General features: G+C 51.8%; 1 protein-coding gene across 1 annotated transcript; it reads left to right on the top strand.

Moving 5' to 3' along the window:
* The first annotated feature begins 38,365 nt into the window (after positions 1 to 38,365).
* LOC132250074 (antigen WC1.1-like) lies at positions 38,366 to 63,039 on the top strand. The gene is made up of 9 exons (XM_059726236.1): positions 38,366 to 38,498; positions 42,476 to 42,790; positions 43,160 to 43,477; positions 44,840 to 45,154; positions 52,820 to 52,855; positions 54,743 to 54,838; positions 56,801 to 56,953; positions 62,223 to 62,375; positions 62,915 to 63,039. Exons 1-9 carry the CDS (start codon positions 38,366 to 38,368, stop codon positions 63,037 to 63,039), a joined length of 1,644 nt encoding a protein of 547 aa, XP_059582219.1.
* The last annotated feature ends 8,078 nt before the right edge of the window (positions 63,040 to 71,117 follow it).

Raw genomic sequence — 71,117 nt, 5'->3', positions numbered from 1 at the left:
AAACAGAGAGGGTTGTTTGGTTGATATATTTATAGTAATTGCTTGCATGGAAAAAAAAAAAAAAGAAATATCACTGATTTTAAAGGAGAAAACAAAAGTTAGAACGAAGTTTAAGATCCATCCAAAATAGGTTTAAAATTGAAGCCACAACCCAAGAATAGGAGGCTTGTTTTCTTAGGGGAATAAAATTAAATTAGAATGTGCAACTCATAATGCGGTAGGCGTCATTTTAACTTTCATATCGAGTAACCGAATGTGAGAAGTGTCCGGTAATCCCATGGGTCAAGGCTGTTCTGTTCACCTGCAGCAATAAGAAGGATTTTTTTTCATCCCAACTGAGTATGGTATTTACCTCCTTTTCTTTCTTTCTTTGTTTCTTTCTTTTTTTTCCTTCCTCTGAACTATCAGACTTTGCCTGCAGGCAGAGATGAGAGACTAAGCAGGGCAACTAATGCTCCCAAATTTTTCCTGAAACTTTCATGTCAAATCAATCATTTGATTTGGGATCAAGATGAAATTTTCTCCCAGGTTAGATTAAAAACATTTTTTTTTTTATCTTCCCCTTGTCCTCCTCTTTTGCACTGGGCATGGCCCTCTTTTTAGGGTCAACTACCATATTTTACTTAATAGATATGACCCTGGTAGTATTCAGATCTTTCATTCTCTCTTCTGTTGGTGGCATGCAGTAGGTTCCTTTTTTTTTTGTGGTCTTGTGCTCATGGTATGAGAGAATGGGCTGAGTAGTTATTTGGTGGACAATTGTGCCTGTCAGTCCAAAGGGCCTCGGTCTCAGTGGCCCAAACAGTCCCTCTCAGCCCTGTGTTCTTATGTTCCTGGTGACTGGTGAACATTATGTCCCACGTGCCATTGTTATAAATCTGAATTAAAAATCTCAGTGTCCAAGTGCTGCAGGGTTATAAACCCTGCTGAACTTCTAAGTAACCATGCTGTTGACAGGCATAATATTAAAAAAAATCAAATGGCCTGAAAGTGCAGTTGAAATGTTTCAAAAGTCTAGTGTACAAAGATACACATGGGACAAAAATGTTCTGGGGGGAGCAGATACTATTTTGTACCCTGCTATTTCATTCTGCCTTACATCTAGACAGTAGGTTTATCTTCCAGGCATCCCACAGTGAAACACTGTCCCCTTTCCCCCTGCTTCTGATGGTTTCCCTGCACCCAGGCTGCTGCTGCTCCCCTCCCAGCCCCTACTGCTGGCTTCTGGCACTGCCAGTGCTGCAGGCATTGGGGCTCTTTGCTTTCTGGTCACTTGGTACAGCTCGTGGCACTGTGGGACTGGAATTACATTAGACAGGTACAATCATAGAATCATAGCAAAGTAGGACTGGAGGGACCTTAGGAAGTCACCCAATCCAAACCCCTGCCTACGTCATCCCTCCTAAACATCCCTGTCGAAACCATTCCAGACAAGTGTTTGTATGTCGCATTTTTTTATAATTTCCAAGTATGAAGCTTCCACAGCCTCACCAGGCTGTCTCTTCCAATGCTCGACTGTCCTCATAGTGAGATTTTTTTTTCTAATAACCAACTTAAATTCCCCTAGTTACAGTTTAAGAGCCTGGGGGTATATCTACGCAAGATGTTTTACTGCATAGTTAATTAGTCTACTGCTCAGTAAAGCACGACTGTCTACATATTTATTGCACAGTGAATTAGACTACTGTGTTACTACCTTTAAATAAAGGCAGTAAACTAACTGCGCAGTAGATACTGTGCAGTAACATATGTGGAGACCCTGACCAGGAGCAAATTTGCTCCTCGTTACCCTAGGCAGCAAGGGGTGCAGGGGAAAAGAGAGGTCTCTGCCCCTGGTCCTGGTGCTGCACAGATCCCTGGTTCACCCCAGGAGCTGGGAGCCAGTCTGCACCAGGACTGGGGAGTTCTCTGCTATCAGTTCCAGCTCCCAGCATCAAGCTGGTGGCTCTGGAGGTTGATCAGCGGCTAGAAGCCCATCCCTTGGCTATCCCCTGGACCAGCTCTGTATGGCCTGGGACTGGCTAAGCAGAGAGTGGGCATGAGCTAGGAATCTAGCCCTCACCAGTCCCCTGGAGCAGCTCCATGCCACGTGGAGCTGGCTGTTCCAGGGAGTGGGCAGGGTTTGGCATCCATACCCAGGACAGCTCCCAGCAACCCCCTGTCAGGCAGGGAAGCCCTGCCCAGCAGGAGCCTTGCCCTCAGCTGTGTGTCCACATGAGCATGGGGCCTGGAGAGCCTTGCCCACTTCATGGGCATCTTGCTCCCAATGCCATGCAGATCAAGTCCCCTCCGAATATGCTTCGGGCCAGGAGACAGCTAGGGCTTGAAGACAGCAAAGGTCTCTTGGCCCCTATGGCCATTGGCATTGGCCCATGCCTCTTGCCATCCCCCATGCTAGTACTGAGGGGAGTCTGGAACTCCCCCTGGCTGTTGCAGAGGGTCATAGCAGGGTTGAGCAAATCTGCTTTCAAGAGGGAGCATGTGTAGATGTCCTCCCAGGAAGGCTTACTACACAGTATTTTATTGTGCAGTAAGCTGACATCAAATAAATAGCACATGTAGACGCACACAGGGAGATGATGGCTACAGAAGCATACTGGCAGTTCCTTTGGGAGATCTTCTGATTGCTACTCATGCAGCTGTGACAACTGTAAAGCATGCCAGCTGGAAGCTGTGGTAGGGGGATGCGTGCCCATCTGCAGCTGAAACCCACCATTTCAAATGTTAAGAGCACTATTCTACTTTGGCATGTTTGAAATGTTATATTTATATGCACCCTAAGGTTCCTTCAGCTTATAGCTGCAGAATGCTTCTGGCCCCAGGGATGGGACTCAAGGAAGCAGGGCTGGACACCAAACTTCCCTCTGTAGTCAATAGAGGAAATTAACTTTCTTTGGAGACTGATGGGGAAAGCCTCCTCACTGGGCACCTAGAGCTAGCCAGTAGGAAGCACTGAACACAGGCCTGTGTTGGAATTTCTGTCCCTTTCTAAAACATAGGGCTGGCTCCAGACATGCATGGACATGCAGCCTGTGATGCCACAGACCTCTTTGTGGCACTAGAAACTGCATGCCTGGCACACTAAAACATAACCTGTGCTTCAGATTTGTAGCCCAGGGGCGAAATTTGCTACCAGAAATTCCCAGTAGTTAAAAAAAAAAAAAGAAGTGTAGCAGAACAAAGTGTTGTGATGCACAGCACAGGAGTGTGAACTGGCAGACTTGGAGGCTTAATATTCCAGGGAGATGCTCTGGCCATGCAGTATGTGCTGCCACAAACACATCCTTTAAGTCCATTTTAAAATGAAATATCCTTAAAACAAGAATACTTGCTTTCCAATTAATTGCATTTGCAAGTGTGTCACAAAGCTATAAACAGCTATTTGCCTAGTACCACAGCTGACAAACTATTTGACCAGCTCTGTTAACAATAGCTGTAGGGATGTCACTGTCTACTCTTTAATTAAACATAGTTTCTAAAGGCAGAAGGGACCTGAACGGATCATCAAGTCCGACCCCTTGCCCTGGGCAGGAATGAGTGCTGGGATCATAATACCACAGCAAGATATCTATCCAAACTCCTCTGGAAGACCCCCAAGGTAGGGGAGAGCGCTACCTTCCCTGGGATCCCATTCCAGAGCCTGGCAGCCCTAACCATAAAGTAATGCCTCCTGATATCAAGCCTGAACCTGCTCTCAATCAATTTGTGGCCATTATTCCTTATTACCCCAGGTGCTGCCTGGGGGAACAGAGCCTCACCTATTTTTCGCCTGTCCGTGCTGATGAGTTTATAGACAGCCGCCAGAATCTCTCTCAGTCTTCTCTTGTGGAGGCTGAATAGATTCAGGCCCTTTAGTCTATCTTCGTAGGCCTGGCCTGCTGTCCCCTGATCATGTGAGTGGCCCTCCTCTGGCCCCTCTCAAGGTTAGCCACATCCCTCTTGAAGTGCAGCACCCAGAACTGGACACAGTACTCCAACTGTGGCCTGACCAGTGTCACACAGAGGGGAAGGGTCACCTCCCTGGACCTGCTTGTTATGCCTCTGTATTAATTATTTTGTCCTGATTCTCTATTTGAAGGTGCAATTAATGAGCTGAAGCTGAGCCATGGAAAAAAACGCTGTTCTGGGCTGGTGGAAGTGAAGTATGATGGTCAGTGGATGAAGCTGTGTTTTACAGCCTCTCAAATGAAACATGCTACAGTAATCTGCAACCACCTGGGCTGTGGACCTGCAGTGAGTGTCCATAATGCTTCCCACTTTGAAGAAGATTCCAAACCATACTTGTTGGTATGAGATGTTTGTCGTGGTGATGAAAGAACTCTTGCACAGTGCAATATATCAGATCTCTATTCAGAATCAACGTGCTCCTCTTCTTTTTCTGCTGGAATAACCTGTGGAGGTAAGAATTCAGCAACTACATGTAGGAAAATCACCACTGCAAGAAAAGATTATTTGCCATTCCTTGAATTAGTTAAGTATTAAATAACATTAATAAGGGTATGTATGTGTGTGTTGGAAATCCAGATTGTTGAGAGGAACACAATTCAAATTTTGTAAGCTAGAAATAGGGAGTTTAAAATGTTTATACTCAATTCTCAGAAAACTGGAATACCCTGAATTAACAGGTACACCTATCTGAGGTTAATTCTGTTCCCCCTGGAGCTGAAAACAGCTAATCTGTAGCTAAACTAAGAAAGAAAGAAAGAATGGAAATCTTAGTATGAAGATGGAGCGAGAGGGAGAGAGGGAGAGAGAAGGGGAAGGGGAGGGAGAGGAGGAGGGGGAGGGAGAAAGTGGGGCTGGGAGGCGCATTGAAGGAGAAGTGAAGACATCATCCCATAGGGGGCTTAAGTCCTACAGCACATATAGTCACCCAAGCAGCTGATCAGAAGCAGCAAGGAAAGTAACTACTTGCATGGATGAAGGGAATGCTGTGGATATAGTGTATCCAGACTTCAGCAAGCTTTGAAAATGGTCCCACTTTACCTGAGGGGGATGCTGGGGAAGTCAATCAGGTCCCCTGGTGGCTACATCAGTGGCAGCAGCAGCCCCAGCCAGAAACTGTGTGTTGGCTGAGCCATGCCCTTCCACACTGTCTCTAGTGGGTTATGGAATAGAGAAGATCCCACACAATTTACTGATTCACTGGCTGGGGGAATGTTCAGCTAATTGCACGATTTCACAATTTATACAACACAATTTTATTTTAAGAAATAATGTAAACATCAAAAACACAATAGCTATATATATAAGGAACAATACTCTAAATGCACTACTTTAAAACAATTACGATTACAACTAACTATATAATTTGAACCAGAAAAGTTATTACTATATTATACTTACAATCCTAGAATTCCGAGAAGCCAAACACCTAAATATAGTTTCATTCCTCAGTAGTACGGTTCAATGGGCTGGCCTCAGCAGTGATAGGAACAAGTCCCCTTCCTTCAGTCCCACTCGGGCACTCCGCAGCTTCAGCGTGAAGTAAGAGATTCGTGTTCACGGAGAAGGTGGTTCAGGTGATCAGTCTGATCCGGCCTACGCTTGCGATTCTTCCTTCGTTGTTCTGCAAGTGAGGTTACTTCCAAATTGGGACTGTAGGTTACAGTTTTGATTGGGTGAGTTGCCATTTTGGGCCCCCTCCTACCCAAACCTGTCACTACCCAAATTTGGGCTCGGATCTTACTCAACAGGTTTTTTGCTAGGTGGTCAGTTTGTCTTCTGCAACAGAATTTGTCCGCTGACTATTTAGTTTATCTTAAATTTTGCTTTGGAAGATTTTCTAGACCATTGTGGTGACCTTTCTTTTACAAACCCCTTTGCAAAGGCTTCTAGGGTTTTGATCGCTCAGAATGTTTACTTAAGGGTCAGTTTTTTCTGGTCCTTAGGATAACTTGTTAAAGGCCTCTAGAGATAAGATCGAGGAGCCAAGACTTTAAGCATGTTCGTTGTAAGGCCAGGTAAAACAATGAACCTAGATAAGAAGATGAACCTCACCTTTTTCTAAACTGGCTAATGGGCAACTATTACAAGCATTCAAACTATTACATTCAATATGACACACACATGACGTGGGACCGAAGCACAATTGGGCATGTTTGTGGCAGGGTGGGGGGGAAAGGTGTGTGTGTATATATGGGCACCTTGCTCCCACCCTTGTGTGTGTAAGGGCTGGGTGGGGTACAATTAGATAGATAGATTCATAGATGCTAGGGTCGGAAGAGACCTCAACAGATCATCAAGTCTGACCCCCTGCCTTGGCAGGAAAGAGTGCTGGGGTCAGATGACCCCAACCAGATGTCTATCCAGCTTTCTCTTAAAGACCCCCAAGGCAAGGGAGAGCACCACCTCCCTTGGAAGCCCATTCCAAATTTTGGCTACCCTTTCCATGAAGAAGTCCCTGGTGAATGGGCTTCCAAGGGATAGTGTGCATCTATAGGCTGGATGAAACTGGGTCCAGCCCATGGGCTGTATTTTGACTGCCCTGGGTTAGATTCTGGATTTGTATAGGATAGTTTGGATAGGGGAGATTCTGCCTCAGGCAGTGGTTGGACTAGATGACCTGTGGATGTCCCCTTGTACCCTTATTCTCTAAGATTCTATGACATAGCTCAGCAGCTTTTTCTTGACTGCTGCTGCAAAAGGATGGCAGTCCCTGATGACTTTGACTCTTGGAGAGGGCAGGCAAGCTACAGCAGGCCACCAGTACATTTGACTCTTCTCTGGAATGTTAGGGAATTCCTAATGGTGTACCTCATTACCCAGTATGCCCCTCTGTCTTTTGGGACTCAGACAAGATAAGAGGTGCTATTGATTTGTCTCTAGCTTAACTGTTAGCCAATAAATCACAAAGGCTTCAGACAAGGGTGCTGAACTACTAAAGAACTGCTGAAAATAGGTTGCTTGAGAATGCAGAGGGAGCAATCATCCCCTCCTGCTGCTTACCTGCCCTCTCCAAGAGGAGAAGCTTTGAGGGGATTGCTAGACTGGTTCTGTGAGGAGACCACCACTGTACCAGCTGCCACCACTTGCAAATCCCTGACCACCTGCTGTGATCACTGAAAATTATATCTGTATGGTAAAGGTGCTTACTGAATGCTCTGTGAGGATTAGACTAGGTGTTTCTTGTCATTTATTCATGTATTGTGAGCTGTATGTTGCCGCTAAGAGCTTAATTAATGTCAAAGATAAGTGAGGCCTTGTATGTAGTGAGTCCTTGTAAGATTAGTGAATCCTTGAAAGGAGTAAGGCCTTGTATTTAGTGGCACAGTTAAAATTAACCTTATCAGAAAAATGCAAAGGCTTGTACTGCTATTGGTCAGTCATAGGAGAGTTCATCATGAGTGCCTATCAGTCCACAGTGTAGCTCAGAAGTTATAAATTGGCTAGCACACCCGAAAGTTATCAGAAGGGAGATGCAGCATTGTAAGAGAAGCTACTAATTCAGAAATTAACTGCTGACCTGGATTCGGTGGGCCCATGAATCTCAAGGAGCCCAAGGACTGAAAACTAGGGTCCTTCCCAGGACCCCTTGGACAGTGCAGATAGGGGACGCCTGATGACTTCTCTGAGCTTTATAGAAGAGGAACTCGTTGTTCATCAGGCGTCAGAGGGGACTGCCGATAAGTGGCCGATGCAAATTGTTATTGTCTGTCATTGTTGTCTTGTTATATTATGCATAGTTGTGTGTTTGTTAAGTCAATAAAACTTTCTTACCTTTTTACCCCTGACCACTCTCTCAATCCCAAACCCTCCCACTGGCAGCTGGGACACCTGCATAGACTCAGGGCCCTAGCCCACCCTGTGCCCCATCTTTTCCCCATAGTGAACAAACCCATGACTGCATGAATTGAATTTGCCATAATGGGGGACCAGAGGAAGTATGAACTGACTGTTGGAGACAATTTCAGCATTTAGAGCCTGGGACAGTATGACTAAGAATCGTTTCAAGTAGTCTGGGACAATACAGCCTTGAACTGTGGTTGCTTAGAGGTGAACCTGAACTGTCGTGGTAGTTTCCTCTGACTGTTCAAGTGGCAGACCTGAAGCTTTAAAACCTGCTTTGTTTCTCATTCCCTTGCTCTCTTGCTTGCTCAGTCATTCACTATACCTGTAGTAAGGTACCTATATCTATCACTAATTTGTTGTTTCCCAGGACTGCCTAGGTCAATCCTACTGCTTTCTCAGGTCGCGGGAGGAAGGGGGATGGGGGCATGGGGGCAAATCAAAAAGCTATGTTAAACTGATCTGTAAATTGGGGTGGGTCCACTTCAGAAACTGTGGCTCTTGTGGCTGGATTGGAGTCCTTACTATGCTCTTGGATGGTTCCAGGGGCCACTGGGCCCACCACATTTTCAGACCTGACCATGTCACTTACTGCAAAGATGCGGGAAAGTGTATTGTTTCAGGTGCATGTGAGCTTGCATGTGCTGATACACAGTTGCTGTCCTGTGCCTTTGTGAACTGCTGTCTCAGTACCTTGCACTTGGAACACACCTGGGTTCAGTCATCGTCATAAACCCGGTTTGCCATTTCCTTAGGAATCCAGTGATATACCATCTTGTTTCAGTGGCTTGACTAGAGTACCCACTGATTCTTCTTGACCCAGATGGCAATGGGATTGGCTGTCTTTGGGTAATCAAATGCTGTGGTCAGGACCAGTGCGACCAGACAGCATTAAAGAGGGGCCAGGTTTGGGGCCAAAAATAGCACTGTGGGATACCTGGAGGTCCCACACCAGAGAATCCCATGATAGTGTGGGACAAACTATTAGTAGTTTCATAGATTTTACAGACTTTCGGGGCTGGAAGGGACCTCATGAGATCATCAAGTCCAGCCCCCAACCATGGGCAGGAATTCAGCTGGGATCAAGTGACCGCAGCAAGAAATAAATCCACCTGTTTGTTGAAGGAGTCCAGAGTAGATGCTTGCACCACTCTTGGGGGAGTTTGTTCCAGACCCGGGAAACATGCACTGTAAAGAACTTTTTTCTTATGTGTAGTCTAAATCGGCCTTTCTGGAGTTTATGGCCATTAGACCTTGTTATCCCTTGGGGAGCTGTGGTGAACAGGTGTTCTCCCAGGTCCTGATGTACCCATCTTATGTAATTGTAGGCTGCCACCAAGTCCCCCCTGAGCCTTCTCTTCTCCAGACTGAAGAGTCCCAAGTCCCTCAGCCTCTCCTCATACGGCCTTCCTTCCAGGACTTGGATCATATCAATGGTTCTCCTCTGGATTCTCTCAAGCTTCTCCACATCCTTCCTGAAGTGGGGGGACCCAATACTGGATGCAGTACTCTAACTGCAGTCTCACCAGAGCAGAGTAAATTGAAAAGATGACTTTAGGCCTGTACAAAGCGGCTAGTATTCACTTTGGATTTGGATTCAGCTGATTCGGGGGACAGTGATTTGATTCAGTGATTTGAATCACTGTCCCCAATCGATTCTGCTGAATAAGCCAGGCCTATCCCACCCAGCCCAGCAATTGGCACCTGGGGAAAAAAAGCCCCAACTCAGTGGGTGCTGCCAAGTGGGGGGGCAATCCCTGCTGCCCTCCACTGCCCCATGCTGCATGGGGGGCTCTGCATGAGCACCCCACCCCCCTGATGCTCCCCCAGTCCCCCCACAGCTGCCATGCCCATCATGGTTCTGGCCGCTTAAAAAAAAACAACAGATTCCCCACCCCCCGCAATTCACCGCTCCTGCCCCCTGCAGCCCCAAGGCTGCTGCAGGAGCGGTCAGTCCTGGGGCTTTTCTCGTTTTTTTTCCTTAAATGGTCAGATCTGGCTCCGGACAGGGCACCTGTGGGGGGGACTGGGAGAGTGAGGGGGGAGCAGAGGGCTAGTACAGAGCCCCCCATGCAGCGTAGGGTAGTGGGGGGCAGCAGGGATTGCCCTTCTGCCTGGCAGCACCTGGTAAGTGGGGCTTTTTTTCTAAGTACTGGTAGCTGGGGTAGGTGGGGCAGCCATGGGGGGTGCTGGAGGACTGGGGGGGGCGTTGGAGGGGCTGGGGGAGCAGGCAGGGGATGGGGGCTGGCACAGGTCCGTCCATGGTCCCCTCCCCCAGCCCTCAGCCTGCACTCCCTCACCCCTAGTACTTACCAACTTGTAGTCCGGCTGCAGCTTCCTGCTGCAGGCACCGGGGACTCTTCAAATCGTCTAAGCTCTCTGAATATTTTCAAAGATTCAGAGAGCTTTGAATCGATTCAGACCTTTTAATTGGTCCCCTGATTGGATTTGGATTCAGAAATTCAGCCACTGGATCGAGAGGAATCTCCTCTGAATCAAATCACCACCCAAAGCTTCGCATAGCCCTAGATGACTTCCCTGGTTTTGCCTGAGATGCACTGGTGGATGCACACTAGAGTTTGGTTAGCTTTGCCAGCCTTAAAATGCTGCACTGTAAAATAAGGTGGTTGTAATCAGGTCCAGTACAGTCCAGTTGAAAGGCAGAATGAGTGAATGTGTAGTTTGAGCTTACTGGGATATCAGGCAAAGAGGAAAGATCTAAGGCTATAGAGGCATATATCTTGACTTAAATTTCCCAGGTTTTGGGTGGAGTTTTGCTTAATTCAGCATTCTGAATATTCCCCTGGAACCACCAGGAAACCCTAACTCTCTGTTAACAAAGCTTTTTTGTTATGGACGTTCCTAGGTCTTGAATTCCCTTTCCTTTTAATAGAAAGCGAACCATTATTTGAAGGAGTTAGTGGTCATTTCAGAGGTTGCCCTTTAATGTGTAGTTTTGCAGTTCAGAAGCTATTGGTCAGAAGGGAAGCTAATGGATACTATGAAATCCCTAAATAATTGCTACCCCTCTAATACATAGATTCTAGTGAAAATTTGAAATGTTTGTGTGTGGAGTTGATGATAGTACCAATGACAGAAATAACAGATATAGGCTAGTTTTTATATGAATTACCTTGAATATACTCCAGATCCAGATGTGAGGAGCAGGGAGAGTAGATTAGGCCTCTCTAGCCCACCTCTTGAATCTGTGCAGCCAAGAGAAAGAGATGCATGGGCCATGAGGAAGAGATGCTACAGTGAGGTGGCTGTTGCTTTGTAATGGAAAGGGCTGTGGGTCCTAACCTGGACTATTGTCCCAGTGGGGTAGGAATTTCTGCTCTGTTCTCCATCTGTTTTGTTCAACTGAATATTAAAAGCAAGATATAGTGGCTCAGCCAAAATTTTCCAAATGTTCTTGGTGACTGTGTGGTGCATGATATGTATGAAAAGGTCATCTTATTCTCTGACTTCCTTGTAATGCAGATAGCTGTGAAAATGTGTTTGTACTGTTGAGGTAGCCGGCAGCAATAGCAGACTAGTTTCATAGGAGCAGACACCTGGCTGGCTCTGAATGCACAGTTCAAGCTTCCATGACTGATGAAACAAAGAGGGGAGAGAACCTGTCCCTTCTTGCAACTTCAGTGTTGAGCTGTGCAAAGCATTAGAGACCGCTGGTTCCATATCCTGTGCTTACTTCATATTGCCACAGGAAGCAGGCAGAAGTAACTGAGTAAATTAGCAGAACTAAATTAGACATAGAGAATATGCTAAAAAATTCAGGAGACTGATTTAGAAATGAATGACAAAAGCCATATGCCACTGATATTTACCTAAAACTCTGTTTGGCAACCAACGTTTAATGAGCTTGGGTAAGAATAGCTAGGGGATATGACTCAATTTACTTTTCTGTAATTCTGTCCTGCTTCTCTAATTGAAGGTGTATTCAGTGGAGTGAAGCTTATCAATGGTAGCAGTCCATGTCCTGGCAGAGTGGAAGTAAAAGTTGGCGATTCCTTGATGAAAATATGTTATCCTCCTGCATATATAAAAGCGTTTCCAGTAATTTGCAGACAACTTGGGTGTGGATCAGCAGCGAGTTTCCACAACGCCAGCCATTTTGTGGAGGATTCCAGACCGTACCTAGTTCCAGCAGTTCTTTGTCGTGGTGATGAGACAACAGGCGTGGAATGCAAGGCAGCTTCCTACACTCTGGAGTCAACGTGCCCTCCTTCTTTCTATACTGGAGTCACATGCTCAGGTAAGGAATTAGCCATCCTTCCACCTGTCAGGAAATCGCCATGGAAGAAAAGGGACTGAAAAAAGAACGTGTCTCATCCTTCTGAAACAACAGGAAAGTGGGTAAATATCCTCAACTCCTGTAACTGTTATGCGCACTGAGAACGAGGACAGCCAAGTCTTTAGAATCCCTTGATTAGCCTAAGTCCACTTCTCCCGATGCCACATTTACTATTTACCATTTATAGGTTTTTACTCCATTTCAAATCAGAAACATTGTTTGCATTTAAAAAGCTATTGCATCTGAGCACCTAAATTGTATTATGGACACGTCTACATGTTGCCGTATGGCATAGTAAATATCTGCACTGTGCCATGTACAGCTACTTTGCCTGGGTGGTGCACTGAAATGAGGGAATGTGCTGCTATGACTAAGTAGTTCCCAGTGACATGTAGATGCATGTCGTCGCTATATTGGTGTAGTGTGTCACTACGGTAACAGCGCATCACTGTGGTGATGTAGCATGATGTGTAGATGCTCCCAGTATGTAGTATAAGAGAATCTGTACTGGAATTCTGTATAATTGTGTTACATTGATAATGCATGAATCTGATGTATGCTTTCCTCATTGCTGTCCTGGGGAACTCCAGCAAGCAGGTAACTAAGCATAGTAGCAGTAGTAGAGAGCTCCTTGGTGCAACTACAACGTCCTGATGTTCGTTTTCTCCCAAGAGCTTTATCTGAAATCAAATAACTCATGTAATGGTATTACTGTTACCTCCCAATCTGGGTATTCATCTTCACAATCTCTCTGACTGTTGGCATGTTCCTCCCAATACCGAGACTGAATTTTTCTTTCTTTGGAGCCTTATGTAGTTTTTTTCAGCTGTGCAAAATGAATGTGAAGTGTTTCCAAACCATAACTCTTTTGCTCACATTGCTATTAGAATTGGCAATTAGGGCGTGCATAACTTTTCACAAGTACAAATCATTCACGTTGCAAGAGAGTGAAAAAGCAGATCCTTAACTTTCAGTTTGTAGCTAGTACAACTTGTCTTTCTTCCTCTCTCTGCTTTTCTTATTTGTTCTTCTGCCTTACTTGCTGTATTCTTTCTTGAGTATAAGTGGTAGGGTTATTTAAAGCTGTTGCCTGTTCAACTGAAAGTGGAAACCACAAAACTTTTTGTTAACAATTAGTAACAGTATAATATGCAATATCAGAATAGTTAATCAGAAAACAAAGTATTTAATAAAATAGTCATGTGCCCTATCCCTCGTGATTGGTTAAAAATTAAATAATTGAGAAGTAGAAAATTAATTAATGTGTGTATTTACAGGTAATTCCCTATTTTTAAAACTATTTTGAATGCAAAACATTTGAAAAAAATATCTGCATTTACTAAAAGCTGAAATGGAGGGCAAGGGGTTTCATTGTTCCATTCATTGATGGATTGATTGACTCTAGGTGACACACAGCCCCGGCTGATTGAAGGTGACAATGCCTGCTCAGGACGTCTGGTGATAAGACATGGACACACTTGGGCTACTGTCAGTGATTCCCACCTTGATCCTAAAGCTGCCAGTGTGATTTGTAATGAGCTACAATGTGGAGCAGTTGTATCCATCACAGGAGGAGCTCACTTTGGAGAAGGACAAGGGCCAATCTGGACTGAAGAGTTTCAGTGTGTGGGAAATGAGTCTCATCTTGCGTACTGCCCCCGAGCACCACCCATGAATCAGACAGGCTCACATGCAAATGATGCTGGCCTCATATGTTGACGTAAGAATTTAGTGTGGTAGCTTAAAAATAGGAATATAGGAATGTAGTATCAAAACAGACCACCTGAGACACTGAATCCAATCCCTGGCATTTGCAGGAAGCCATTTATTTATTTACTAGCCAAGTGTCCATTATGAATGACAGGTGGGTGGTGGGGACAGAGTGCAACCAGCCACCACACTGTGCTGCTGATGCTCTGTGTCTGGCTGCGTGCAACCTCCCCTCACCCCTCTCTGTGTTCATCCCTGTACTCCCCACCACACCCTGGACACACACCAGGCCACACATCACCCACCACACACCTGCCACACACACCATATCCACCCAGCCACATACCATACCCACCCACCCAGCCACCTGCCACACAGACCCAGCTACACACCACCCACCACACCCAGTCACCCACCACTCACCCACCCAGTGATACCCAGCCACCCAGCAACATGCCACACCCACTTAGCCACACATCACATCCATTCACACACCAAGACACATGCCACACACCACGCACATGCATGCTCCCAGCCTCATGTGGCACGCAGCCAGCCACACTCACCCAGCCACATGCCACACACTGCACACACCTGGTGTGGCCAGGTGCCCCAGTCACTGTGCACGGCTGGGCCGGGGGGCAATCAGAGCCTGGTGGCTTGTGCAGGGGCATGGTGCAGGGAAGCTCAGGGCGAGAACATGCTCCCCTCCCCTGGCTCCTCTGCAGTGTGAGCAGCAGTGGGAGCCTCCTGCCTCCACCTCTGGAGAAGCCACCAGGCTCCCATGGCCCCAGGCCACAGCCTGTCCAGGGCTCTATTCTCCTGACTGTGCCCTGGGCAGGCCAGGTCATGGGACAACTGAAGCCCGGTGGCTCCTCCAGGGGTGTGGCGCAGCATGGAGGAGCATGTGCCACCCATTCCTTAATTCCCCCGTGGTGCACATTGGTGGGACTCATCTACCTGTGTCTGTGCAGGAGTGGCTGGGCTCCGGGTGTCCCACGGCTCGGCCTGGCCCATGTCCAGGGCTGGGCTGGGGGTAATCAGAGCCCAGTGGCTTATGCAGGGACACGGTGTGGGGGAGCTCAGGGTGGGAGGGGGCAGGGGGGAAACATGCTCCCCTCCGTCAGCTCCCCCCAGAGCGAATAGCAGTGGGAGCTGCCCGCTTATGGCCCTAGAGTATCTGCTGGACTCCCATTGTCCTAGGACCTGGGCCTGGATGAGTGCAGCCCTCACCCATGTCAGGAAAAGCCCAGCGTAGCCCCAGCCACAGCCCCAGTCCCCCATGGGCCTTCCAGAGGTGGTGGTGGCTGCTGTGACCCCCCCCCCCACTCCTCTACCCATTCCCCGCTCCCCTCCCTGCCAGCTGCTGTTGAGGGAAAGTGCAGTACGGTGGCTCCCTGGCCTTTGACCACATCCGCTCGCTTCCCTGAGCCCCAATGTACAGTTGTGCCTGGGTCCCCTGGGCCAGCAAATCAGCACCCAACCTGTGTGCGATGCATGTGCACTTGGCCCAGAGCGTTTTGGACAGACAGAGACACAGACAAAGCCAGGCCAAGATGGCCACCCTGAAGAGCCGGCGAAACCAGCTCACCGGCACCGGGATGGTCGACGCCCTGCAGCTCTTCCGCCTGCTGGTGCGGGCACGCCTCTTGCTCCAGTTTGAGCACGCTGTCCTCCGGCGGACGGTGCCCGCCTTTGAGGAGCGCTGGGCCCTCGAGGGGGCGCTGTGCCGGATCGAGGCGGGACACCTGATCCTCGTACTGTGATGCCACCGGCTGCTCAAGCCGCAGAGACGCGTCAAGCGGGCCGAGGCCCTGGACTTTTGCTTGTGCGGGTCAACCCCGGAGGCCTCCATGGGTGTCCCTGCTGGCAGAACTGTAAATAATGTAAATAGTCCTAATGTTCCTTGTGTTGTTTTTTTTTTCTCTAGAGTGTACGGGCAGGCCTTGCAGGCCTTGAGCCCAGGCCTTGTCCATAAGGCCCAGAGATTCGGGCGTACCTGTACATGCTCTTTACTGGCTCCGAGTTATCACCCTCCCGGGAATAAAGGTCTCTTAAAAGTCAAAAAAGTCTGTCTTTCTTTCCTTCCTTCCTTCCGCTTTGGACGCTTCGGACCAGGCTCGCTTGGAGCTGCGTGGGGCGATCCCGAGCGTAAGACTCCCCGGCTTCCTATCTCTTTTCTTCCTTCACTCCCACCTGTCTAAAGGTCTCTAGCCTCTGTTTATTTCGCTCTCTGACTCTTTTCTTGCTTTTTTGCAGCTTTTACCCCCACTTTTCTCTCCTCTCTCTTCCCTCCCCCTCTGCTTCCGGTTTCTTTGTCTGTGAGACGCTTCTCGCAGCCTTCTCTTTTACTGTCTCTTTCCCTCTCTTTCTCTTTTTTCTGTCTGCTTGTTACGGGGAGTTACCTTTTCCATTAGCCTGCCTTCCAGAGGTGCTCTTAATTAACCCTCCATCCCCCCCTCACCCCTTAGTTTTCCTTTTCTTTTTTCTTTTTGCTGTTTTAACCCCCCCCCCTCCTTCCCCTGCCGCTTTTTTCCCCCCCCACCCTCCTCCCCCTTTGTGGGGAGCTCTCTATTATCATTTGCCGCTTGAGGGGTGCATTCCCCCCCCCCCTCTTATTTTGTTCTATCCACGCTTTTTTTTTTTCCTTCACCCCCCAAATCCCTCCCTCCCTTTCAGTGGCTTATCTTCACTTTCTGTTTTGGCCGCATTCCCGGGAGCTTGGCCTTGAGCTCCTGTGTTTAAGTTTTCTTTTCATTCCCTTAGTTTTTTTTGCTTTGCAGTTTAACCCTGTCCTAGTGAGGATGGCTGCTCCTACACCTGGCAGTTGGCATGAGGATGTCTCTCGGGACCTCCCGCTGACGCATGGCCTGAGGCTTCATGCCCCTCTCCATGTGGGGCTTGAGGTTTGCATGGAGGCTCTGGCTGCGCTCCTGGGATGGCGTACGATCCGCTATGCGGGTCGTGTGAACACGGTCCCGATGATTTATTTGAGCACGCCTGCCTTGGTTGACAGGGTGTGTGCTGAGGGCCTAGACATTGCGGGCATCCACTACCCTGTCACGCCCCTAGAGACTCAGGCAGTGAGGGTGGTGATCTCTAACATCCCACCACATGTTTCTGATCGGGAGCTGGCCAGGGGACTCGAGGCCTATGGAGTTCTTACGAGTCCTTTTCGCCGGCTGCCGATGGGAGGCAAGGACCCTCAGCGGAAGCACGTCCTGTCTTTTCGGAGGCAGGTCTTTATGCTCCTCAAGGAGGGCCCCCAGTCTCTACCTCGCTCCCTGAGCTTCACGCTCGAGGGTCGGAGGTATATTATCTATTTGTCTGTGGGAGAGACTACGTGTTTTAAGTGCGGCGGCTCCTCCCACCTGGCTGCTCAGTGCCCTCAGGGCAAGGCGGCCGGACCATCGCCACCTGCGGCAGCGCCGAGAGACGGCGTGTCGACTTCTGGGACACGCGGCAGGCCCAGGGAAGCAGGGAGCTCTTCCTCCCAGCGTCCTTCCACCCCTACTCCATCTCAGGGGACGGGGGGCTCTGGTGTGAAACCATCGTCCAGTGGAGAGGCTGGTGCTACTACCCAGGCCCCGCCGCCGCCTCCCCCGTCTGTGGCGCCCCCTGCCGTCAGTGCGGGGGCCCCGCCGGCTGGGGGGGCAGGGCAGTCTGGCCCGTCCCCAGCACAGGGGCAGCTGCCCACTACCACCAAGAAGAAGAAGAAGGAGGACAAAGAGAGGAAGATGAAGGGGGCCTCTCAGGATGCCCTGCCCTCCTCGGCCAGTGCCGAGGGACCCCCCACTAAAGAGCCTGGCCCCGCTCTGGCTGCCATACCACCCACCCCGTTGGATGTAGCTGTCGGCGGGGCAGACTTAGCGGAGGGGGAGGGGGCTTCAGGGGTCCCTCTCCCCTCGCCTGTCCCCCAGCCTCCGGAGTCGGGCGGCGGTGGGGATGGTGGCGAATGCCTCTCTTCTGGTGGCCTGGCCTCGGGGGTGGCGGGAGAGTCTGCTACCCCCTTGGTCATGCCCCAGCCTGGTGGATTAGATGGAGAAGTTGACGAGATGGAGGTCCAGCTCACTGAGTCTCGCAAGAGGCGTCGTGAGCGGGATGGCCTCTCCCCCCCCAGGAAGACAGGGAATGCCCTCGTGGAGCCGGTCCTTGACTCGGACGATGAGAGGCGGCTGATGTGTCTAGACATCGAGGGCGTCGATGCTGCGGTTGCGGACGAGCTCCCGCCGGGGGTGCGGACTCGACGCTCTTCCTTAGGCAACATCCACCCCAAGCTGGCGGAGCCCCCCTGGGTCCCTCCAGACTATGGGGGACTCCTGTCCTTCTTGAAGTTAACTAAGGGGCAGAGGAACGTAGCAGGACGCATCACTCAGTGGTGCACAGACCCCAAAGTGTTCGTTAAGGGTGCCAGGGCAGCTGCCAAGCTCATGCAGCGGGATCTGGGCACACGCCAGATGGCTTACCGTTTGGAGAAGCTTGCCCAGAGGGTGAGAGTTGAGTGGGACTTGGGCGGGTCCCTCGACTAGAGTAGGGCACAGTAGGCCTTCCTTGACCTGTCTGTACTGCCTTGCTCTGCTCTTGGGTGCTCGTTCTTCCACCCGTACCTTGCTTTGCTCTTCCTCTCCCACACCCACATCCATGGCAGCCACAATCATTGGCACCTTCAACATCAACGGCTGTCGAGACTCGGTGAAGCGCGAAGCCGTCCTGGAGCTCCTGCGACAGAAGAGGCTGGCCGTCGCCTTCCTTCAAGAGACACACTCTGACAGATTCAACCAGGCGGCCTGGCGGGCTGCCTGGCGAGGACAGGTGTTCCTGAGCCATGGCACCAACCTTAGCGCTGGGGTCGCGACTCTCTTATCACCACAGCTGCAGCTTGACGCGGCGGTGCCGCGGGAGGTCATCCCCGGCCGCCTGCTGACCGTCCGCGTCACCCTCGCACAACACCGCCTGCTGCTCATCAACGTCTACGCGCCTTCCGATGGTCAGGAGAGGGTCGTTTTCTTCGAGACCTTGGCTGCCCTCCTGCGCGACGCTAGCGAGGATGATGACCTGCTCCTCCTCGGTGGGGATTTCAACTGCACCACTGCCCCGCGCCTCGACCGCACAGGGCCTGAACCCCACCTGCCCTCCGCTCGCAAGCTGCAATCTGCCTTGGAGGGGGCAGACCTCGTGGACATCTGGCGAGCCCTGCATCCTGATGCGCGCCAGTACACCTGGGCCAGGATGGGTGCCGGTGGTGTCACCATGGCTCGCCTCGACCGCCTTTATGTCACCAGGCACCACCTGCCACTCCTGCGCAGCAGCTGCATCGCTCCCTCGGGTCTGTCAGATCATGACCTAGCCTTCAGTGAACTGAGCCTGCTGGGGAGAGCCTGTGCGCGGGCACCTTATTGGTGTTTCAACGCCAGCCTGCTTCAGGACTCCTATTTCCGGGACTGCTTTGCCCACTTCTGGAGGAGCTGGGAGGCTGCGAGATCGAGCCACTCCTCCTGGAAGCTGTGGTGGGACGTGGGCAAGGTACAGATCCGAGCCTTTTGCCAGCAGTACACCCAGCTGGCCGCGAACGAGACGCGCCGACGTATCCGGGAGTTGGAGGAGGACGTGGCGGAGCTCGAGGCTGCTCTGCTGGCCGCTGGCAGCGACGCGGCACTGAGCGAGAGCCTCCGGTTCCGCAGGAGATGTCTGCGCGACCTGGCGGAGAGCGCGGCCCGCGGCGCGAGGATCCGCGCCCGTTGCCAGGAACTGGCGGAAACTGACGCCCCGACCCGCTTCTTTTTCAACCTGGAGCGGCGGAGGGCAGCGAGCAAAGTCTTGGACCATCTCAAGACTCCTGAGGGCCGGGTAATTACAGAGCCCGGCGAAATACGCGAACATGCCGTCGCCTTCTATCGTGACCTGTTTGCGGCCGAGCCGTCGTGCCCCGAGGCCACGCGGGAACTCCACGAGGGCCTACCACGTCTCGATGCCCTGGAGGCCGGAGAGCTTGAGCGGGACTTGTCCCTGGAAGAGCTGGCGGCCGCCACGGCCGGCCTCGCCTCCGGCAAAGCCCCGGGCCTCGATGGGTTGCCTGCTGAGTTTTACAAGACCTTCTGGCCTCTCCTCGGCCCCAGCCTCCTGCGCGTTTTCCAGGAGAGCCTCGCTGACAAGGTCTTGCCGATCAGCTGCCGCCGAGCGGTGCTGACCCTGCTGCCCAAGAAGGGAGACCTGGGCTACATGAAGAACTGGCGGCCGGTCTCCCTGCTGTGCGCGGACTATAAGATCCTGGCCAAAGCGTTGGCCACCCGCCTCCGCGCGGTCATGGCCTCTCTCACCGGGCCCGAGCAGAGCTACTGCGTGCCGGGCAGGACCATTCAAGACAACCTGTTCCTGCTGCGGGACCTACTCACGGCTAGCGAGCTCTTTGGCCTCGACATCAGCCTCATCTCTCTAGACCAGGAGAAGGCCTTTGACCGGGTGGGCCACGCCTATCTCTTCCGGACTCTGGAGGCCTTTGGTTTTGGGCCCCTCTTCACCGGGGCCCTCCGGGTCTTGTACCGAGACATTTCCAGCCTGCTCAAGGTGAACGGTGTGCTGTGTGCTCCGTTCCCCGCACGCAGGGGCATTCGTCAGGGGTGTCCGCTGTCGGGCATGCTCTACTCCCTGGCCATCGAGCCGCTGCTGCACACGCTGCGACGCCGCCTGAGTGGTGTGGCCCTGCCAGTGGCCACCGGCCCGTCCGCTGGGCCTCGTCTCCGGCTGTCGGCATATGCGGATGATGTCACCGTCTTCCTCAACACTCAGGAAGACGTGCGGGCCCTGGCGGATTGCCAGCGTGCCTATGAGCGCGCCTCCTCCGCCCGCATCAACTGGGCCAAGAGCGATACTTTGTTGCTTGGCGCATGGACTGGCACGCTCCCCCCGGACTTGCCGGGGGGGCTCACATGGCGCCGCGAGGGCCTCAAGATCTTGGGCGTGTTCCTGGGGCCACCGGCCTTCATGGCGCGTAACTGGGACGACCTCGAGGAGGGGGTGGAGGCCCGCCTGCAGCGGTGGCGCTGGCGCCTGCCCAGCCTTTCCTACCGGGGGCGCGTCCTTGTCATCAACAACCTGGCGGCAGCGACCTTGTGGCACCGGTGCGCCGTGCTCGACCCCCCACCGGATCTCCTGGAGAGACTCCAGCGCAACCTGGTGGACTTCTTCTGGGATGGGCGCCACTGGCTCCCACGAGCCGTCCTTCACCTGCCTGTTGCCGAGGGGGGCCAGGGTCTGGTTGACCTGGCCAGCAGGGTGGCGGCCTTCCGCCTGCAGGCCCTTCAGCGACTGCTTTACAGCGAGGAGCAGCTGCCATGGCAACAACTGGCGTGCCGGTTCCTACAGAGGGTCGGCGCCCTTGGCTTTGACCGGGAGCTCTTTTTGTTGACACCCACGCTCCTGAACTGGGCGGTGCTTCCGGCCTTTTATCGCAGCGTGGTACGAGCCTGGCAGGTCGCCTTCCGCCTCCAGCCTCGAGCCCGGACACTGTGTTTCCCGCAGCTGCTGAGGGAGCCTCTGGTGCACAACTCAGCCCTGTGGGGCTCCGTGCCGAGCCTGGCCTCTGCCAGCCTCACGGCCACCCTTATCCAGGCGCGTGTCCTCCGCCTGCACCATCTCCTGGACCCCGCTCGGTCAGCCTGGCTCTCGCCCGAGGCGCTGGCCACACGGCTGGGCGTACGCTCCATCCGCACCATGGGTCATCTCCTGCGTGACATCCGCGCCGCCCTCCCGCCGGTGGCGGCGGCCGCCTTGGACGAACATCTCCGTGCGCGCCAGATCCCGCGGGCCGCGGATGCCGCGAGCGAGGCTTTCCCTTCGCTGCCGGTCACCCCGGCTGTGGCCGCGGAGTTGGCCGGTGGGCCGGGCACTCTGTTGCGGCTCCCCATGCCTCCCGATAGTGACACGGGTTGCCCCTTTGCTTCTCTATCGCGTAGAAGCTTGTATGCCTGGGTGGTCTGTGTCCGCCATGCTCAGGTGCTGGCGGGACGCCCCGATACACCGTGGCGACGGCGCCTGGGGCCACCGGCTTCCCCACCGGCCCACCCGGCGTGGCGCACATTGTATAAGCCGCCGACCGCCAAGAAGACTGGCGACCTGCAGTGGCGGTTGCTGCACGGCATCCTAGCCACTGGCACGTATGCGTCCCACTTTGACCCAGCCGCTTCGACGGCCTGCCCCTTCTGCCCTGGGGGCGTGGAGGAGGATCTCTTTCACGCCTTCCTGGACTGTCCCCGCCTGCGGCCGCTCTTTGCCACCCTCGAGCTGCCGCTGCGGGCGCTGGGCAGGAGCCTCTCAGAGACCACCTACATATGCTCCTACTCGTACCGGGCGGCCGAGCGGGGCGCCATCTGCCTGGCCAACTTTTTGCTGGGCCAGGCCAAGATGGCCGTCCTCAAGAGCCGCCGTAACCGGCTTGCCGGCACCGGCTCAGACGATGCCCCGCGGCTCTTTGGCCTCCTAGTGCGGGCGCGCCTCTCGCTGGAGTTTGAGCACGCTGTGCTCCGGCGGGGGGTGCCCGCCTTCGAGGCACTCTGGGCCCTTGAGGGAGCGCTGTGCCACGTGGAGGACGGCCGTCTCAAATACGCGCTCTGATGTCGCGACCGGTCTGGGCGACCGGGCGGGTGCGGTGGCGGACTGTGGCTTCCGGCTTGTGCCGTGCCCTGGGCCCTCACCAGGCTGCTGTTGTTTATTTTCTCGGGGTGAGAAGTCAAAGGGTTTTGTACGTGTACTATGGGACAGGGAAGGGTGGAATTGTTCGTTTCTCGAGGGCTATATATATAAATAGCATGTTAGACACGATGTGTATTACTGCGAAGGTGTTTGTCACGGTGTGATGTTCTGAACGTCCGGGAATGGTTTCTCTTTGGTGTGGTTTGATGGTTTTTTTGCTTTCTGTACCTGATCTTTTGTGAAATAAAGTTGTCAAAAGTCAAAAGTCCTTCCTTCCTTCCTTCCGCTTTGGACGCTTCGGACCAGGCTCGCTTGGAGCTGCGTGGGGCGATCCCGAGCGTAAGACTCCCCGGCTTCCTATCTCTTTTCTTGCTTCACTCCCACATCTCTAAAGGTCTCTAGCCTCTGTTTATTTCGCTTTCTGACTCTTTTCTTGCTTTTTTGCAGCTTTTACCCCCACTTTTCTCTCCTCTCTCTTCCCTCCCCCTCTGCTTCCGGTTTCTTTGTCTGTGAGACGCTTCTCGCAGCCTTCTCTTTTACTGTCTCTTTCCCTTTCTTTCTTTTTTCTGTCTGCTTGTTACGGGGAGTTACCTTTTCCATTAGCCTGCCTTCCAGAGGTGCTCTTAATTAACCCTCCATCCCCCCCTCACCCCTTAGTTTTCCTTTTCTTTTTTCTTTTTTTCGCTGTTTTAACCCCCCCCCCTCCTTCCCCTGCCGCTTTTTCCCCCCCCACCCTCCTCCCCCTTTGTGGGGAGGTCTCTATTATCATTTGCCGCTTGAGGGGTGCTTTTTTTCTTTTCCCCCCCCTCTTTTGTTCTATCCACGCTATTTTTTTTTCACCCCCCAAATCCCTCCCTCCCTTTCAGTGGCTTATCTTCACTTTCTGTTTTGGCCGCATTCCCGGGAGCTTGGCCTTGAGCTCCTGTGTTTAAGTTTTCTTTTCATTCCCTTAGTTGTTTTTTTTGCTTTGCAGTTTAACCCTGTCCTAGTGAGGATGGCTGCTCCTACACCTGGCAGTTGGCATGAGGATGTCTCTCGGGACCTCCTGCTGATGCATGGCCTGAGGGTTCATGCCCCTCTCCATGTGGGGCTTGAGGTTTGCATGGAGGCTCTGGCTGCGCTCCTGGGATGGCGTACCATCCGCTATGCGGGTCGTGTGAACACGGTCCCGATGATTTATTTGGGCACGCCTGCCTTGGTTGACAGGGTGTGTGCTGAGGGCCTAGACATTGCGGGCATCCACTACCCTGTCACGCCCCTAGAGACTCAGGCAGTGAGGGTGGTGATCTCTAACATCCCACCACATGTTTCTGATCGGGAGCTGGCCAGGGGACTCGAGGCCTATGGAGTTCTTACGAGTCCTTTTCGCCGGCTGCCGATGGGAAGCAAGGACCCTCAGCGGAAGCACGTCCTGTCTTTTCGGAGGCAGGTCTTTATGCTCCTCAAGGAGGGCCCCCAGTCTCTACCTCGCTCCCTGAGCTTCACGCTCGAGGGTCGGAGGTATATTATCTATTTGTCTGTGGGAGAGACTACGTGTTTTAAGTGCGGCGGCTCCTCCCACCTGGCTGCTCAGTGCCCTCAGGGCAAGGCGGCCGGACCATCGCCACCTGCGGCAGAGCCGAGAGACGGCGTGTCGACTTCTGGGACACGCGGAAGGCCCAGGGAGGCAGGGAGCTCTTCCTCCCAGCCTCCTTCCACCCCTACTCCATCTCAGGGGACGGGGGGCTCTGGTGTGAAACCATCGTCCAGTGGAGAGGCTGGTGCTACTACCCAGGCCCCGCCGCCGCCTCCCCCGTCTGTGGCGCCCCCTGCCCTCAGTGCGGGGGCCCCGCCGGCTGGGGGGGCAGGGCAGTCTGGCCCATCCCCAGCACAGGGGCAGCTGCCCACTACCACCAAGAAGAAGAAGAAGGAGGACAAAGAGAGGAAGATGAAGGGGGCCTCTCAGGATGCCCTACCCTCCTCGGCCAGTGCCGAGGGACCCCCCCACTAGAGAGCCTGGCCCCGCTCTGGCTGCCATACCACCCACCCCGTTGGATGTAGCCGTCGGCGGGGCAGACTTAGCGGAGGGGGAGGGGGCTTCAGGGGTCCCTCTCCCCTCGCCTGTCCCCCAGCCTCCGGAGTCGGGCGGCGGCGGGGATGGTGGCGAATGCCTCTCTTCTGGTGGCCTGGCCTCGGGGGTGGCGGGAGAGTCTGCTACCCCCTTGGTCATGCCCCAGCCTGGTGGATTAGATGGAGAAGTTGACGAGATGGAGGTCCAGCTCACTGAGTCTCGCAAGAGGCGTCGTGAGCGGGATGGCCTCTCTCCCCCCAGGAGGACAGGGAATGCACTCGTGGAGCCGGTCCTTGACTCGGACGATGAGAGGCGGCTGATGTGTCTAGACATCGAGGGTGTCGATGCTGCGGTTGCGGACGAGCTCCCGCCGGGGGTGCGGACTCGACGCTCTTCCTTAGGCAACATCCACCCCAAGCTGGCGGAGCCCCCCTGGGTCCCTCCAGACTATGGGGGACTCCTGTCCTTCTTGAAGTTAACTAAGGGGCAGAGGAACGTAGCAGGACGCATCACTCAGTGGTGCACAGACCCCAAAGTGTTTGTTAAGGGTGCCAGGGCAGCTGCCAAGCTCATGCAGCAGGATCTGGGCACACGCCAGATGGCTTACCGTTTGGAGAAGCTTGCCCAGAGGGTGAGAGTTGAGTGGGACTTGGGCGGGTCCCTCGACTAGAGTAGGGCACAGTAGGCCTTCCTTGACCTGTCTGTACTGCCTTGCTCTGCTCTTGGGTGCTCGTTCTTCCACCCGTACCTTGCTGTGCTCTTCCTCTCCCACACCCACATCCATGGCAGCCACAATCATTGGCACCTTCAACATCAACGGCTGTCGAGACTCGGTGAAGCGCGAAGCCGTCCTGGAGCTCCTGCGACAGAAGAGGCTGGCCGTCGCCTTCCTTCAAGAGACACACTCTGACAGATTCAACCAGGTGGCCTGGCGGGCTGCCTGGCGAGGACAGGTGTTCCTGAGCCATGGCACCAACCTTAGCGCTGGGGTCGCGACTCTCTTATCACCACAGCTGCAGCTTGATGCGGCGGTGCCGCGGGAGGTCATCCCCGGCCGCCTGCTGACCGTCCGCGTCACCCTCGCACAACACCGCCTGCTGCTCATCAACGTCTACGCGCCTTCCGATGGTCAGGAGAGGGTCGTTTTCTTTGAGACCTTGGCTGCCCTCCTGCGCGACGCTAGCGAGGATGATGACCTGCTCCTCCTCGGTGGGGATTTCAACTGCACCACTGCCCCGCGCCTCGACCGCACAGGGCCTGAACCCCACCTGCCCTCCGCTCCCAAGCTGCAATCTGCCTTGGAGGGGGCAGACCTCGTGGACATCTGGCGAGCCCTGCATCCTGATGCGCGCCAGTACACCTGGGCCAGGATGGGTGCCGGTGGTGTCACCATGGCTCGCCTCGACCGCCTTTATGTCACCAGGCACCACCTGCCACTCCTGCGCAGCAGCTGCATCGCTCCCTCGGGTCTGTCAGATCATGACCTAGCCTTCAGTGAACTGAGCCTGCCGGGGAGAGCCTGTGCGCGGGCACCTTATTGGTGTTTCATTTTCAGCCTGCTTCAGGACTCCTATTTCCGGGACTGCTTTGCCCACTTCTGGAGGAGGTGGGAGGCTGCGAGATCGAGCCACTCCTCCTGGAAGCTGTGGTGGGACGTGGGCAAGGTACAGATCCGAGCCTTTTGCCAGCAGTACACCCAGCTGGCCGCGAACGAGACGCGCCGACGTATCCGGGAGTTGGAGGAGGACGTGGCGGAGCTCGAGGCTGCTCTGCTGGCCGCTGGCAGCGACGCGGCAGTGAGCGAGAGCCTCCGGTTCCGCAGGAGATGTCTGCGCGACCTGGCGGAGAGCGCGGCCCGCGGCGCGAGGATCCGCGCCCGTTGCCAGGAACTGGCGGAAACTGACGCCCCGACCCGCTTCTTTTTCAACCTGGAGCGGCGGAGGGCAGCGAGCAAAGTCTTGGACCATCTCAAGACTCCTGAGGGCCGGGTAATTACAGAGCCCGGCGAAATACGCGAACATGCCGTCGCCTTCTATCGTGACCTGTTTGCGGCCGAGCCGTCGTGCCCCGAGGCCACGCGGGAACTCCACGAGGGCCTACCACGTCTCGATGCCCTGGAGGCCGGAGAGCTTGAGCGGGACTTGTCCCTGGAAGAGCTGGCGGCCGCCACGGCCGGCCTCGCCTCCGGCAAAGCCCCGGGCCTCGATGGGTTGCCTGCTGAGTTTTACAAGACCTTCTGGCCTCTCCTCGGCCCCAGCCTCCTGCGCATTTTCCAGGAGAGCCTCGCCGACAAGGTCTTGCCGATGGGCTGCCGCCGAGCGGTGCTGACCCTGCTGCCCAAGAAGGGAGACCTGGGCTACATGAAGAACTGGCGGCCGGTCTCCCTGCTGTGCGCGGACTATAAGATCCTGGCCAAAGCGTTGGCCACCCGCCTCCGCGCGGTCATGGCCTCTCTCACTGGGCCCGAGCAGAGCTACTGCGTGCCGGGCAGGACCATTCAAGACAACCTGTTCCTGCTGCGGGACCTACTCACGGCTAGCGAGCTCTTTGGCCTCGACATCGGCCTCATCTCTCTAGACCAGGAGAAGGCCTTTGACCGGGTGGGCCACGCCTATCTCTTCCGGACTCTGGAGGCCTTTGGTTTTGGGCCCCTCTTCACCGGGGCCCTCCGGGTCTTGTACCGAGACATTTCCAGCCTGCTCAAGGTGAACGGTGTGCTGTGTGCTCCGTTCCCCGCACGCAGGGGCATTCGTCAGGGGTGTCCGCTGTCGGGCATGCTCTACTCCCTGGCCATCGAGCCGCTGCTGCACACGCTGCGACGCCGCCTGAGTGGTGTGGCCCTGCCAGTGGCCACCGGCCCGTCCGCTAGGCCTCGTCTCCGGCTGTCGGCATATGCGGATGATGTCACCGTCTTCCTCAACACTCAGGAAGACGTGCGGGCCCTGGCGGATTGCCAGCGTGCCTATGAGCGCGCCTCCTCCGCCCGCATCAACTGGGCCAAGAGCGATACTTTGTTGCTTGGCGCATGGACTGGCACGCTCCCCCCGGACTTGCCGGGGGGGCTCACATGGCGCCGCGAGGGCCTCAAGATCTTGGGCGTGTTCCTGGGGCCACCGGCCTTCATGGCGCGTAACTGGGACGACCTCGAGGAGGGGGTGGAGGCCCGCCTGCAGCAGTGGCGCTGGCGCCTGCCCAGCCTTTCCTACCGGGGGCGCGTCCTTGTCATCAACAACCTGGCGGCAGCGACCTTGTGGCACCGGTGCGCCGTGCTCGACCCCCCACCGGATCTCCTGGAGAGACTCCAGCGCAACCTGGTGGACTTCTTCTGGGATGGGCGCCACTGGCTCCCACGAGCCGTCCTTCACCTGCCTGTTGCCGAGGGGGGCCAGGGTCTGGTTGACCTGGCCAGCAGGGTGGCGGCCTTCCGCCTGCAGGCCCTTCAGCGACTGCTTTACAGCGAGGAGCAGCTGCCATGGCAACAACTGGCGTGCCGGTTCCTACAGAGGGTCGGCGCCCTTGGCTTTGACCGGGAGCTCTTTTTGTTGACACCCACGCTCCTGAACTGGGCGGTGCTTCCGGCCTTTTATCGCAGCGTGGTACGAGCCTGGCAGGTCGCCTTCCGCCTCCAGCCTCGAGCCCGGACACTGTGTTTCCCACAGCTGCTGAGGGAGCCTCTGGTGCACAACTCAGCCCTGTGGGGTTCCGTGCCGAGCCTGGCCTCTGCCAGCCTCACGGCCACCCTCATCCAGGCGCGTGTCCTCCGCCTGCACCATCTCCTGGACCCCGCTCGGTCAGCCTGGCTCTCACCCGAGGCGCTGGCCACACGGCTGGGCGTGCGCTCCATCCGCACCATGGGTCATCTCCTGGGTGACATCCGCGCCGCCCTCCCGCCGGTGGCGGCGGCCGCCTTGGACGAACATCTCCGTGCGCGCCAGATCCCGCGGGCTGCGGATGCCGCGAGCGAGGCTTTCCCTTCGCTGCCGGTCACCCCGGCTGTGGCCGCGGAGTTGGCCGGTGGGCCGGGCACTCTGTTGCGGCTCCCCATGCCTCCCGATAGTGACACGGGTTGTCCCTTTGCTTCTCTATCGCGTAGAAGCTTGTATGCCTGGGTGGTCTGTGTCCGCCATGCTCAGGTGCTGGCGGGACGCCCCGATACACCGTGGCGACGGCGCCTGGGGCCACCGGCTTCCCCACCGGCCCACCCGGTGTGGCGCACATTGTATAAGCCGCCGACCGCCAAGAAGACTGGCGACCTGCAGTGGCGGTTGCTGCACGGCATCCTAGCCACTGGCATGTTTGCGTCCCACTTTGACCCAGCCGCTTCGACGGCCTGCCCCTTCTGCCCTGGGGGCGTGGAGGAGGATCTCTTTCACGCCTTCCTGGACTGTCCCCGCCTGCGGCCGCTCTTTGCCACCCTCGAGCTGCCGCTGCGGGCGCTGGGCAGGAGCCTCTCAGAGACCACCTACATATGCTCCTACCCGTACCGGGCGGCCGAGCAGGGCGCCATCTGCCTGGCCAACTTTTTGCTGGGCCAGGCCAAGATGGCCGTCCTCAAGAGCCGCCGTAACCGGCTTGCCGGCACCGGCTCAGACGATGTCCCGCGGCTCTTTGGCCTCCTAGTGCGGGCGCGCCTCTCGCTGGAGTTTGAGCACGCTGTGCTCCGGCGGGGGGTGCCCGCCTTCGAGGCACTCTGGGCCCTTGAGGGAGCGCTGTGCCACGTGGAGGACGGCCGTCTCAAATACGCGCTCTGATGTCGTGACCGGTCTGGGCGACCGGGCGGGTGCGGTGGCGGACTGTGGCTTCCGGCTTGTGCCATGCCCTGGGCCCTCACCAGGCTGCTGTTGTTTATTTTCTCGGGGTGAGAAGTTGAAGGGTTTTGTACGTGTACTATGGGACAGGGAAGGGTGGAATTGTTCGTTTCTCGAGGGCTATATATATAAATAGCATGTTAGACACGATGTGTATTAGTGCGAAGGTGTTTGTCACGGTGTGATGTTCTGAATGTCCTGGAATGGTTTCTCTTTGGTGTGGTTTGATGGTTTTTTTGCTTTCTGTACCTGATCTTTTGTGAAATAAAGTTGTTAAAAGTCAAGTAAAGTCTTTCTTTCTTTCAAGATGGCCGCCGACAGCTGAAGCCCTTCTAAGCTCCTCCAGCTCAGGTGCTTTCAGCTCGTTGCCTCGCACTCCCTGCCCCCCTTTTCCTGTCCCCCCCCCAAAAAAAACCCTTGCCTCTCCCCACCCTGTCCCTGGGGACCCCCCCCCTGCCCCTTCCCCCCACTTTCTGAGCCTTTTTCCCCTGGGCTCTGGCAGCCTCGTTTGCCTCTGCCCCTCCCCCACCCCCGCCTGAGTTCTCCCTTTGATTTCTGCTGCCTCCCTCCCCCAGGGCCCCTGCCCTTGGTCCCTGCCATCTGCCCCTGCCTTGGGGCTTGCCCTGAGCCCCTGCGGGGTTGCTCTGCCCCCCCTCAGGCCGATTTTGGGGCGTTTTCAGCCCCCTCCCAGTCCCAGTCCCCCGTGTCAGCCTGAGGCTTTTTTTTTTTTTTTTTTTTTTCTGCGCTTCGCAGTTTAACCCTGTCCTGGCGAGGAATGGCGGCTCCTACGCCTGGCAGCTGGCATGAGGATGTCTCTCAGGACCTCCCACTGTCTCATGGCCTGAGGGTTCATGCCCCTCTCCATGTGGGGCTCGAGGCTTGCGTGGAGGCTCTGGCCGCCCTCCTGGGATGGCATACCATCCGCTACGCGGGGCGCGTGAACACGGTCCCGATGATCTATCTGAGCAAGCCCGCCTTGGTTGACAGGGTGTGTGCGGAGGGCCTGGACATTGCGGGCATCCACTACCCTGTCACGCCCCTAGAGACTCAGGCAGTGAGGGTGGTGATTTCCAACGTCCCACCGCACGTTTCCAATCGGGAGCTGGCCAGGGGACTCGAGGCCTATGGGGTTCCTGCGAGTCCTTTTCGCCGCCTGCCGATGGGAAACAAGAACCCTCAGGGCAAGCACGTCCTGTCCTTTCGGAGGCAGGTCTTCATGCTCCTCAAGGAGGGCCCCCAGTCGCTGCCTCGCTCCCTGAGCCTCATGCTCAAGGGGCGGCGGTTTATTATCTATCTGTCTGTGGGAGAGACCACGTGCTTCAAGTGCGGGGGCTCCTCCCACCTGGCCGCGCAGTGCCCTCGAGGCAAGGCAGCCGGACCATCGCCGCCTGCGGCAGCGCCGACAGACGGCGCATCGACCTGTGGGGCACGCGGCAGGCCCAGGGAGGCTGGGAGCTCTTCCTCCCGACCTCCTTCCCCCCCCATTCCACCTCAGGGGACCGGGGTCTCCAGCGGGAAGCCATCGTCCAGCCGAGGGGCTGGTGCTACTACCATGGCCCCACCACCCCCTCCCCCGTCTGTGGTGACCCTGCCCTCGGTGCGGCAGCCCCACCGGGTGGAGAGGCGGACGCCTCCCCTTGCCCCCTGCCTGCCCCGGCCGGAGTGGCTGGGGTGGCCGGGGACTGCGGTGCTGGAGCCTCATCGGATGATGGGGCTCGGGCATCCTCCCTACCACCCGACAAAGAGAGGGAGATGAGGGGGGCCTCTCAGGACACCCCATCCCTGACAGACCCCTCCTCGGCCAGTGCCGAGGACCCCCCCACTACAGAGCCGGACCCCGTTCCGGCTGCCACACCACCCGCCCCGTCGGATGTAGCCACCGACGAGGCAGACTTAGCGGGTGGGGGGGAGGGGCCTTCAGGGGTCCTCCTCCCCTCGCCTGTCCCCCAGCCTCCAGAGTCGGGCGGCAGCAGGGATAGTGGCGAATGTCTCTCTTCCGGTGGCCTGGCCCCGGGGGTGGCGGGAGAGCCCGCTGCCCCTTTGGTCACGCCCCAGCCTACCGGAGCAGATGGGGACGTTAGTGAGATGGAGATCCAGCTCTCGGAGTCTCGCAAGAGACGTCGTGAGCGGGATGGCCCCTCCCCCCCCAAGAAGACAGGGAATGTCCTCGTCGAGCCGGTTGACTCGGACGACGAGAGGCGGCTGATGTGCCTGGACATCGAGGGGGTCGACGCTGCAGTTGCGGGCGAGCTCCCGCCGGGGGTGCGGCCTCGCCGCTCTTCCGTAGGCAACATCCACCCCAAGCTGGCGGAGCCCCCCTGGGTCCCTCCTGACTATGGGGGACTCCTGTCCTTGCTGAAGATAACTAAGGGGCAGAAAAATGTAGCAGGGCGCATCACCCAGTGGTGTGCGGACCCCAAAGTGTTTGTCAAGGCTGCCAGGGCGGCAGTCAAGCTCATGCAGCAAGATCGGGGCACACGTCAGATGGCCTACCGTCTGGACAAGCTTGCCCAGAGGGTGAGAGTGGAGTGGGGCCTGGGCGGGTCCCTCGACTAGAGTAGGGCATGGTAGGCCTTCCCTGACCTGTCTGTATTGCCTTGCTCTGCTCTTGGGTGCTCGCTCTTCCACCCGCACTCTGCTTTGCTCCTCCTCTCCCACACCCACCCCCATGGCAGCCACAACCATTGGCACCTTCAACGTCAACGGCTGTCGAGACGCGGTGAAGCGCGAGGCCATCCTGGAGCTCCTGTGACAGAAGAGGCTGGCCGTCGCCTTCCTACAAGAGACCCACTCTGACAGGTTCAACCAGGCGGCCTGGCGGGCTGCCTGGCGAGGACAGGTGTTCCTGAGCCACGGCACCAACCTCCGCGCGGGGGTCGCGACACTCATCGCCGCAGCTGCAGCTTGACACAGCGGTGCTGCGGGAGGTCGTCCCCGGCCGCCTGCTGACCGTCCGCATCACCCTCGCGCAACACCGTCTGCTGCTCGTCAACATCTACGCGCCCTCCGATGGCCAGGAGAGGGTCGCTTTCTTTGAGAGCTTGGCTGCCCTCCTGCGTGACGCTAGCGAGGATGATGACCTGCTCCTCCTCGGGGGTGATTTCAATTGCACCACTGCCCCGCGCCTCGATCGCACAGGGCCTGAGCCCCACCTGCCCTCCGCTCGCAAGCTGCAAGCTGCCCTGGAGGGGGCAGACCTCGTGGACGTCTGGCGAGCCCTGCATCCCGATGCGCGCCAGTACACCTGGGCCAAGATGAGTGCCGGCGGTCTCACCATGGCTCGCCTCGACCGCCTTTATATCACCAGGCACCACCTGCCACTCCTGCGCAGCAGCCGCATCGCTCCCTCGGGTCTATCAGATCATGGCCTGGCCTTCAGCGAACTGAGCCTGCCGGGGAGAGCCTGTGCACGGGCACCGTATTGGTGTTTGAACATTAGTCTGCTCCAGGACTCTTATTTCCGGGACTGCTTTGCCCACTTTTGGCGGAGGTGGGAGGCTGCGAGACCGAGCCACTCCTCCTGGAAGCTGTGGTGGGACGTGGGCAAGGTCCAGACCCGAGCCTTCTGCCAGCAGTACACCCAGCTGGCCACGAACGAGACGCGCCGCCGTATCCGGGAGTTGGAGGAGGACGTGGCGGAGCTCGAGGCTGCTCTGCTGGCCGCTGGGAGCGACGCAGCACTGAGCGAGAGCCTCCAGCTCCGCAGGAAATGCATGCGCGACTTGGCGGAGAGCGCGGCCCGCGGCGCGAGGATCCGCGCCCGCTGCCAGGAGCTGGTGGAAACCGACGCCCCGACCCGCTTCTTTTTCGACCTGGAGCGGCGGCGGGCAGCGAGCAAAGTCTTGGACCATCTCAAGACTCCTGAGGGCCGGGTCATTACAGAGCCGGGCGAAGTCTGCGAACGTGCTGTCGCCTTCTATCGCGACCTGTTCGCGGCCGAGCCGTCGTGCCCCGAGGCCACGCGGGAACTCCACGAGGGCCTACCGCGTCTCGATGCCCTGGAGGCCGGCGAGCTGGAGCGGGACTTGTCCCTGGAAGAGCTGGCGGCCGCCACGGCCGGCCTCGCCTCCGGCAAAGCCCCAGGCCTCGACGGGCTGCCTGACGAGTTCTACAAGACCTTCTGGCCTCTCCTCGGCCCCAGCCTCCTGTGCGTTTTCCAGGAGAGCCTCGCCGACAAGGTCTTGCCAATCAGCTGCCGCCGAGTGGTGCTGACCCTGCTGCCCAAGAAGGGAGACCTGGGCTACATGAAGAACTGGCGGCCGGTCTCCCTGCTGTGCGCGGACTACAAGATTCTGGCCAAAGCGCTGGCCACCCGCCTCCGCGCGGTCATGGCCTCTCTCACCGGGCCCGAGCAGAGCTACTGCGTGCCAGGCAGGACCATACAAGACAACCTGTTCCTGCTGTGGGACCTGCTCACGGCTAGCGAGCTCTTTGGCCTCGACGTCGGCCTCCTCTCTCTCGACCAGGAGAAGGCCTTTGACCGCGTGGGCCACGCCTACCTCTTCCGCACGCTGGAGGCCTTTGGCTTTGGGCCCCTCTTCACCGGGGCCCTCCAGGTCTTGTACCGGGACATTTCCAGCCTGCTCAAGGTGAACGGGGTGCTTTGCGCTCCGTTCCCCGTGCGCAGGGGCATTCGCCAGGGCTGTCCGCTGTCGGGCATGCTCTACGCCCTGGCCATCGAGCCGCTGTTACATGCGCTGCGCCGCCGCCTGAGTGGGGTGGCCCTGCCATCGGCCACGGGCCCGTCCGCTGGCCCTCGTCTCCGGCTGTCGGCCTATGCGGACGACGTCACCGTCTTCCTCGCCACCCAGGAAGACGTGCGGGCTCTGGCAGATTGCCAGCGGGCCTACGAGCGCGCCTCCTCCGCCCGCATCAACTGGGGCAAGAGTGACACTCTGCTGCTTGGCGCATGGACTGGCAGGCCTCCGCCGGACTTGCCGGGGGGCCTCGCCTGGCGCCGCGAGGGCCTTAAGGTCTTGGGCGTGTTCCTGGGGCCGACGACCTTCATGGCGCGCAACTGGGACGGCCTCGAGGAGGGAGTGGAGGCCCGCCTGCAGCGGTGGCGCTGGCGCCTGCCCAGCCTTTCCTACCGGGGGCGCGTCCTCGTCATCAATAACCTGGCGGCGGCCACCCTGTGGCACCACTGCGCGGTGCTGGACCCTCCGCCGGAGCTACTGGAGAGATTGCAGCGGCTCCTGGTCGATTTCCTGTGGGACAGACGCCACTGGCTCCCACGAGCTGCCCTCTACCTGCCCACCGGCGAGGGGGGCCAGGGCCTGATCGATCTGGCCAGCAGGGTGGCCGCCTATCGGCTGCAGGCCCTCCAGCGGCTCCTGTACACCGAAGGCCACCTCCCGTGGCGACAGCTGGCGTGCCGATTCCTGCGGCGAGTGGGGGGCCTCGGCTTTGACCGGGAGCTGTTTCAACTGGACCTCACCTTCCTGAACGGGGCGGTCCTTCCCCCGTTCTACCGCAGCGTGGTGCGGGCCTGGCGGGCAGCCTTCCATCTCTGTCCCCAGGCCAGGCACCTGCGGTTCCCGCAGCTCCTTCGAGAGCCCTTGGTCCACAACCCGGCCCTGCACCGTGTCGTGCCGAGCCTGGCCTCCGCCAGCCTCACGGCAGCTCTCGTCGAGGCGCGCTCCACCCGTCTGGAGCACCTCCTGGACCCCGCTCGGTCGGACTGGCTGTCACCCGAGGCCCTGGCTGCCCGGCTGGCGATGCGCTCCGTCCGCACCGCGGGGCGGCTTCTGCGGGCCGTTAGGGCCGCCCTCCCAACGGAGGCAGCGACCGCCCTGGAAGCCCATCTCCAGACTCGCCGGCCCCTCCCCACCGCAGACGCCGCAGAAGACGCCTTCCCACCGCTACCCGTCATCCCAGCGGTACCCGGCGAGCTGGCCGAGCGGCCCAACACGCTGCTCAGGCTCCCGGTGCCCCCCAGCAGCAATACGGGCTGCCCTTTTGGCACCCTGCCCCGCAAGGGCCTCTACATGTGGGTGGTGCGCACCCGGCACGCCCAGGTGCTCGCCGGCCACCCTGACACCGCGTGGCGGCGGCGCCTGGCGCGGCCCGGGACCCCGGCGTGGCGCACACTGTATAAGGCGCCCATTGCCAAGAAGACCGGCGACCTGCAGTGGCGGCTCGTGCACGGCATCCTGGCCACCGGCACCTTTGTGCGTCACTTGGACCCAGAGGCCTCGGCGGCCTGCCCCTTCTGCCCGGGGGTGCTGGACGAGGACATTTTCCACGCGTTCCTCGACTGCCCCCGGCTGCAGCCTCTCTTTGCCGCCCTGGGCGCACTGCTTCGGGTACTGGGCCGTGACCTCTCCGAAGACGCTTACGTCCACTCCTTTCCATACCGGGCGGCTGAGCGGGCCACGGTCAGCCTGGCCAACTTCCTGCTGGGCCAGGCCAAGATGGCCACCCCGAAGAGCCGGCGAAACCAGGTCAGCGGCACCGGGATGGTCGACGCCCTGCAGCTCTTCCGCCTGCTGGTGCGGGCCTGCCTCTCGCTCGAGTTTGAGCACGCTGTCCTCCGGCGGACGGTGCCCGCCTTTGAGGAGCGCTGGGCCCTCGAGGGGGTGCTGTGCCGGGTCGAGGCGGGACACCTGATCCTCGTTCTGTGATGCCACCGGCTGCTCAAGCCGCAGAGACGCGTCAAGCGGGCCGAGGCCCTGGACTTTTGCTCGTGCGGGTCGACCCTGGAGGCCTCCATGGGTGTCCCTGCTGGCAGAACTGTAAATACTGTAAATAGTCCTTATGTTCGTTGTGTTGGTTGTTTTTTTTTTGTCTAGCGTGTACGGGCAGGCCTTGCAGGCCATGAGCCCAGGCCTTGTCCACGAGGCCCAGAGCTTCGGGCATCCTTGTACATGCTTTTTACTGGCTCCGAGTCATCACCCTCCGGGGAATAAAGGTCTCTTAAAAGTCAAAGTCTTTCTTTCTTTCTTTCTTTCTTAGCTGACCTTCCCAGCAAAGGCTCACCCTTTCAACCCTACATACACAACACCAAGACAGCATTGATATGAATTTTGGGCTTGGATAGAGCAACAAAGAGATATCCCTTTGTTGGAAGGAAGGACAGCAGAATTGGAATCTATGTGTGGTAAAATCCCTGAAAAGCCAAGATAATCAGAAAGGGGTTGTCACTTTCTGATTTCCCATTCTTTGACTATTTGGTATAAAACGGGGACATGGACTGTTGTGCACCTCTCTAATCACTGTCCATCTTCTCTTTGCCTCAGGGTTCACAGGGTTCAGGCTGGTGAACGGCAGCACACAGTGCTCGGGGAGAGTGGAGGTCCAGGTGCTCGGTGCCTGGGGCACCATGTGTGACTCACGCTGGGATTTATCAGATGCCCACGTTCTCTGTCATCAGCTAGATTGTGGATTTTCAGTGTCAGCTCCAGGAGGAGCGCATTTTGGGAGAGGAACGGGGCCCGTCTGGAGAGACACATTCCACTGTAATGGAACTGAACCCCATTTATGGCACTGCCCGGTTACTGCCCTGGGAGTCTCTCAGTGTTTCCATGACCGTGATGTCAGTGTGATTTGCTCAGGTGACCATAGAAAACAATGGTTCTGGCCCCAAATAACACTGGTACAAGAATTTTCCACTCAACAGTTTTCCACTTCCCTCGCCTACTTCATAGTGGAGGAATATCTAAGAGGACACTGCTTTTATATATATACTAACTGCTTTTATATAGTCACTTCTGTTATGCTTTCTTAGTGCAATGGAGCAAGAACCTATTACAGTGATAGTTATTACTTAGAGATGTGCCCTAATTTAGATTATTTGGTAATTTGGGCATGGTTTCTTAGTGAAATAGCTAGCCACTTACTCAGAGAGAGACATAGTCTACAGGGATTGCTTATTGTTTCAGAATATAACGTGTTTGTAGTTCTTGTCATTCACTGTGTATATTGGACCTTATGATCACTACTCCTATGTCATAGCTCTGTTGTCTTGGCCACAAGCATCACCCTCCTCTGTGAGACCACTTCTGCATTCTCTGCAGAGAGGGCAAGGACTGTAGTGAACGGGGCAAAGCCTATGCATAGCCCTTTAGTAGGAGAACCTTCCCCTCTGCCATAAGAATTACTCTATCTTCACTGAAAATTTCTGCTGCCAACCAGTAGCTCGATGACAGTCAAGACACCCTCACTCCTTCAGGCACTTGCCATGGTTCATTCAGCAGGTGGTATCTTAAATTATACTTCGTAATGTGGCACACGACAGATGACTGGAGCTGCCCAGAGCTACCTGAAGCATGCAGGTGAACATATCCTTTAGCATCTTGGTGGCCATAGCTACTGTTTGCTGCTAGAATTTCTGGTAGCAGATGCAGAGGAGTGAAGCATATTTTTAGACACCGAGACACCTTCAATCAGCACCTTCAATCACCTGTTGGGATGTCTCCCAGCAGAAGTCAAAGCTATGGTTTCTTCTCTCTACCTTCCTCAGGCTATGTTTATATAATGGCAGGGAGACAGGGACTGCTACTACTTTAATTAGGGCATCACTGCAAAGTTTCCTTGGCCATCTGGTGGCAGGGGTTTTCCTTTTGCTGGAGATACACCCTCACCCCTGACAACAGAGGCTCTGCAAGGAGAAAGCAGAAGCTGCATCCATACCAGGGGTTTTGCCAGCAGAGCTACTTCAGGTATAGGGTCTGATCTTTCCACACTCGCTGCCAAGAGAGCTCTGATGGCTGACAAGCAAAAGTCCAGTGTTGTTCCTTGGCCTCAAGGAATGCACTTAATCGGAGGTCCTGGCTAACAACTCCCTGCCAGGGCTCTAGCCTTGAGTATAAAAATTCTAATGAAGGATTCTCCTGAAATCCTCATAACAGCAGTTGTTCTTATCACTGTAGTTCTCTGAGTATTTGATAACCAATGTAATTTTATGCATACATTTTGCGTGTTATATAATGGAAAATAGAAAGTGATGTTCAATGCATTTTCTTTCTCTCCTGAGGCCAGGTTGCTCTGAATCACTTATACTGTTGAATGGAGAGAGCCGGTGCGATGGGCGAGTCGAGATTTCCCTCGGTGGAACATAGAGCAGAGTCCTGGATGATCAGTGGGACACGAATGATGCCATTGTGGTGTGCAGGCAGCTCCAGTGTGGAGCTGCTGAGAAAGCCTATCACCCTGCAAAGTCTGAGCGTGGGACAGGTCCTGTGGGTTTTAGAAGTGTCCAGTGTGCTGGACATGAGTCTAATCTGATGCTCTGTGACAACTCCCTGTCTGAGGCAATTTAGGCTGGCATAGCGGAAGATGTCATTGTTGTTTGCTCAGGTGACTTCCCCTGAAAATCCTACAAACACTTTCTTCTGTCAGGGGTACAGCCAGGATATAAGTGGTCAGGGTCACAACCCAGGGGATCAAGAACAGATAAGTCAGGGAGCAAAGGACTGCAGTTGTCATGGGTCAGGAACAGGGGGGTCAGGAGGCTGAGGGGTATAATGTGCCCAGATGTTGGCAGTTTTGAAATGTGAGACCAGGGGTCGGGATCAGTAAGCAGGGATCTAGCCAGAGTGACTAGCCAGGAGGCCTGGAGTGGCTGCTATAGTTTATGGGATTGGGATACTGGTGATTACTACAGGCCGGGAGCTGGCTGTCAGAGGACAGGGGTCTGGCTTGGAACCAGGATCATGGTGGGTCAGGGAGTCAGCAAGACAGGCTGGGAGAACAGATTGTTTTCTTTCCATTTTTTTTCCTTCCTCCTCCTCCTCCTCCTCACGTTAACCCTACCCTGTGGGCCCTTTCCTGTAGGAGATCTCCCAAGGAATCTCAATTTGATGTTCCTGATTGTTCCTTTCCTTTCCTTTCCTTTCCCTTTTTTTTTTTTTTTTTGAGGTTCAAAAGTATCTTAAAGAGGTACCCTTTCTCTCCCCAGAAATTATATTGCCATAAACCTTCCCTTTGCTGTGCCATGCGCGCCACCTACCTCCACATTGAACAAATAAGTCAAGTGTGGGCTGCTGCTAGGTGTCCCTGTTTGCCACATCTAGGACAAAATTTTGGCATTGCATGGTAATATGTAACACAGCAATTAGCACCTGCTTCTGCCAATGTGAGGAGATTGTATAGTCCTCTTGGACTTGTGGGGTTCTGGGGTCTGCTTTTAAAAGGGCTTGAGAATTAAAGTGACTGTCCATATACTGTTTTTATCTCCTATTTTACTAATCTCTCCTATTTCCTAATCTCTCCTATTTTACTAATCTCTCCTATTTCCTCAGAGTGTATCTTTACCTATACCTAACCCAAGTGTGGGCTGCTGCTAGGTGTCCCTGTTTGCCCCATTTAGGATAAAATGTTGGCTTTCCCTAGTAATATGTAACACTGCAGTTAGCACCTGCTTCTACCAATGTGAGGAGACTGTATACACCTCCTGGACTTGAGGAGTTGTAAGGGCTGCTTTTAGAAGGGCTTTGGGCCATCCAAGTGCCTGTCCATATCCTATTTTTAGCCCCTATTTTACTTATCTTTCTTATTTCCTCAGAGTGCATCTTTACCTATATTGATAAGTCTGTTTCAGTGAAAATATTTTAATTTCTACCATTCTCTCTCTATTATTTAGTGCCACACTAAAAACAGTGTACATCAGTACTGGGTCACCCTTGGCTTCTTGAAAGCTGTCTAGAAATTTCTGATAGCTTTTTTGGCTCCTAAAACTCAGATCCTAGTTTAGTCCCAGAAGTATAACAGTGAAGCAGTTTAGGTCTGATGGGCAGACTTTCGGTATCTTCTGAAGCAATTTGACTGATTTCCAGACTCATCATCTCCGATTTCCCAGTACCAGAGAAAAACTCTGCTGTGGCACTTATCCTCACAAGTGAACATCGTTGATTGGATGTGTTCAGATCAGCAGGTCCTGACGATCTCCACCCCAGAGTGCTGAGGGAATTAGCAGAGGTCATTGCAGGACCCCTGGCATGGCTTTACGAGCACTCATGGTGCTTTGGCATTGTGTCAGAGGACTGGAAAAGGGCCAATGTGGTTCCCATTTGCAAAAAAGGGAGGAAAAAGGACCCAGGAAACTATAGGCCAGTTAGTCTTACCTCGGTTCTGGGTAAGCTTTTTGACAGAATTATCCTGGCACATGTCCACGAGGGACTAGCAGGAGAGATTATGCTTAGGGGCAACCAACATGGGTTCATTAGAGGCAGGTCCTGTCAGACCAATGTAGTGGCCTTCTATGACCAGGTCACAAAATCCTTAGACGCAGGTATAGCAGTGGATGTAGTCTTTCTGGACTTTAGGAAGGCCTTCGACACTGTCTCCCATCCCATTCTTATTAAAAAACTAGTAGACTGTGGCGTCGACACCTACACAGTCAGATGAGTCACTAGTTGGCTGGAAGGCCGCACCCAGAGAGTGCTGGTGGATGGGTCATTTTCAACCTGGAAGGATGTGGTCAGTGGGGTACTGTAGGGCTCGTTCCTCGGGCCCGCACTTTTCAACATCTTCATCAGCGACTTGGATGGTGGGGTAAGAAGCACCTTGTTCAAATTCACAGATGACACTAAGATGTGGGGAGAAGTGAGCATGCTAGAAGGGAGGAATAGGCAGCAATTGGACCTGGACAGGTTACAGGGGTTGGCGGATGAAAACAGGATGGGTTTCAACACTGACAAGTGCAAGGTGCTTCACCTGGGAGGAAGACCAGCAGCATATCTACAGGCTGGGGAACTCCCTTCTCATCAGTACAGAGGTAGAAAAGGATCTTGGAGTCATTATTGATGCCAAAATGAACATGGGCCAACAGTGTGGGGACGTGGTCAGGAAAGCCAACCACACCTTGTCATGTATCCACAGATGCATCTCAAGCAGGTCTAAGGAGGTGATCCTCCTCCTCTATGCGACACTGGTCAGGCCGCAGTAGGAGTACTGCATCCAGTTCTGGATGCTGCACTTCAGGAGGGATGTAGACTACATGGACAGTGTCCAAAGGTGGGCCACCCTCATGATCAGGGGGCAGCAGGGCAGGCCCTAAAAGGAGAGGCTGAGGGACCTGAACCTGTTCAGCCTCCACAAGAGAAGGCTGAGGGGGGATCTAGTGGCCGTTTACAAACTAGTCGGGGGGACCAGCAGGCATTGGGGGAGTCCCTGTTCCCCCGAGCTTTACAGGAGTGACAAGAAATAACAATCACAAGCTGGCAGAGGGTAGATTCAGACTGGATATCAGGAGGCTCTACTTCACAGTCAGGGTGGCTAGGATCTGGAACCAACTTCCAAGAGAAGTGGTGCTGGCTCCTACCCTGGGGGTCTTTAAAAGGAGGCTGGATGAACACCTTTCCTGACATGGCAGGGGGTCAGACTTGATGATCTGCTCAGGTCCCTCCTGACCCTACTTTGAAACTATGAAACTATTATTCCTGCGGGTCCCTCCATTTTTTCTTCCCCTTCCCCTTTCCCACCAGGAAGGGCAGGAAGTGCCTCCACTGTTGCCTGCAGTGTCACAGGCACAATCACTGTTTCCTGAGCTGTTGCTGTAGCCATTATTACCATTGGTTCAGGGTCAGCTCCTACCTGCCATCCTGCCAGAGGGCCAAGCAAAGACCACTGGTACCCAAGCAGTCAGAGGCCCAGGGCTAACAGGGAGGCAACTGTCATATTGTCCAGTTTTGTGCACTCTGAAAGACCTGCTGCTAATCAGTAGCCAGTCAGACCCTTACCCCCATTGAGCTGGGGGCTGCTTGGCCTGCTTGCTGACCGAACTCCTGACATCCACAATTGAGCAGAAATATGACCATCGTACAACTTGCCACCAGCCTACTTTGTGAAGTGATCTCACTCAAATGCAAAGAGATGTTAACACAAGGGACAAATCAGTACATTTTTGGTTGGCAGGATAACAATATAGCAAGTTTCAAAGCATGGCTGCAATTCTGCCCCTTGTACCTCTGATGGGGGTAGAGGGAGGGGCACACTATTTATGAGCCTGAATTATTTCCTGTCCAGTATCTTCTTGTATTCTAACTTTGCAGATGTTTTCCTTTATCTTTACTTGTATGTACAGGTTTTCAAGTAATTTCAATGTATGAACCTTTTTAATATCAGAACGATTTCCATGGAAGCTATTCAGTTATCATTAATTTGCCCATTAATTGCTGTGATTTCTCCTTACAGGAAGCAGGAGGATCAGACTGGTGAATGGGGCAGTTCGCTGTGCTGGGAGAGTGGAGGTTTATTACCAGGGCATCTGGGGGACTGTCTGTGATGATTCCTGGGACTTGTCTGATGCCAGCGTAGTTTGCAAACAACTGAGATGTGGACATGCCATTGTGGCATCTGCCTCTGCTCACTATGGGGAAGGCTCAGGGCAGATCTGGCTGGATGATGTGAAATGCGCTGGGAATGAGTCGGAGCTGTGGGCATGTCCTTCCAGGAGCTGGGGCCAGCACAACTGCCAACACAAAGAGGATGCAGGCGTGCTCTGTTCAGGTCTGCTCTATAACTGCTCGCATGAGCCTGGTTACCAGGCATATACTGGAGTGGAGAGATGAGAATGATAGAGATCCTCTTTCTCTGTCTATCTTTCTTTCTCACTTACCATCACATGAAAGTCATTATTAGAGTGCTGCTGAGGAGGAGTCAGATTTTTGAGGGGAGAAATAAGAATACTAGAGGTCTTCCCTGGATGTTTATTTCTTTTTCTTGTCTTCCCATTTATGAAAGTCATTATTAAAATGCTGCTTTTTCCCATAATTGCCCTGCATAGAGCTGGCCATGATCGCTGGGATTTCAGTGTGCATACTGCACGTTTGATCAGAATCATGTCAGTACAAGTTGTTTTTTTGCATTTTTTTCTAGAGTTCATGAATCTGAGGCTGGTGAATGGTGGTGACTGTGCTGGACGGTTGGAGGTTTTCTACAATGGGACCTGGGAGAGTGTTTGCTCCAATCGAATGACTGATATCACCATTGAAATTATATGCAAGCAGCTCAGCTGTGGAGTTGGAGGGGCATTTGCAAGTGACTTTGCCTATGGAGAAGGTTCTGGTCCCACATGGCTGGACCACATTGAGTGTCATCATGAGCATCACAGTTCCCTTTGGCAGTGCCCATCAGAGCCGTGGGATCTTCAGTCATGTGATACCCGGATAGAAGAGACCCACATTACTTGTAGTGGTAATTCTAAAACAATCTTTAAACATACGCACACACCCAGATGATACACCAACACCCTCAGCTGTACAACTGCACCTGCATACATATGCCCACATTCACTGAGGCACTGAGGTAGAGAAATATTGCATTTATTAGGCAAGGTGCCTGTGAGGTGCCTATTTATTAGGCACCCAGTTTTGTGGGTGACATCTTTTACTGGATCTAATGTCTAGTTGGGAAAGACAGATAAGATATCAGGTATCAAAATCCCCTTCATCCAGTCTTTGGGAGAGAAGCAGTCACAGTAGAGCATTTAATTGATTAGAACTTTTTTCATTCTGAAGATTGTAACAAACTGTTTATATTTTGGGGATGAAAATCAGTGATGGACCCAAACTGTGAGGTTTCAATCTGGGTGAGAATTTTCCAAAAATCCATGTGTGTCTATTTCGGCAAGTGGCTTGGATATATTTGTGAAGATGCTGATCTGAGCCGTAGGTTCATTTCGGTTCCAGGTGGAGTACAATTGTTTCTCTTCACTGGAATTCCCTACTACTCCAGGTATTTTTCAGATAATAAAACTGTTCACTATCAGGTTCTTTATAAAAGGATAGGGAAGAGACTCAGAGAGAGAAAGCATGGAGTGAGAAATCACAAGCGCACACATGCTGTCAGAGAGCTGCAAAATGTTGAGAAATCATGGTTACCACTATAGTATAAATCCTTCGGGTATTACATAAACTAGAACTTATATCTTATTCATACAGGGTGTGTCTACCTGTACCCATATGGCAATGTTGCTACTGTGCCATGCCTGTGCTTTAGTACTTCCAAAAGAAAGTGCTAAAGCATGGCGCAATAGTAGCCCCTACTGTGTTGTCCATTGGGCAAACGGTTATTTTTAGCTGCTACTATGCTGTGGTGGCATGCTACAGTGAGGGAGTGCATTGCTGCAGCAAAATAGCTCTTGGTCACCTGTAGATGGAGATAGTTTCATAGTTGGTAGGGTTGGAAGGGACCCGAGCAGATCATCAAGTCCGACCCCCTGCCATGGCAGGAAAAATTACTGGGGTCAAATGATCATGATCACTTCGTCAGCATAGTGCGTCACTAAGGCGACTTAACATTGCACGTAGATGTGCCCACAGTGTTGCAGTGGAGGGGTTATAGATTCTACTTCATTTTTCATGAAGCACAGTAATTAGTCCACTCATGGTAGTATTTATTTCTATAGGAGGAAAAGAAAACAGAACACAAAACTCATTTGCTGCGTGCCCAGGCTCTACAAACTGCACAGGTATCAATGCTTCTCTGTATCTCTTCTCAAAATCTAACGACCTTCCCAGCTGTCCCAGTAACATGTGAGGTTTCTGCCTTTCCCAGACAAGGAAAAGCTCCGTGTTGTGGGAGGAGAGGATGGATGCTCAGGGAGAGTGGAGGTTTGGCACCGCGGCTCCTGGGGAACGGTGTGTGATGACTCCTGGGACATGGCAGATGCAGATGTCGTGTGTAAACAACTGGGCTGTGGACCTGCTGTGTCTGCCCTGGGCAAAGCGGCATTCGGGAAGGGGACTGGCCCCATCTGGCTAGAGAAGTTGGACTGTCAAGGGACAGAGTCATCTCTGTGGCATTGTCCTGCCAAGCGCTGGGATGACAGTAACTGCCACCATAAAGAAGATGCTGCTGTGAATTGCTCAGGTAAGTGCAAGCCTCATTGGACAGGCTTGGAAGGATTCAGTAGGGAAAGCTTCCTGTAGAGATTGTATGTGAGGCTAGAAACAGATGTTGTCAGTGGAGTGCAATTGGTTGTGCTTTGATAGGTTATGGCACAACTGATCAACATCTACCAATATGCCTGGTTGCTGAGGCCTAACTTGGGGTACGTCTGCATGAGAGGAAGATCAGCTTGCAAATATGCCCCTGTTTTGGGCAGGCGATCCCTGTAGAAGTTCCCCCCTCTGCACTAGCATAGGCAAACCCCTTTGCAAGGGACTTCTGCACTTGTGTCTGAAAGTGGGATGATGGTGGGGTAGCTCCCAAAGGGTTCCCCACTCCATTTTTGCAGCATGTGCTCCACACCGCTGCCAAGAATAGGATAGCTGGGTTGACTGCAAACATAGAGGGGGATCTCTCCAGGGAGCTCTCTCCCCACTTCCATGCTTGCAGGGCATGTGCAGAAATCTCCTGCAGAGGAATTTCCCTGCATGCTGGACAGGATGGGTGTTTGCAAGTGAGGAGTGCTTGCTTGCAGACAGGCACCCTGAAGACTTGACTTTCCTGAGTTATTCAGTGGCACCCCTGGGGGGATGCATCTGGGTAAGCTGGGAAAGCGAGGCCGGCATTTCTAAGGCTTGATGGGGCCAGTTCTGCCCAGGAATTCCTGGGCTGTGCAGGTTCAGGCCCCTCAAGCCTGTGGAGTCCCTACCTCAGGGAGGCTGGAGCGTGCCGGCAGTTTTACGCTGCTTGTACCTTTTTGCCATAACCAAACATATGGGGGCTAGTATAAAGCCACCCAATTTATTGCTACCTTCTGTTGCAGCCATAAACTTGAGGATTTGTGGTGCGACAGAGGGTATGGACACCTGTTTGCTTTCACTTTAGGCCACCATAAATATTTGGATAGCAGCACAAAGATGACAGGGTTTTTTTTACCCTGAGAATGATTGCTTGATGGTGCGCTGTATCTGCAGAGAACAGGCAACTGCTAGAACTACCTAAGGAGGCTCCATATATGGTTGGGAAGGATTAGGAAGGCTTGGAATTGTGATTATCTGGGATTGGGGAATAATAGCAAACAAAATAATAGTACACTAAAATTTACAGAACAAAGGTAATTTAGGTGGCCTATGTCACCTAATCATAGAAAATTAGGGTTGGAAGGGAACTCAGGAAGTCATCTAGTTCAACCCCCTGCTCAAAATAGGACCATCCCCAACTAGATCATCCCAGACAAGGTTCTGTCTAGCCAGGTCTGAAAAACCTCCAAGGGTGGAGAGTACACAGCATCTTAGGGTAACATGTTTCAGTGCTTTAGTACCCTCCTAGTGAGAAAATTTTTTCCTAAGGTAACCTAAACTTCTCTTGCTGCAACTTGAGACCATTGATCCTTTTTCTGTCATCTGCCACCACTGAGAACAGTCTAGGTCCATCCTCTTTGGATCCACCCTTCATGTATTTGAAGGATACTATTCAATCCCCCCATAGTCATCTCTTCCGCAGACTAAATAAGCCTAGTTCCCTCAGCCTCTCCTCATAAGTCATGTGCCCCAGCCCTCTAACCATTTTTGTTGCCCTCCACTGGGCTGTCTCCAATTTGTCTACATCCTTTCTATAGTGGGGGGCCCAAACCTGAACACAGGACTCCAGATGTAGCCTCACCAGCGCTGAATAGAGGTTAATAATTACTTCCCTCAATTTGCTGGCAAGGCTCCTGCAAATTCAGCCCAGCATGCTTTTAGCCTTCATGGCAACAACAGCACACTATTGGGTCATATTAAGCTTATTGTTCACTGTCACTCCCAGGTCCTTTCCTGCAGAGCTGTTGCTTAGCCAGTCAGTCCCCAGTCTCTACTGGTGCCTGGGATTGTTCTGTCCTCAGTGCAGGACTTTTCACGTGTCCTTATTGAACTTCATGAGATTTCTTTTGGTCCAATCCTCCATTTTATCTATGGTTCTCTGAATCCTAGCCCCACCATCCAGCATATTTACAATTCCCCACAGCTACATGCCATCTTCAACCTTGCTGTGGCTACACTTCATTGCATCTTCCAGACTGTTGATGAAGACATTGAAGAAAACCCGCCCTATGACTGACCCCTGAGGCACTCTATTTAATGCCAGCTGCCAACTAGACAGTGAGCCCCTGATTGCTACTCATTGAGCCCCCAATGATCCAGCCAGTTTTCTACCCACTTTACAGTTCATTCATCCAACCTGCACTTCTTTAGCTTGCTTGTGAGAATGCTGTGGGAGACCGTATCAAAAGTATTGCTTAAGTCATGCTATATCATATCCACTGTTCTCCCCACATACACAAATCCAGTCATCTCATCATAGAAGGTGATTAGGTTGATCAGGCATGACTTGACCCTGTTGAATCCATGCTGGCTGTTCCTAATCGCTTTCACATCCAAGTGCTCAGAAATGGATTTCTTGAGGACCTGCTTTATGATTTTTCTGGAGACTGAGGTGAGGCTGACTGGTCTGTAGTTCCCTGGATCCTCCTTCTTCCCTTTCTTAAAGATGGGCACTACATTTTCCCTATTCCAATCACTCAGGACATCTCTCAATTATCATGAGTTTTCAAATATAACAGAAAGCAATGCTGCAATCACATCAGCCAACTCCCTCAGGGCCTTCGGTTGCCTCCCGTCCAGTCCCATGGACTTGCATATGTCCAGCTTTTCTAAATAGTTCCTTACCTGTTCTTTTGCCACTGAGAGCTGCTCACTTCCTCACCAAACTGTGTTTCCAGGTGCAGTTGTCTGGGAGCTAATTTTGCCTGTCAAGACTGAGGTGAGAAGTCATTGAGCACTTCAGCCTTTGCTTCATTATCTCTCAGCAGGTTGCCTCCTTCATTCAGTAAAGGACCCACACTTTCCCTGATCTTCTTCTTGTTGCTGACAATACTTATAGAAACCCTTTTTGTTACCTTTCCCATCTGCTGATAGTTGCAACTCCGACTGTGCTTTGGCCTTCCTCAATTCATCCCAGCATGCCCACAATATACTCTTATAGTCCTCCTTAATCATTTGTCCAAGCTTCCACTTCTTTTAAGCTTCCTTTTTGTGTATGAGCTCACTGAACATTTCCATGCTAAGTCAACCTGATCTTCTGCCATATTTGCTCATCTTCCTGCAGATCAGGATGGTTTGTTCCTGTGCCCTCAGTAAAGTTTCTTTAAAAGACAACCAACTTTCCTGGACTTCTTTCTCCTTCAGACTGGCCTCCCAGGTGATCATGCCCATCAGTTCCCTGAGTGAGCCAAAGTCTGCTTTTCTGAACTGCAGGGTCCTTACTTTGCTGCTCTCCTTCCCTTCAGGATCCAGAACTGAATAATCTCGTGGTCATAGATTCATAGATGTTAGGGTTGGAAGGGACCTCAATAGAACATCGAGTCCGACCCCCTGCATAGGCAGGAAAGAGTGCTGGGTCTAGATGACCCCAGCTAGATGCATATCCAACCTCCTCTTGAAGACCCCCAGGGTAGGGGAGAGCACCACCTCCCTTGGGAGCCCGTTCCAGACCTTGGCCACTCGAACTGTGAAGAAGTTCTTCCTAATGTCTAGTCTAAATCTGCTCTCTGCTAGCTTGTGGCCATTATTTCTTGTAACCCCCGGGGGCGCCTTGGTGAATAAAACCTCACCAATTCCCTTCTGTGCCCCCGTGATGAACTTATAGGCAGCCACATGGCCGCCTCTCAACCTTCTCTTGCAGAGGCTGAAAAGATCCAGGTTCTCTAGTCTCTCCTCGTAGGGCTTGGCCTGCAAGCCCTTAACCATACAAGTGGCCCTTCTCTGGACCTTCTCCAGGTTATCCACATCCCTCTTGAAGTGCGGTGCCCAGAATTGCACACAGTACTCCAACTGCGGTCTGACCAGCGCCCGATAGAGGGGAAGTATCACCTCCTTAGATCTATTCGTCATGCATCTGCTGATGCATGATAAAGTGCCATTAGCTTTTCTGATGGCTTCGTCACACTGCCGACTCATGTTCATCTTGGAGTCCACTAGGACTCCAAGATCCCTTTCCGCTTCCGTGCCACCAAGCAGGTCATTTCCTAGGCTGTAGGTATGCTGGACATTTTTCCTCCCTAGGTGCAGCACTTTGCATTTCTCCTTGTTGAATTGCATTCTGTTGTTTTGTGCCCGCTTGTCCAACCTATCCAGGTCTGCTTGCAGCTGTTCCCTGCCCTCTGACGTGTCCACTTCTCCCCACAGTTTTGATCACTGCTGCCCAACTTGCCATCCACCTCTATGTTCCCCACCAATTATTCCCTTTTTTGTAAGTAGCAGGTCAAGAAAAGCATGGCCCCTAGATGACCTCTCTGACACTTGTACCAGGAAGTTATCCCCAACATTTTCCAGAAACTTCTTGAATTTCCTGCACATGGCTTTATTGCCCTCTCAGCAGATGTCAGGATGATTGAAGTCCCCATGAGAACCAGGCCCTGTGATCTGGAAACTTCCACTAGCTTTTTGAAAAAAGCCTTGTTCACCTCATCCTCCTGGTCTGGTGGTCTATGGAAGACCATCACCACGATGTCACCCTTCTTGCTCTCCCCTCTAACTCCAACCCACAGACTTTCAACAGGCATACGTCCAGTTTCATACTGGAGCTCTGAGCTATCATTCAGTTCTTTTTCATAAAGCACAGATCCTTCTCTTCTTCTCTCCTGCCTGTCTTTCCTGAATAATTTGTTCCTATTCATGACAATGCTTCATTCATGCAAACTATCCCACCAAGTCTTTGTTATTCCAGTCACATTATAGTTCAGGGACTGTTCAAGGTCTTCCAATTGTTCCTGCTTGTTTCCCAGGCTCCATACATTCATGTACAGACATTTGAGGTAATTAGCTGATTGGCTTATTTTCTCAGGAAGAATAAGAATGTGTTCCCTGTTTCCCCCTCCTGCTTATGCTTCTTCCAGGTCCCCCATTCCACCACTTACCTCAGGGCTTTGGTCTCCATCCCATGGCAAACCTAGTTTAAGGCCCTCCTCAGTAGGTTAGTGGGCCTGTCTGTGAAGATGGTTCTTCCCTTTTTTCATTAGGTGGATCCTGTTTCTTCCTAGCAATCCTTCTTCTTGGAACAACATCCTATGGTCAGAGAAGCCAAAGCCCTGTTGGAAACACCATCTGTGCAGTCATGCATTGATCTGCAGGATACATCCAATCCTGCCTGGGACATTCCCCTTGACTGTAAGGATTGATGATAACACCATCTGAGCCCCTGTGCCTTTCACCCTTGGACTCAGAGCCCTGTATTCACTTTTGATCTGCTCAGGGTCACCCCTGGCAGTATCATTTGTACCCACATGGATGAACACTATGGATGAGTAGTCAGAGGGCCATATGAATCTCAGTAAGCGCTCCATGACATTTTGAATCTGGGCTTCAGACAAGCAGCAAACCTCCTGAGACAACAGGTCAGGTCAGCAGATGAATGCTTCCAAGCCCCACAAACTGGAGTGTTCAACTACCACCACCCATTTCTTCCTTTTGGTGGCAGTGGTCTCAATCCTCCCAACCTTGGGGATGGATAGCCTGGCCTTCTCCACCACTGGAACATGCTCCTCCTCCTCCTATGTTGCTAGGGCTCCATATCTGTTCTTCAGGCAAATCGCTGCAGATGGAGATGAAGATTTCTGCTTGCTGCCAGAAGTCACAAGCTTCTAGCTTCTACCTTCTTGAGAGTCCATGTCCCTTTCCTTCTCTAGCACTGCCTCTGGCAATTCTTCTTCTGCAGTCCTAGAGGTCTCTTCCAGCATCGAATCAATGAAGTCCTCAAGGCGGAGAATGTTTCAGAGCCTTGCCTCCTCCTCCTGTAGCGCTCTTGCCTGCTCCCTGAGAGACACCACCAGGAGGTACCACTCACATTGCAGGCACTCCCCCACCTGGTTGTCACTGGAAGGAACATGCAAGCCACAGTCTCCACATTGCCAAACCAGGACTTGGGTGGAAGGCTCACTGGTGAATGGTCCTGTTTGAACAGACACCTCACAGGTACAAACAAAGGAGGAGCTGGCAGTGGTAAATAGATTTAGACAGACTACAACAGTGGGCAGATGAGAATAGGATGGGGTTCAACGTAGACAAATGCAGGGTGCTGCACCTTGGGAGAAGGAATCCACAGCATACATACAGTCTGGGGAGTTCCCTTCTTGAAAGCACAGAGGCGGAAGGGATCTTGGAGTCATTAATGCCAGATCACTGCCAGCAAGGCCAGCCATACCTTGTCATGCATCCAAAGGTGCATCTCAAGCCAGTCCAGAGAGGTGATACTCGCCCTCTATGCGAATTTGGTCAGGCCACAGTTGGAGTACTGCGTCCAGTACTGGGCGCTGCACTTCAAAAGGGATGTGGCCAGCCTGGAGAGGGTTCAGAGGAGGGATACCCACTTGGTGAGAGGGCAGCAGGACAGGCCTTACGAGGAGAGACTGAGGGACCTGAACCTGTTCAGCCTCAGCAAGAGGAGGCTGAGGGGGGACCTGGTGGCTGCCTACAGACTCATCAGGGAAGATCAACAGCAAAAAGGTAGAGCCCTATTCTCCCCAGCACCATCTGGGGTGACAAGGAACAATGGTCATAAGCTGATGGAGAATAGGTTTAGGTTAGAGATCAGAAGGCAATATTTTACAGTTAGGGTGGCCAGAATCTGGAACCAGCTTCCCAGGGAAATGGTCCTCGCCCCTACCTTGGGCAAATTCAAGAGGAGGTTGGATGATCACCTGTCTGGGGTCTTGTGAACCCAGCATTCATTCCTGCCGGTGGCAGGGGGTCAGGCTAGATGATCTGTTCAGGTTCCTCCTGACCCTAGCTACTATGAAACTATGGTAATGGCTCTGGCATTGTGATGTCCTCCAGCCATTCCTCTGGGGCTCTTAATCTGCCACCTCTCTATTCCTGCCCCTCTATCCAATTAGACCTCCCCTAGCAAACTTGCCTGGAAAATGACCTGTTCACTGATCCTTGGTCCTGAAAGGTTCCTTTTTGCCTTTTCAATGCACCTATATAACTAAATGTGTTAGCTAATGATTAGACTAACAATGTATGCATATTTGTACGTAAGATGAATAGTGGTGGAAAACTTGGTATCTGTTTTCTGTCCACCTACCCCTCTGTGAGGCAGCCTCATCACCTGGCCAATAATGAATAAGGCTAGTCTATTTGTTTTCACTGGGCTCACTATTCAAACCATTTTTCAGTAGGATCTGGCAGCCCCTTCACAACAGCAACAATGAATGGCAGGTTTTTGATAAAGTATGCATCTTTTCTGTGGGAGGGTGTTGGATCTCCCTGCCTGGCCATATTTCAGGCCCCCGTTCCCTGGCTATGGGAATAGACGGTGAGGGCTGGAACCTTGGAGGGCCCAGATGTGCTCATGTGTCAGCTTATGGAGCCCCTGCTCTCATCTGAGGCTCTGGTGTTCTAGTTTATTACTATAGTCCTCACTGCTCCCAAAGTACAGATGGACTTCTTCCCTCAGTTGGCCCCAAACTGCCCTTGCACCATGTGAAGGGAGAACATATATGTAATGTGCCATTTCCATCTGCAGCTACACAGGGGAACCATCCCTTTGGTAAATAATGCTTTACCTCTTTCTTCTTTCAGTCTCCAACTCTTCTTCTATTTCCCTTTATAGATGCGATAGGAATGACATCTTCACCTAAGGGAACAGGTAAAGAACCCGCTTCCAATTAAGCACTGAATTTTCTTGGGAGGTGAGCTGTAACCTCTACTCTGATAGAAGGAGCTTCTTGAAAGAAAGTCTGAAATCTATGAGGGAATGGCACCTGGGGTGGGTCCTGCAGGGCATGCAGCCATTCCTACCCAGTGGCTTTTAGCTGATGTGCTCCTGACTCCCACTGTAGCATGTCAGTTGCTCTCCTCTCTCTCAGTATTTGATGTTTTGGTCATATAGAGTACACTTAGTAACTGGGGATGTTCCCTGGAATTCACATATCTTTCAGAGAATAGTGCCTACTGCTCATATGTTTGTTTCTTTTCAGATCCACCTCCAACACACAGTGGGGGAAACATGGTGCCCATTGTCATCTGCATTTTTCTGGGGGCCCTTCTCTGCTTGGTCCTTGTCATTCTGGCTGGACAGGTGTGAAATGCCAGAGCACAGCAGAGAGGTGTGTCTTGGTGGATCTAAATGGTGCAGAAATACCTCTCTGAAGTCATAGGGAGAGTTGTAGGGTGTTAGAATGAAGAGAGAAATAGTGCAAAAGCACCTAGACAGGGGTGCTTAACCACCAGCCTCTGGGCCAGATACAACCTGCATGCTGTGTAATCTGACCTGTGGGGCTCCCTATGGACCCTGTGGAAAGCCCTGTGGACTGTGGCCCTGAGCCCTAGACCAGGCATGCAGGGCAGCACAAGGCCCAGTCCCAGTCCCAGTGCATGGAGGCTCAAGTGTGGGCAGTATGGAACTCTGGAGCCTGACTCCAGGTGGGCAGTGTGGCACAAAGCACTACAGTGTCTACACCGTGCTAGGATCATGCTCTCACTTGGTGGAGGCAGCACAGAGCCCCAGGGCCAGATCCTGGTGTACAGGGCTGGCACAGGACCTGATTCAGCCTGCAAACAGGCCTTGTGCCATTCATCTGGCCAATGGAACCAAAATGTGAGCACCAATGACTTAGAACAATTGGAAATCCTGATGAAATGTGTGAGATCATAGATGTGTGAAGAACAGTTCTAGGCAATAGTGGATAGTGCATTATACTCACTAGTGTCACCTGTAGGATTCAGTAGTACAGACAGGTGCATCTTTAGGTGCAACAAGTTTGGAAAGTACATTAATGTGTTTCATAGTTTCAGAGTAGCTAGGGTCAGGAGGGACCTGAACAAACCATCTAGCCTGACCCCCGGCCACAGGCAAGAATGAATGCTGGGTTCACAAGACCCCAGACAGGAGATTGTCCAACCTCCTCTTGAATTTGCCCAAGGTAGGGGCGAGGATCACCTCCCTGGGAAGTTGGTTCCAGATTCTGGCCACCCTAACTGTAAAATATTGCCTTCTGATCTCTAACCTAAACCTATTCTCCATCAGCTTATGACCATTGTTCCTCATCACCCCAGGTGGTGCTGGGGAGAAAAGGGCTTTACCCATTTGCTGTTGATCTCCCCTGATGAGTTTGTAGGCAGCCACCAGGTCCCCCCTCAGCCTCCTCTTGCTGAGGCTGAACAGGTTCAGGTCCCTCAGTCTCTCCTCATAAGGCCTGTCCTGCTGCCCTCTCACCAGTGTTGTTGCTCCTGGAATAAAAACTTCATGTTGGGAGAGGAATTATCGAAGTTGCTATATGGGCAATAATGTGGAATAATGAAATGAAAGGAAAAACAGACATTTTAAGAGAAGAAATGTTGTGATGGTGGAACAACTAAAGGAAACATCTCCAAAAGAAGTTTTTAAAGGGGACACATTAGTTGTTTAGGCTGGGATATTTTCTGGGCTGAAAAAGAAGCAAAACTGCCGATAGTCCCTCACTGACCTGAGGCAGAAGGGTGTAATAACATTTCCCATCTCCTGTTCTAATAACCACATACTGTTTTCTTTCAGGATCCATAAAATTCATGAAGCCCTTTTCTGAAGCTCTGTATGAAGAGATTAACTATAGCCCAGTGAAGGAGAAGCAGGAATTCTCTGTTCATTCAGGTCTGTGCATTGTATTCCTAACACAGAGTCACTGTCTAATTCACTTCCCATCCTGAGATCTTGAACTAGACCTAATTCCCTGTAGTTTTCAACCCTCAGAGGGAAGGAATGCTGTAAACACTGGTTCTGTGATGAGACCTGTGAGTAACTGAACTTCTCTCAATGTTCATGAATGCCCCACCCTGCTTATGAACCAAACTTTGCTAGTCCCAGCTCCAGGGACAAGTTCTGTTACATTGCCCATGCTGCAGTTTCAGAGTATAAGTATGATACAAGAAAGCATCTGTTTCTAGGGCCAGATAATTTGAAAATGGCTTTAGAACACTGGAATAAGGATTATTCACTATCCCCTTCCCTTTCCTACAGTGATCTGCTGTGTAGGTTCACTTTCTCATAGATTCATAGATTCATAGATGTTAGGGTCGGAAGGGACCTCAATAGATCATCAAGTCCGACCCCCTGCATAAGCAGGAAAGAGTGCTGGGTCTAAATGACCCCAGCTAGATACTCGTCTAACCTCCTCTTGAAGACCCCCAGGGTAGGGGAGAGCACCACCTCCCTTGGGAGCCCTTTCCAGACCTTGGCCACTCGAACTGTGAAGAAGTTCTTCCTAATGTCCAGTCTGAATCTGCTCTCTGCTAGCTTGTGGCCATTGTTTCTTGTAACCCCCGGGGGCGCCTTGGTGAATAAATCCTCACCAATTCCCTTCTGTGCCCCCGTGATGAACTTATAGGCAGCCACAAGGTCGCCTCTCAACCTTCTCTTGCGGAGGCTGAAAAGGTCCAGTTTCTCTAGTCTCTCCTCGTAGGGCTTGGTCTGCAGGCCCTTGACCATACGAGATGCCCTTCGCTGTACCCTCTCCAGGTTATCCGCATCCTTCTTGAAGTGTGGCGCCCAGAATTGCACGCAGTACTCCAACTGCGGTCTGACCAACGCCCTATAGAGGGGAAGTATCACCTCCCTGGACCTATTTGTCATGCATCTGCTGATGCACGATAAAGTGCCATTGGCTTTTCTGATGGCTTCGTCACACTGCCGGCTCATGTTCAACTTGGAGTCCACTAGGACTCCAAGATCCCTTTCCACCTCCGTGCCACCCAGCAGGTCATTCCCTAGGCTGTAGGTGTTTCTCTTGATGTTTCATCCACCATCATCCTTTCTACCACAGAGTGTGGCACTGATTTAGTTGCATGGCAGAATTCAGAGACTAAAGGGTATAAACAGGCTTCACCAAGTGAAGTGGATCAGCCTGTGTGGCTGGATCAGCTGCCACAGCTGATCTGCTTCAATGGGTAAAATACATGTTGCCCATTGTCTTGCATCAGTCAGGGCCTACAGGTGGTATGTTCCCCATTTACAGAGATGTGTCTCAGAGATTCCCCAGGTCACCTCAACATAAGAAAATAGGAATAGGTATATGTTTGGCATTTCAAGAATGTAATTTACAAGGTAGGAGCAGTATTACTGAAGCTACTAACTATGGACTAGCTAAAATGTAACAGCTATTGTTTTAGTCAATGCTTCAAAGAGGACATTAAATACAGCTGCTACTCTGATTAGTACTGAAGAAAAAAATGTATTTTTCATTATTTTAAAAATAAAGAATAAAGTAAAATTAAAAAAGCAATTAACCTATAAAGCCTGAAATAGATTACATCCATGTATCAATTGATAGAATTGGTAGATTCAGTTTATCAGTCTCTGTCCTCCCTTAACCCCCCACATCATTGAGATGGGTTTCCATTTTCATCGCTTTGCAGTGTATAACAGAAAGTTCATCTCTTCAAATGCACGATAAATATAAGAAATTCTACTGACACAGAGATTAGTAGGAAGGGATTTTAGTACCTCTTAACTATCTGGCAATGTGTGCACCTAAGTGTTTTGTCCCAGGTATATAATTATTTTTGTTTTCAGTGTAAGGTCACTCTTTATTACCATTAATTACCATATATATTTCAGATTTTCCTATCACATCTGGAGATTCCACAGGAAATGATTATGATGATGCCAAAGAAGTTCATGACCTTCAAGTTCTTGCATCTAGGCAGAATAAAGAAGAAACCACTTGGATCCCCAACAAAAGTGTGAGAAGCCAGGATTCACAGGAAGGTGGTAAGCAAATACAGTTTGCCAGTTTTCACAATTTTATTGCTACTCTCATGATACTTGTTATTTATGTAAGGACCTATCTATGTGAGATGTTGACTCTGGAGTGGCCTAACTAGCTCTGCACTGAATGTCTCACTTCTACATGTACAGTGGTATTAGCGGGGACCTGGGTTTTCTGTTTCCCATGGGAAAATGGGCCCCCCCCCACATATTTTCCCTCTGAATTGGGAAAACACAGATTTTTCATTTTAACAGGGAAACAAATGGATTGTGCACTTTTGCAAAGAACTCTCTGTAAGCTGGCAAAGTTTCAGCCTGCAAGAAGCTGGTGGGAGTGGGAAAAGGACAGTCAGGAAGGGGGTACCATGTGCATGTGCATACTCACACACACACATGGCTGCCAGGCAGCCTGGAGAACAGATCCCTACAAGTAAGTCCGGCAGGGGGGAGGGGAGATTGAGCCCCCCATAGGGAAGGAGTTGGGCAGGGTTGGGGCTGGTGCTGTTTCCCAGGTCAGGTGGTGCATGGGGCTTGGGAGCCAGGGCCAGAATGCATGGCTGCAGGGCCCGGATGGGGATCATGACAGGGCTGCAGACAGTTTGGCTGGGGGGCGGGGTCAGAGGTGCAGCTTGCATACTCCAAGAAAGAATGGGGGCATATGCCCCCAGATCTGTGCATGGAGGAGTGGGGGCGAGTGGGGACTGTCCACTTTTGAACTGGGCTCTCTGCCCTGCTGCCTTCCCCCTGGGGCCTCCATGGTAGAGAGAGTGAGATCTGGCATGGCACTGTGGGGCTGGGCAGAGAAGCTCCATGACACTGCTGCAAGCCACACATTGCCCTGGCGAAGCACTCTCTGCTGGCCTGGCAGCAGCAGGGCTGGTAGTCTAGAGTTATACCTCCTGCTGCTGCTGGGAGGGTAGGGGGCACTTTGCCAGGACAGGGCAGGGCTTGCTGGAGCAGTACAGAGCTTCCCCACTTGTCCCCTCTCTGTCCTGCTGCACCTGGTCCTGCCTGCTCTGAAATGGAGGCCCTCAGCAGAGGGCAGCAGGGCAGGGAGCCCTACGCCCACAGTGAGCAGTCTGCACCACCACCTCCCCCTGCACCTTGGGCTTTGCTCCAACCATGCTGCCCAGGGGGGAGCGGGACCTGGGTTCTGCTCTGCTGCAGCAGCCACTGCCTCCTGCAGGTGGCAGCCAGGGCACAGGTCCTGCTGTGGGGGACAGAGAGCTGTGGATCTGGGTTTCTGGCCCAATAGCCCTGGCAGCTGGGGGACCCAGCTGGGGCAGAAGACTGTGGGTGGGAAGTGAGGGGTACCAGCAGGGGTGGGAAGACTGTAAGTGGGGAGTGAGGTGCACCAAAAGGACTAGGGTAGGGTTACCATATTTCCAGTTCCAAAAAAGTGGACACCTGTCTGAGGGAGAGGGGAGTGCCCCTCATCTGCCACCCACAGCCCCCTGTTCCCTCAAAACCCTGCCAGATCCCCTCAGTCCCAATCCATATTCCCTACTCCCCTCTGGGCTCTGCTGGTGCCCCTCCCTACAGCTGCCCCTGTCCCATCCTGGCTGAGTTGGTGCAGCAACTGCATCAGCATCTCCAGCTCCTGTGGGTGGTGGTGGAGCAAGCCCAACCACTGCATGGCCTGGAGGGTGGGGGAGGAGAGGCCTGTGCATCTTCCACCCTGGGCAGCATCTCCCAACCATCTGCACAGCTCACAGCTCCCCACCTCCCCCTCCTTCCAGGCTCCATGTCCTGCTGCAGCCCCAGCACCCCACCACAACCCACCCCCCCTCACAACCCTTCCACCTTCCAGCTTACCTGTATCCACGTGCTCAGCCAAGACAGCTTCCACACCCTGCCAGGCTGTCTGCATCTGTGTGTGTGCAGAGAAACACAGTGACTCCCGTACCCTGACCCTGCCCCCATTTGCTGAAATGGGATCATGTTTTCTTTGTTTTTTCTGCAATAAACTGAAAACTCAGATCTTCATTGAGAACTCAGGTCCTGATCGTGCATGCATGTGTGCTAGGTATTCTGGAAACTGTAGTTCTCTCTAGTGGTAGCCATCTGGAAAACAGACCAAGGGAGGAAATCCTGGACATTTTGCCTGCATTTAAAAAATCTGCCTGGACACAGTACAGGGGGCCAAAAAAGAGGTCATGCCTGGAAAAATCTGAATGTATGGCAAGCTTAGACTAGGGGCTGTGGGTGGGGAGTGAGGGGCCTGGACCTGTGTCCTGGTGAGCACAGGGGGAAGGGTGAGCTCTGATTTTCCATGATAAAAAACTGGAAATCAAATACCAAAATGTATAGGTACTTAGAATTAATTGTATTAGCATGACTGAGGTACTTGTAGGCATCCAAACTGTTTTAAAATCATAGAATCATGGTACATTAGGCTTGCAAGGGACCTCAGGAGGTCTAGTCCAACCCCCTTCTCAAAGCAGGACCATCTACAACTAGATCATCCCATCCAAAGCTTTGTCTAGGCGGGTTTTGAAAACCTCCAAGGATGGAGCTTCTACCTTTTCTCTGGGTAACCTGTTCCAGTGTTTTACTGCCCTCCTAGTGAGAAAAGTCTTCCTTATATCTAAGCTAAATTTCTCTTGCTGCAATTTAAGATGACTGCTTCTTGTGCTGTCATCTGCCATCACTGAGAACAGTCTAGCTCTATCTTCTTTCAAACGCCACTTCAGGTAGTTGAAAGTTGCTATTAAGTTCCTTATCAGTCTCCAATATCTAGACTAAATAAGCCCAGTTCCCTCAGTTTTTCCTCATAAGTCTTGTTCCCCACCCCCTCACAATTTTTGTCACCCTCTGCTGGACTCTCTTCAATTTGTCCACAACCTTTCTGTAGTGGGGAGCCCAAAACTGAAAACAGTAGGGCTGTGCAAAGCTTCAGTCCTTGATTCAATTAAGCAGAGATTCGGCTCATTGTGGTGGCTAAATCTCTGAATCCAAATTGAATCAGGAAACCCTTTAATCTGTCTGAATCAAATTGGAACCCTCCAAATTGATTTGGAGAGATTTGGAAAGATTCGGACATAGACACATCTTTAAATGTTTTTTTCTACATACCTCTAGGTAGCAGGTGGCTCATGAATGCTGCGATGCTGGGGTGGATGGAGTCTCCCACAGGAGCATGGGCGGGGGTGGGGTCCCCTGTGTGCTTGGCAGTAGACCCAGAAGTGGAGCAGAAGCACTTCTGGTCCGCTTCCAGGTCCGGCAAGGAGCACAGAGCCCTCCCTTCCCCCCGCACCTCCCTGGCTCGGCGACTGGTGCCTCCTGGCTCTGGGAGGGCATCCAGGGTCCCCCCCCCCCATAGCCAACTGCTGAGCCAGGGGGGTGCGGGGTGTGGGGGAAGCGGATCCAGAAGTGGACCAGAAGTACTTCCAATCCACTTCTGGGTTCTCCACCGAGCATATGGGGGCCCCCCGCGCTCCTGGGGGACACTCCATCTGCCCTAGCATCACAGCATTCACAAGCCATACCTCAAGATATGTAGAAAAAACATTTAAAACTGTCTCTATGGCCAAATCACCAATTCTCCAAATCAGCATCAAATCTGCAGATTTGGATTCAGCCGAATCGAGTTGGGGACAGTGATCCGAATCAACGAATCTGAATCTGAATTGAATACAGCCTGTTTCGCACACCCCTAGAACACAGTACTCCAGATGTGACCCCACAGTGCTCAATAGAGGCAACGCACTTACCAAGGCAGCCCAGTATGCCAATAGCCTTCTTGGCAACAAGAGCACACTGATGGTTCATATTCATTTTATTATCCACTGTAACCCCCAGATCCTTTTCTTCAGAGCTGCTGCCCAGCCAGTCAGCCCCCACTATGCGCTGATGCAGCCCCCCAGCCTGTACTGGCCTAAGACTTTGCACTTGTCCTTGTTAAACTTCATGAGATTCCTTTTGGCCCAATCGTCCAATTTGTCTAGGTCACTCTGAATCCTAGCTTTACCCTCCATCATATCTACTACTCCCCACAGTGTGGTGTCATCTGAAAACTTGCTGAGGGTGCACTCTATGCCATCTTCCAGGTCGTTGATGAAGACATTGAACAAAACTGACCCCAGGACCAACTCCTGGGGCACTCCACTGGATACTGGCTGCCAACTAGACATTGAGCCATTGATTACTGCTCTCTAAGCCTAAGCCTGAGCTTCGGAGCCGTTTCGGCCAGATCAAGGCGGAAACCTGGTCCGGATCACGGCCATCCGAAGTGGCCGGATCTGAAGCCAGATCAGATCGCTGCTGACTCGCAGAGGCCTAATAAATTGCACTTGGTCACCCTAGTCAGCAGGGGCATAGGCTCCAACCTGCTGCCTATCCATATGGCCCAGCAGCTGCAGGAGCCTTGTGGAAGAGCCAGCTCCTCCACTCCCTGTTGCAGCCACCCACTGTCCAGGCCTGCCCACCCCCGCCTGGCCACTTCCCCTCTACCAGTTTGGGACTGCCCTCTGGACCCCAGGCCACACTGCTGCTGCTTGCTGAAGCCCATGACTAACCCTTCTGCCCCTGGCCAGACTGGGGCTGACACCCAAGCAGCTGTGGCCAGAGCCTGGAAGCCTGCTGCAGGGGGGGTGGAGCAAGGTAGGAGCAGCTTTGTCCTAAACTGCTCCTCCCTCGCTCAACTTGCTACTGTCCTGGATGCACAGTAAACACTGCACTCAGAAGTAGTTTACTGAAGAGCAGATAGCTCTACAGCTTTTTCTGTTGCATTAATGGCACATGTAGATGTGTCCTAAGGGCATTAGTTTGATCCTGTGAGCTGACAAATAGCTTGGCTTCCATACTGTTGTGATACCTTTCAATGTGGCTCCTCACAGGATAAAGCCATTTGACAATATTTGACCAACAGTTTTCATGTAGAAGAATGTGGCTGCTGTCTCATCTCAGGAGGTATATGGAAGATGAGCTTTTTGTTCAGATACTGATGGAAAGAAGAGTGAAAGATATGGATGGAAGCAGAAAATAGGACAAGATTCAACATGGATTTATCAAAATATAATTGAATAATATTGGCATCCTTCTATGAAAGGATAATGAGCTTACCGAATAAAGCTAATGTAGTGGACTGGTTTATCCAGATCTAAGCAGAGCATTTGTAGCAGGCTTCCTGGCCTGAACTCATGTAATTGGTGGAGAGAGAAGATCAGGGCTGTTTATAGATATCTCAGCCTTCTGTCCTTGACCTTTACTTAATATTTCTATTTAGTGTCAGGTCTTTTCTCATCACTATTAATTCCAATCTGTATTTTAGAGGCTTCTGTACTGCCCAGAGATGCCACCAGTGATGGTTATGATGATGCTGGAGAAATTTCTGATCCAAAACACAGTTCTGCTTTTCACCAGAATGATGAGAAAGTCAGTGAATCCCCAGAGAAAAGTGATGGGACAAGGGATTCACAGACAGGTGAGTGAAGTTGCCATATCTTGCTATTTAGTCTCTAGCCCTACAGTGTTTAGCATTTTTCAAAAGCCCCTGTCACATCTGGAGATTCCATAAGACATGGCTATGAAGATGTCTAAGTTCATCACCCTGAAGAATTTCTTGCACCTAGGCAGAATAAAGAGAAAGACACTGGGATCCCTGAGGAAAGTGGAGTCACATCATTACATACACGGCTCTGTTTTACTATAAAAAAAGTATAGCAGCTTTTCCAGCTATAAAACTTAAAAGGCTTAAAAAATGAAGCATGTTTAATCTCAAGGCCCAGAAATAACAAAAGGTCAAAATATTTTATTATAAAGCTCAGAAATGTAAGTCAATTCCAAAGTAGTTTGAGGCCTCATTGCAGATTCTTGAAGTTACATGACTGGAAGCAATTGATATATCTGTATATCATGGTGACCTTGTAATTGCTGAGGTGAATGTGTTTGGGGTGGCTCAACTGATTGGCCAGACCGGTGCAGAGTTAAATCACTATTATGTGCTTCCCTTGATATTTTTAGGTTGGAGTTCGTACTCCCTAGAAAGTGAAGGGACGACTAGAACGGACAGAAAAGACCCATCCCTGTGTTCTGGAGACATAGAATGTGATGATGTTGAAGATGGCGTTGGTGGGACATTGATATAAGAATATCTGTGTTTAGAGCAAATACGCTTTGAGGACATGAATGCTTTTTGATTAGATGACTTTTCTCAGAAATGTTGACTGGGCCAAAGAGTCGATAGAGACATTCCCTGCATAGCAGCTTGTTATAGAGGGTTATGTAGTTACAAGAGTATTAGTTTGTTTTTTGAGTTTTTTGGGTTTTTTTTTAATTTACCATTGAACAGGCTGTATGGATAGTTCCTGCTTTTGTATTTCTAAAAAAAAAATCATCATAAAGTCATGATTTTTATTACTAAAACCTTCCTGAAAGTTTGTTCCAGAAATGATATTTCTCTTTCCCCGATGTATGGGGTCAGTCCCAGGGAATGATAATGGAATGAGAATAAAAGTGAATCACAAGACAGGAATAATGATAAATTGGTACTGCAAGCTGTTAGACAGGATATTTATTTGATTTATAATTCTGGTCAGTAATGCTGATATATCCAGTGAGGAAATACTGCTAAATACATAGAGGACCCTAATGCAGAATTTTGACTCCAGATTTCCATTTGAAATCTAGGGTAATAAACCTACTGTCATTTTGTGGCCCCTTTGCGTAAGATTAGAAGATAGTGAAAAGAAGTCTTTATTCTTCCTGTTTGTTTTTTCCTTTCTTGAAATACTTATACCATGGGAGTCTGGCACCCCAGGCAGATAGTCCCAGCAGCCCCTGGCTGGAGAAGGCAAAAGCAATGTGGAGCTTCCCTTTCCACAATCAGCTAGGGACAGCTACAGCAGCCCAGAGACCACAGCTTCTTCACCTGTTCCCTGTCTCATTACCCCCTGGGTGACCCCTTCCAGCCAAGTGCTCCAAGCATGATTTGGACTCCACTGGGGACCCAGGCATCTGAGGTTCCAGGGAACAGGAGCCACTAGCAGGTGAGCCACACTGTTGAAGTGGTGTGTGACTGCACCACTGGCTTTGAGATCTACTGGCTCCCAGCCGATCTGCCCTGGATCACCTCCATGTTTATGGCTTATGAATATCTTGTGGTGCTTTCTTTTGTTCATTTGTGGTGTATTATCTTTTCCTCTCTTTTGAGGGAAAATTACTTATGGATGTTTTTCATGGAGTAAGTAGTTACTGCATTTTATGATACGTTACAGTGGTTTATTCTTCAAGAGGCCCATGTGCATGCACAATTGGAAATGCTGTTTTCTTGGCACTGAAATTCTGTGGGAATTTATTCTAAAACCTTTAATTTTAGAATAAATGAAGGTCTGTGTCTTGAACAAAGAAAAATTACCTTGTAGTAGACAGCCCCTTTTTTCCTATGGGGAAAAAGCTGAGGAAGGGTGAAAGGTGAGGTGATGTTTTAAATATCTCAGAACCAAATTAGCATGGTCCAGATCCTTCTTCATCAACTAGCCCAATAAAAGAACTTAGGTATGGAAGTTTTAACTTATTTTACTTTTCTTGAAACTGTGAAAAAAAGTTAAGGTGTAAGATACCATCATCATGGTCTTAAGACTAACTTATAAAAAGAAAGAAAGAGGACGGCCCATCTGCCTTTTGTGTTCACTGTTTTTTATGAACTTGAACAGGATGGAGTAAACACCTAAAATGTGGAATAGGATATGAGCCTAAGTGCCTTAATATAGGAAGTGAGATCTTGAAATGGGCATAATATTCTATGGCAGCCAATGAACAGGATTATGGAAAAGCAGGGTTGAAAGGGATTCTGGCGGGTCATACAGCTCAACCTCCTAGTCAAGACCAGAATATTCCTGTCTCAATCAATCCAGCCAAATATTTTTCTAATCTTCTTTTAAATGAAGATGACAGACTGTCTACAATATCTCTAGGTAACCTAGACACTAGGTAACCTAGAGACACTAGGTAACCAGGACACTATCATCTGCAGAGGTAGAAAAATATTCCTAATATCCATCTTACATTTCTTGTCCTTGTCTATTAGGATGATGTCTGTGCACAGCTGGCCATTACAGCCTAGGATGCCATGGTTTACTGGTACCATCCCTGCTGTCTCTAGGATTGGCTTTAGTAGCCACTCCTGGGCATCGTGTTGTGTCAGAGTTGCCTGGCTCTGGTGTTGGGCTTGCAGCTGCACAGGACATGGGGAAGGGTCTCGTTCTCATAGCTGTACCTCCAGCACTTCTTGTTTCAGTTTCTGTAGTGGATGGCACTGTTGAGCAACAGGAAGTTGAGATGGGGCCAAATGATGAAACATCAGTCAGTGAAGCATGTGAAGTTCCCATGGGGCATGAAGTGGTTGCTGGCACCTGACTTTGAGGTGACCTCAAAGACTGTGCCCTGGTTGGGTTTCACTTTCAGATTGCTGATGTACTTTGCCTGCACAGTGTATTTCAAGAACCTCTCCAGGCAGAGCAACTGACATAGGGTGTGGCATTAATGTGGTTGGCAGTGAGACCTGGGACCAGCAAAATCCACAGATCCTGATGCTTCTTGCACCATGTCCAGCAGCATTTGATGTGTTTCCTGAGGGAACACATGGCATTGCAGGCTCAGCTCCACAGCGAGGTAAAATACACACCATCTCACCTGAACTCTCACTCCAGTGACCTGCTCAGGAACATGGCCACGTCTTCATTGGATGGAGGCCTGGTGATCCTCCTCCTGGTGATCTCTTTCAGGGTGCAGGCAGCAATGCTGTTCATCAGACTGTCAGGCAGGTCTGGAGGTAGAAGGCATGGGTGACCATGGTGATGTTGTGGAGGTCATTCATGAGAGGGACATTGGCATCTCCCTGCTGGTAGGGGAGGTGTAAGATCTCATTGCTGGCCTATAGCAGCAGGTTCATCCACTTCTTGAGGAGGTGCTTGATTTTCTTATGTGTTCTCTTTAGGGGTGTGTTGGGTCTGTTGAATTTCTCAGGATGAATAAGATGAGGGGGGTAAGGAAGGTGTTAAAGGTATCAACCTTTTGCTTGGGGGCCAGCAGGAAGCTGTTGAGATTGGGGACATTCTTCATGATCCTGTGGTCTCTTCCAGTGTCAGCCTCACCGAATACCTGATGGACGTGCCCAAGTGGACGTAGCTCTTGCTCTCCTTCAGGTGCCTCAAGGGCTTGCCCTGGATCTTGATAGTGGAAGCCAGGATGGCGCTATCTCCAGGAGGGACATCCAGAGGTCATCTAGTCCAATCTCTTGCCTCAGGCAGGATCAGCCCTAGCCAAAAAAATCCCATACAACAATAATCATAAGACTACAATCAACCCTGACACAACATAGACCTAACACCCTAACCTGCCAAAAGCTGAGCAACCATGGTAATCAATTCCCTGTTCCAATAAAATGCTGTCAGTATACATTCAGGAGGTCTCGGGTAGAGAGCCATGCTCCCCATTACAGAGGAAGGCCAAAACCCCTACAGACAATACCAATCTGACCATGGGGTAAAATTCCTTCTTGACCCCAAATGTTGTGATCTATCTGTGTAACAGGGCACCAATCCTGGACCATGTTACATCACCTCTGGGTCAAATCTGAGGTGAGAACTTACCGGGGAGATCTGGCCAGGGACCATCTATTCTATGAGGCTAAGAGCAGCTGGTAAAATGCAACCTGGTGCCAGAAGGTTAGGCTGGATGCTTAGTAGGCATGTGCAACTGAAGCAGGTTCCCACAGGGTCCTGGGAGTTCCTCTGCTCATTCAAAAGAGGCCCAGGCTTGTTCGAATTCTCCCAAAAAGGGGAGAGCAGGGGAAACAAGAAGCCTTCCATATCCATGTGGAGATGTGGAATCGGAGCCAAGACTGGAGAAGAAGCCAGGACCCAAGTGGGCACCTCACATAGTTCAGCAGCTGACAGAGGGCAATGACACACCCAGGTGGGGTAAGTTAGAGCCATGGTTGGTGAGTGTGAAAAGAGAGCAAGGATTTTAAGAGTGGGAAGATTTACGTACCAATGCATATCAACAGATGGGTGATTACAGGCAAATAAGAATTCATTAATTGATGATTGGTAGTGTGCCCCAGTGAGGTCTCCTCCTCTCCTCCTTCCCAGGTGGAGTACCTTACATTTATCTTTATTAAATTGCATCCTATTTCTCTCTGCCCATTGATCCAACCTATCCAGGTCGGCCTGAATCTGCTCCCTGCCCTCCGGTGTATTAACTTTGCCCCATAACGTGGTATCATCAGCGAACTTGGAGAGGGTGCTCTCCACGCCCTTGTCCAAATAGCTGATGAAGATATTAAATAATATTGGTCTGAGGACTGAATCCTGTGGGACCCCACTGCCCACCTCCCTCCAGGCCGAGAAGGAACTGTCCACCACCACTCTCTGGGTGTGGTCCCTAAGCCAGTTGGCCACCTACCTGACAGTGATAACCGTGCTTTTTCTGAAACTTTTTGCAGCTCTCTGCCAGCATGTGTGTTTGTAATTTCTTATGCTGTGCTTTCTCTCTTTGAGTCTCTTCCCTATATTTTTACAAAGAACCTGATTGTGACCAGTTTTATTATTCGAAACTCACGTGGAGTAGTAAGGAATTCCAGTGAAGAGAAAATAAATTATTGCATTGGAAACTGAAATGAACCTGCAGCTCAGACCTAGCATCTTCACACACATGCCCATACCACTTGCATAAATATACAATAACAGATTTTTGGAAAATTCTCACAATGATTCAAAATTCAAACCCTGGGTCTATCACTGATTGTGATCTTCAAAATACAAACACCTAAGCTGCACATATGATGGTCAGAAATGAATGTTTTTACTCTGTACTATATTATTTTATTTATAATTAATAAAGTCCCTTTGCTTACCTTAGGCCATGTTCTCATTTTAAATATACAATTAAAATTTGTACCTTATGTTGTTAAGAATGAAACATTTCTAATGAATTTACATTGTTTTATACTCTGCTGTGATTGCTTCTTTTCTAAAGACTTGAGGAAGGGTATTTTGGTACCTGAAATTTTCTCAATGTCTATTCCAATTAAACAGATGGTCAAATAAAGGATAACACCCACAAAAATGGGTGCCCAATAATAGGCACCTCAAAAGCACCTTGCCTAATTTCTACCTCAACCCCTAAGTGAATGTGGGCACATTTGTGCAGGTGTAGATGTATATCTGAGGGTGTACATGTATCATCTGGGTGTGTATGTGTTGTGAGCTTAAATTTTTTTTTTTTACAATTACCACTGCAAGAAATGTGGGTCTCTTCTATCTGGTTATCACATGACTGATGATCCCATGGCTCTGATGGGCACTGCCAAAGGGAGCTGTGATGCTTATGACACTCAATGTTGTCCAGCCATGTGGGACCAGAACCTTCTCCATATGCAAACTCTTCTGCAAGTACACCTCCAACTCCACAGTTCAGCTGCTTGCAGATAATTTCAACAGTGACTTGAGTAATTTGATTGGAGCAAACACTCCCCCAGGTCCCATTGTAGGAAACCTCCAGCCATCCAGAACAGCCACCACCATTCACCGGCCTCAGATCCATGAACTCTAAGAGGAAATGCAGAAAATGGAATTGCACTGATCTGATTCTGATAAAACTTACAGTATGCAGACTGAAATCTCACAGATCACTGCCAACTCTATGCACGAGCAAATGGAGAAACAATATCCAGAGAGAATTACTGAAAGAATCAGAAAGTCTTTGGAACATCCTAAAGTCATTTGACACAAAATGGCTACCTGTGGAAAGTCATCAGTTACCAAGAGTTATGAAATACTGGAGATACTGCAGTGTCTATCCTGGTTCATACTGTGAAAAACTTTGGTATCTTTCATAATCCAGGTGGACAATTATGAGAAACAGCAACATTCTAATAATGACTTCCATATGCAAGTAGGCAAGAAAGAAAGAGAGCCAGAGAGGATCTTTACCATTCTCAATTCTTCCCTCAAATATTTTCTCCCTCTCGTATACCTCTGATAACCAGGTTGATGAAAGCAGTCGCAGAACAGACCTGAACAGAACACTCCTGCATCCTTTTTGTGTCGGCAGTTGTGCTGGTCCCAGCCCCTGGAAGGACATGCCCAGAGCTCAGACTCGTTCCCAGAGCATTGCACATCATCCAGCCAGATCTGCCCTGACCCTTCTCCATACTGAGCAGAGGCAGGTGCCTCAACAGCATGTCCACATCTCAGCTGTTTGCAAACCATGTCAGCATCAGACAAGTCCCAGAAATCATCACAGACAGTCCCTCAGGTGCCCTGGTAATAAATCTCCACTCTTCCAGCACAGTGACCTGCTCCATTCACCAATCTTATCCACCTGCTTCCTGTTAGAAGAAATCCCAGTAATTAATGTGTAAATCAATGATAACTGAATTGTATCATTATGATATAAAAAAGGCTCATATATTGAAATGATTTAAAAAGCTGTATTTGTAATTAAAAATAAAGGAAAACATTTTCAAGTTTAGAATACAAGACATTGGACAGGAAATTATTCAGACTTATGAATAGGCCTTACCTCCCTCTGGCCCTGATCTGAAGCACAAGGGGCAGAATTGCAGCCATGCTTTGGAACTTGCTATATTGTTATCCTGCCAACCAAAAATGTACTGATTTGACTCTTGTGTTAACATCTACTTGCAAGATCACTTCACAAGGTAGGCTGGTGGCAGGTTCTAGGATGGTCATATTTCTGCTTAATGGGAGGTGTCAGGGTTTAAGTCAGCAAGCAGGCCAAAATGCACCCAGCTCAACAGAATTAAGGGTCTAAGTGCCAACTTATTAGTAGCACTTCTTTCAGAGCATATGAGGTCTGTCAACAGGCTGCTTGCCTCCTAGTTAGTTCTGGGCCTCAGACCACTTAGGTAGCACATAGCAGTGGTCTCTGTCTGCTGGACCTTCTGGCAGGTAGGGGCTAACCCTGAACCAGTGGTAACAGTGACTACGGCAGGAGTGCAGGAGACAGTGACTGTGGCTGTGGCACTGATGGCATCAGTGGGGGATGCCTTTCTTGTTGGGGGTGGGGAAGGGGAAGAAAATATGGAGGGACCCACAGGAATCAATAATGCTCACTTTTGACGATAAGTGCTGCAGTAGAATTTTTACTTTGGTACTGGGGAACTGGATATGATGTGTCCCGAATTCAATCAAACTGTGCTTCAGAAGGTACTGAAGGTCTACCCATCATACCTAAACTGCTTCATTGCTGTCTTTGGGACTAGAGTGGGATCTGAGTTTTAGGAGCCCAAAAGGCTGTTAGAAATTTCTAAGCATTTTTCAAGAAGCCAAAGTGAACCAGTACTGACATACATTGTTTTTAGTGCAGCTACAAATAATAGAGAGAGCATGGTAGGAATTAAAATACATTCAGACGCAATCACTGAAACAGACTTATAAATATAGGTAAAGAGGCACTACAAGGAAATGGGAGAGATTAGTAAAATAAGGGATTAAAACAGGATATGGACAGGCACGTGGAAGGTCCAAGCCCTCCTGAAAGCAGATCCCCTCAAGTCCATAAGTATACAGTCTCCTCACATTGGTAGAAACAGGGTGTTACATGTTATTATGCAATGCCAATATTTTGTCCTAAATGTGGCATGCTGGGACACCTAGCAGCAGCCTACACTTGGCTTATTTGTTCAATGTGCATGTAGATGGGGCACCATGGCACAGCAAAGTGAAGGGTTATGGAAATGTAATCTCTGTGGAGAGAAAGGGTACCTCTTTAAGACACGCCCAAAATCAATTCCTAGTGCTGTAAGAAGGAAAGAGGCAGGCAGATGATGCAAAAAAAAATTTGCATTTGAACCTGAGAAAAAGAATCAGGACTATCAAGTCAAGATTCCTTGGGAGATTTCAGGACATCCCCCACGGAATAGGTTTAATAGAAGAGGAAGAGGAGGAAGGAAAGGATGCAAAAAGGACACAGGTCTTTTCTCCAAGGTTGCCTTTCTGGCTCCTGCACCCCCATGTCCCCACCTTGATCCTAGTTCCAGTCCAAACACCTGTCCTCTGACAGCCAGTTCCCAGTTTGTAGCAGTCACCAATATCCCAATCCCATACTGCTATAGCTGTGTGCTCCAGGCCCTGTGGCTAGTGACTTTGGCTGAATCCATGTTTTCTGTTCCTGACCCCCAGACTCATGGTACAAAATT

Source organism: Alligator mississippiensis, chromosome 4 (genome assembly GCF_030867095.1).
Source record: "Alligator mississippiensis isolate rAllMis1 chromosome 4, rAllMis1, whole genome shotgun sequence".
NCBI classification, from domain to species: Eukaryota; Metazoa; Chordata; order Crocodylia; family Alligatoridae; genus Alligator; species Alligator mississippiensis.
This window is presented reverse-complemented; position numbering and strand designations above follow the sequence as displayed.

Excerpts from the sequence above, each read along its gene's own strand:
- LOC132250074 (XM_059726236.1), top strand. The coding sequence starts at position 38,366 with ATGGGCGAGTCGAGATTTCCCTCGGTGGAACATAGAGCAGAGTCCTGG. Across the intron at positions 54,839-56,800 it reads GGAATTCTCTGTTCATTCAG|ATTTTCCTATCACATCTGGA; the intron begins GTCTGTGCATTG and ends TATATATTTCAG. Across the intron at positions 56,954-62,222 it reads CCAGGATTCACAGGAAGGTG|AGGCTTCTGTACTGCCCAGA; the intron begins GTAAGCAAATAC and ends TCTGTATTTTAG.